At 38.0% G+C, this 72,089-nt stretch overlaps 2 protein-coding genes and 1 long non-coding RNA gene across 3 annotated transcripts; 2 read left to right on the top strand and 1 right to left on the bottom strand.

Annotated features, from left to right (window-relative positions):
• The first annotated feature begins 42,648 nt into the window (after positions 1–42,648).
• On the top strand, positions 42,649–44,917 carry LOC110897913 (acyl-coenzyme A thioesterase 13). The gene is made up of 3 exons (XM_022144645.2): positions 42,649–43,031; positions 43,107–43,253; positions 44,596–44,917. Exons 1-3 carry the CDS (start codon positions 42,840–42,842, stop codon positions 44,737–44,739), a joined length of 483 nt encoding a protein of 160 aa, XP_022000337.1. The 5' UTR covers positions 42,649–42,839; the 3' UTR covers positions 44,740–44,917.
• On the bottom strand, positions 44,725–47,783 carry LOC110900869 (calmodulin-binding protein 60 C). Its single transcript, XM_035974615.1, has 4 exons — positions 47,023–47,783; positions 46,090–46,183; positions 45,885–45,931; positions 44,725–45,795 (listed from the first exon to the last, which is right to left on the bottom strand). The coding sequence occupies exons 1-4, from the start codon at positions 47,148–47,150 to the stop codon at positions 45,378–45,380; spliced, it is 687 nt and encodes a 228-aa protein (XP_035830508.1). The 5' UTR covers positions 47,151–47,783; the 3' UTR covers positions 44,725–45,377.
• On the top strand, positions 45,657–46,796 carry LOC118479826. The gene is made up of 2 exons (XR_004860991.1): positions 45,657–45,798; positions 45,920–46,796. It is a non-coding gene; the product is annotated as an uncharacterized LOC118479826 (long non-coding RNA).
• Positions 47,784–72,089: the final 24,306 nt, after the last annotated feature.

The raw sequence follows: 72,089 nt of genomic DNA, 5'->3' as shown, positions 1-72,089 counted from the left end.
TCATGTTGTTTTGTTTCGAATCTCGACTCTAAGCATACTTGAACTTTAACCCTTATACATTCGGACTCTAAATCTCTACCGTCAACAATTGGATAATCGGAAAGCATATGCAAACTTTGTGAGTACACTCGACCCATTTACATTTTAAACCACTTTTGGGTTGTAACATGTTACCATACGAAAATTACACTTACACACACTTAAACATACTTTGTGAACTCGATCCGATATACATGCTACTTGTTATGCTAGATAATACATGCTTTATGCCATTACTATGTTATACCCTCGCTTAACAATTATAGCGCTATAGGAGTAGCACACCACCCGACGGGGGATTGTTAGGTCTTTATACTATACGGTCTCGTCACTTTTGTGGCGAGGGATGCTAAATACTAGTGGACACTTTGGGTTTAGACGTAATGATATGCATGCTAATTACCTTGCTTACAAATTGCCATGTGGATTCGAGTAAAATGCTTTTATACTTATGCTATACTTATTCAAACCTTGTGTACTCGCCTTTGCTTTTGCATTGAACTTTATTTTAACATGTTACAGGTTTAGCGATGATGTTGGTGATGCATGGAATCTAGTAGGATGCTTAGATACACACTCTAAAATTTGTATTCATATTGTATAGTATTTCATCATTCACGTTGTTGTATTATGCTTCAAATCCTTGTAATTGTATCTTTAGAAATGAAATGAAATTATTGGTTAAATACTTATCGCAATTATTAGTGTTATGATGTCTCGAGCAATCTTCACACTTCGTCTCATCCCGATGTTTCCGCCATTGGTTGGGGTGTGACAGATTGGTATCAGAGCCATAACTATAGGGAATTAGGAAAATTGCCATGCCTTTAACCTAGTCTATAGTTAAGCACCAAAATTCGACCATACGTGCTTCACATGCTAGTTTTATGAAATATCTTTACATGTTATTCTTGAAATGCCTCTTACGTGTTATTCCCTTAAAATGCTTTATGTGCTTATACTTGTTATTATTATTTTGAACTTATGTCTTTTACTCCTTTATACTAAAATCGAAACCACTTGTAATCCACAAACGAGACAACGTCACCAAGCTAGGCGTGAAACCCACAATTTGGTGAACGACTCTCAATCTACTTTTCTTTTACATGAAATTCACCATCAAGTTAGGAGTGAGATCCTCACCTTGATGGAGAATTTCCGCTTTCAAATTCTAGTGGGCCCTCGTCAAGGTGTTGAAATTAAATTTTGACCCGACGAGTACCAACCACACTTAGGATAAGAAATCGTCAATGTGACACCTGTGTCACCGCGACCATCAAACAAATACCAAGCCGATGAAATATTGTATTTCATACTTGGGATCTTGTATAAATATGTGTATGTTTTGCACATATCAATTATTGTTCAATTTCAAAGTCTACATTGCTTTCTAGAGCATTATACGCAAACTGGTGCGTAAATGTACTCAGTTTAATGCGACAAATACTCCGGAACATCAACATATACTCAACATACCTTAAATAACCTTTACATAACTTAGAAATAAGTTTTGAAGGCTTTGGTATAGCAAAAACAAGTTAATTCGCTTACAGGGACTAAACTTGACAAACTGCGAAAGTATGCCAATTTGAACTGTAACGAACATTCCGGAACATGTCCATAAGTTAAACATACCCTAAATATCCTTTACATAGCTTAGAAATAGGCTTTGAGGTGTTTGGTATGCTAAAACAAACTTTTGGATCATTCGGGGACTAAAAGTGTCAAAAAGTGCAAAAGTTTGCACTTTCGCGCATAACTTACGTTCTGAATACATCCGGACATCCAAAAATTTTTGTAAGCATCCTTATATTATTCCTTAGTGTTTGGCATGAGAAAAATCCGTTCGTCACGTCATTTGGATCGTTTTTCGCGCTTATGCGCATTCCGTCGTAATTAAGCGAACATCGCGTTCGTACGACCAAACGAACCAACATCCGGAACATTTTTGAGCATGTTTCATGTCCACAATGCTTAGGCAACATTTTAGGGCCTTAAAGTTGGCTTTACGGGCCTTAGAAGTGTCGGAAATGGCTTAAATACACAACAGGGACCAAAACTGCCATTTTTGAAAGTATGTGCAGATCAGAAGCTTCAGGCGGCCCGCGTGAGTTTTGCCTAAATGTTGACGCGGGGCGCGAGGGACTGTCAGACAGATTCAATGTATGCATTTAATGCAGTTGGCCTTTCGTTCGATCAAGGGGCGATGCCCTTTCACCCAATCAAGAGCCAAGGGGCATTTTCTGACTTACCACAACATTTCGACAAGTGTACGCACGAGATCGCGGCACGATATTCGATAAACGATCCTAACGGTTCCACTTTTTCTATAAATACCCCCCCCCCCTTTGATGCAAAACCCACACAATCTGATCTAAAAGCTCTAAGTTGGAACCATTGTTTTATACCTGAGCTATTTTGATCTAGATTAGCATTCGGGGACCCTCCGTAAGTCTTCTTTCGTTCTTTTATTCGCTTTTCGAGTCCGAAAGTCAACGTTTTGTTGACTTTCTGCATTGACCAGCTTATGGTCGATGCGAAGTTCATGGAACTTCATAACGTGAGCGTGATCACGATGGTTATAGTCCGTAGTGACTATACCTACTGATCACCACGTTATCTAGGCTCAGTGACGAGTCATAGTTTCGGCCAAAATGCGCATTCTTGCGTATTTTGTAACCAAACTACTCGTGAGCATCAAAGCCGTTTGTTTTGATGCCAAACCTGTTTTCTAAACTTAGTTAAGCATGTTCTAACATGCTTAGCTCGTCACTTTTAGTTTAGTGCTTATATAGGGTCGTAAGGTAAGCGACCTAAACCATCGCTTATACTTTCGAACCCGACCCATTTGGTCGATCATTAGGATCCGACCAAACACATTAGGTGACCATAGCTATAACCTTCCGAGGTTATACCTTGTAGTCACGATGTTAGGCGTTCCGAACGCGTTCTACGCGAACGACGCGTTAGGGTAGCATAAGCTACCTAAACGGGTCGTGACGGACCGTAAGAACTTAGGTTAAGTTTCATTTTAGTATGTAGGCTTTGTTAAACCATATTACACGAGTCTCCATACTCGTTTGGTTTACGAACCCGCGTACTATCCGATCCTTCCGATTTGGTCCGGTATATTAACATAGCTACCTATTAGGTGCCGTTTGATATCCCGTGATCTTTAGCATTATCTGGTTATTATACAAGAACTTCAAAGCAATCTTAGGTGAGTACATTGAACCCCTCTTTTACTGTTTTCCAAACTGTTTTGGGGTGAAACACATGTGCCTACTTGCTACTTTCATGCTTTCCGGTTTTCACATCATATACTGCTATGTTCGATAGTACATATATAGTACATGATTTCATTGTGTTTATGCTATGTATGCCCATTGTGTGCGTACTTAGTACATTGCTTTACATCACATTTCATGCTACGTACGCCCATTGTGTGCATACGTAGTACATTGTTTCACATTACATATCTGTTGCATATGCTCATCCAGCATATGAACACAGTATACTACATTTTTGAACCGTTGTACTCTACAATACATTTCATGCTACGTACGCCCATTGTGTGCACACGTAGTACATTGTTTCACATTGCATTTCTGTTGCATATGCTCATCCAGCATATGAACACATTACACTACATTTTGAACCGTTGTAACCATTTGACTATGTGAACCGTCTTACCCCTTTGATTTCATGAACCGTCTGTAACCATTGAACCGTGTAAACCAGTTGTATCCGTTGACATGGATTACATTTGACAATAGACATTTGACTATACATGAACATTTCTACCGTTGTTAAACATTTCATCTTGATGGTTTGGTTTGAGTAAGTGATTTAAGTAACGAGGCATGTGTAATATGATACAAGCATGGTGGATACGCCGCTGGTACTTCCTATATATAAGCGTTTGTATGGTATTACATATCGTAGCGTTATTTGAATCATTTCAATTTGAAACATAGAACATTTTATACAAATAACACGCTTTTCACAAGACATTGATTTACAAACAACAAATCTTATACAAACTCTTTTTTTACATGGTTATTCAGTTAACCATGCATTGTTCTCTTATTTATACATATCATTTGATCTTACCGTTTTTCAAATGATTTACAAGACAAAGCAAAATACGAGGTTCATGACTAAACATTTTCTCAAACTCAAGTCATGAATTCCGTTTTCACAAAACCAATGTATCTCACAGGCATTTTTATGCTGACGTACCTATTTTCACATGTGTTTTCAGGAGATGATGCATAGGACTTATCAAGACATACTTAGGCGGACCTGTGCCTTAGTGACTTAAAACGAGACAAGAACAAGTTAATTTATGTTATGTACACTTTGATTCTTGTTTAGACAATGTAAACTTTCATGTTTGATTTATAAAACGAAACTTCATTTGCCATGGATTTGAAACAATTGATTCTGTTACAACACTCCCCGACGTTTCCGCCACGTTTTGTATGTTCTACGTGGTCGGGGTGTGACAGAAAAGATGGTATCAGAGCCAATGGTTATAGGGAATTAGGTTATTAGTAATGCTTTGACCTAGTCTATAACCTTCCTAGGAACCTAACGCGAGTTTACTTGCGTTTAGTCATAAAACAATACCGTCACCTATCCTTAGGCGACGACCACAACAAGAACATAAATTTCAAAACCGCCTTGAAAACTAATCATCTGTTCTAGGATGATTGATTACTAGGTTTTGAACCCTCTGTTATAAGATTTTGAACCCCTTTGAATTTTCAAAACTCCCGTCAAAGATTTGGGTCCTAACTAGTGTGAACACGTGCGAACTGGAAGAGTGAATGCCTGTACCCTGGGTTTTCTGTCTAAGGTTAGAGTGTTCGTACAAATCCACATAATCGGACCAGTCACTCTTACCTGGGAACTCTTGGGGTGAGTGTCCACTTATAGGCGAGCATGTCTTCGCGATACACTATGAGGATCTATTTGCTTTGATTCAGCCTTGGTGTTGTTTGTTTGCTTCATGATTCAAACAAGTGACCATCAACCGTGATTATGGTCAGTGATTGTAACATCCTATTCTTACCCAATACCATTTTATTTGTTTCCTTTCATGTTTTCCTCTTTTAGAATGCCTCCTCGACGCGAACACCAGATAGCAACTGCCGAGCTGGCAGAAATTATTGCGCAGCAGATGGCTGCTCAATTCCCAAATCTCTTTGCTCAATGGAACCAAGCCAACAACAACAACAATGGTACATGCAATTTCAAGAGCTTTAACTCGGCTAAACCACTCAAGTTTAGTGGTTCTGAGGGAGCAACTGGGCTTCTCCAATGGTTCGAGAGCATCGAGAATACCTTTCGCCACGTGCAGTGTCCGGAAAATCGCAAGGTCGAGTTTTCTTCGAGTGTGTTTCAGAAGAGGGCTCTTACATGGTGGAACGGGGTAATGAGAGACCGTGGTGCAGATGTTGCTTTAGCACAAACATGGGCTGAACTGAGAGCTCTTATGATGAGAGAGTTTTGTCCTCATCATGAACAACGAGCGTTGGAGAAGGAGTTTGATGATTTGAAACAAGATAGTGGCGAACACAGGGCATATACTGATAGGTTTGAGGAGTTGAGTCTACTTTGCCCGACTATGGTCGCCCCACTCGACAAGGCTATCGAAAGATACATCGACGGCCTGCCTGACTCAGTACAAGACATTGTCACTGGTAGCAACCCTACCACACTCCGTCAAGCCATTGAGCTATCTGCAACCTTGACTGAATCGCAGATCAGAAAGCATAAACTTTTCCGAAAAGGTGACAAGAAACCGGTCGGGGAATCGAACCCAATCGAGGAATCAAAGACCATGGATGAACAGACTTAATCCCCTAAGAAGTCAAAGAAGCGAAAGGCTTCTCAGAACTTCGCCATGGTCGCTCACAATGGTCAAGCCGTCCCCAACCAACCAGCTCAACCCCCTGCTAGAAAACCATACAATGGAACTGCACCCTTGTGCAACCAATGTAGCCTCCATCATCACGCCAATGTACAATGCCGCAAATGCCAAACTTGTGGACTTATAGGCCACACAGCAAGAGTCTGCCCAGCTGCAGCTGCGCCAAACCAAGCTGGCAACAATCCTACTCAAGGTCGTTTTCTACCAGGCTCTTGTTTCAACTGTGGCGAGATGGGTCATTTCCGAAGAAATTGCCCAAAGCTTGCTAATGCAAATCCAGCACAGGGATAAGCATCTGACTGACTAGAAGACAACATCGTTTAGAAATAATCACGTCTTATGTATTATTTTCTTTTGTTGTCAAGGTCCAAGAAACCGTTGTTATCGTTGTTTATAAATAAATCTTTTATTTGCATTGCAATGTATTTCTGTGGTTGCATGTATAAACGACATATCCCTTACAATACCGACAATCAAGGGACCGTATTCCTTAAAGAACAAACTACCCCCAAAATTCTCCCATTCTATAATCGCTTGCGTCTTCTACAAAATTCCTAAGTACCCGTTTATTCTAAGGAAACGAAGTACAAAGCGCAGGTTACAACACAAGACGAATACCCAAAGTACCACTATAAATCCTTAATAGGGTACCTAAGGACTTCCCGTAAGTCTTTAATTGTTGTATACCTTAATTCGAATGTGGTGATTCCTTGTAATCAAAAATCGAATTTTGGGAGATCTTTCTATCTTCTCAGATAGATCCCAGTGAACATTGAGACCCGTCGATTGGTTTCCATATCCGTATCCAATCAATAACAAGTTAAAAACAAATTATGATCAAGTTAAACAAGTATGTGACTTTGTGCTTATGTGTTCCCTTATGTGTTGTTGTGTGATCCAAATTATGCTATCCAAATCCTCGTAGAATCTTACATATCCTTGTACAAGAGATTCATCGTAGGATACCCAGGGGTATTACTTAAAATCCTCAATGGACTTCTATGTTATAGTTAAGTCCCTCGGATTATAAAGTACTACTTCATAGTTAGACCCTTGAGTGGTCTAGTTAAACAGATTCATCCAAAAATCTGGATAAGGATATCATGTGATGATATAGCTGAAAGGACTCTTTGGTGGCCTAACTAAGAAGATCCCCTGTCGATCTAATTAAAAGGAACCGATGGAAGTCTAGTCACCCTCATCACAAGTTTGATATCCTTCCCCAAAACATTACAAAACAAACTGTGCGGACTGTGCAAGTGATTACGTAATTATGGATGCATACATAATTATGGAATTTAGTGCACAGAAATCACAGCAAGTTCTGTCATGTGTCTAGAGTTAACCCTATTCATTTCCAACTCTGAGGAAGCAACCGTTGAAGATGACTCAGTTAGTTCATTTTCGTTTCTGAAGATTTATCCGTTGAGGAAATGAATATCCGTTGTGTAATCCTTCATTTCCAATTCTTATGAAGCAACCGTTGAAAATGACTCTGTTAGTTCATTTTCGTTTCTGACGATTTATCCGTTGGGGAAAATGAATATCCGTTGTGTAATCCTTCATTTCCAATTCTGATGAAGCAACCGTTGAAAATGACTCCGTTAGTTCATTTTCGTTTCTGACGATTTATCCGTTGGGGAAATGAATATCCGTTGTGTAATCCTTCATTTCCAATTCTGATGAAGCAACCGTTGAAAATGACTCCGTTAGTTCATTTTCGTTTCTGACGATTTATCCGTTGGGGAAATGAATATCCGTTGTGTAATCCTTCATTTCCAACTCTGAGGAAGCAACCGTTGAAAATGACTCCGTCTGTTCATTTTCGTTTCTGAAGATTTATCCGTTGAGGAAATGAATATCCGTTGTGAAATCCTTCATTTCCAACTCCGAGGAAGCAACCGTTGAAGATGACTCCGTTAGTTCATTTTCGTTTCTGACGATTTGTCCATTGAGAAAATGAACATCCGTTTGCTTATTCCGTCATTTCCATTTCCGAAGAATACTCGTTGAGGAAAATGACTCCGTCTGTTCATATTTGTTTCTGAGGAATGACCGTTAAGGAAATGACAGGATATTACCTTACATATCGCTGGTGGTTATTTGGCAAAGTCACAAATAGACTCCTACGAATAAATTTCGGGAGGAAATTTCCTAAAGTAGGGGAGACTGTGACACCTGTGTCACCGCGACCATCAAACAAATACCAAGCCGATGAAATATTGTATTTCATACTTGGGATCTTGTATAAATATGTGTATGTTTTGCACATATCAATTATTGTTCAATTTCAAACTCTACATTGCTTTCTAGAGCATTATACGCAAACTGGTGCGTAAACGTACTCAGTTTAATGCGACAAATACTCCGGAACATCAACATATACTCAACATACCTTAAATAACCTTTACATAACTTAGAAATAAGTTTTGAAGGCTTTGGTATAGCAAAAACAAGTTAATTCGCTTACAGGGACTAAACTTGACAAACTGCGAAAGTATGCCAATTTGAACTGTAACGAACATTCCGGAACATGTCCATAAGTTAAACATACCCTAAATATCCTTTACATAGCTTAGAAATAGGCTTTGAGGTGTTTGGTATGCTAAAACAAACTTTTGGATCATTCAGGGACTAAAAGTGTCAAAAAGTGCACAAGTTTGCACTTTCGCGCATAACTTACGTTCTGAATACATCCGGACATCCAAAAATTTATGTAAGCATCCTTATATTATGCCTTAGTGTTTGGCATGAGAAAAATCCGTTCGTCACGTCATTTGGATCGTTTTTCGCGCTTATGCGCATTCCGTCGTAATTAAGCGAACATCGCGTTCGTACGACCAAACGAACCAACATCCGGAACATTTTTGAGCATGTTTCATGTCCACAATGCTTAGGCAACATTTTAGGGCCTTAAAGTTGGCTTTACGGGCCTTAGAAGTGTCGGAAATGGTTTAAATACGCAACAGGGACCAAAACTGCCATTTTTGAAAGTATGTGCAGATCAGAAGCTTCAGGCGGCCCGCGTGAGTTTTGCCTAAATGTTGACGCGGGGAGCGAGGGACTGTCAGACAGATTCAATGTATGCATTTAATGCAGTTGGCCTTTCGTTCGATCAAGGGGCAATGCCCTTTCACCCAATCAAGAGCCAAGGGGCATTTTCTGACTTACCACAACATTTCGACAAGTGTACGCACGAGATCGCGGCACGATATTCGATAAACGATCCTAACGGTTCCACTTTTTCTATAAATACCCCCCCCCTTTGATGCAAAACCCACAAAATCTGATCTAAAAGCTCTAAGTTGGAACCATTGTTTCATACCTGAGCTATTTTGATCTAGATTAGCATTCGGGGACCCTCCATAAGTCTTCTTTCGTTATTTTATTCGCTTTTCGAGTCCGAAAGTCAACGTTTTGTTGACTTTCTGCATTGACCAGCTTATGGTCGATGCAAAGTTCATGGAACTTCATAACGTGAGCGTGATCACGATGGTTATAGTCCGTAGTGACTATACCTACTGATCACCACGTTATCTAGGCTCAGTGACGAGTCGTAGTTTCGGCCAAAATGCGCATTCTTGCGTATTTTGTAACCAAACTACTCGTGAGCATCAAAGCCGTTTGTTTTGATGCCAAACCTGTTTTCTAAACTTAGTTAAGCATGTTCTAACATGCTTAGCTCGTCACTTTTAGTTTAGTGCTTATATAGGGTCGTAAGGTAAGCGATCTAAACCATCGCTTATACTTTCGAACCCGACCCATTTGGTCGATCATTAGGATCCGACCAAACACATGTCACACCCTGGCTTTGCGGAAGCGTGGTTAATTTGGTGTGACTTCTTAATACCATAGCTTAACCATAACAAGCTATATGAATTTAAAATCATGCAAAGTCATCCATTGAAAATAAAATTGTCAAACATTGTCTAAATGGGTAAACACCCAACAACCATTACTTGTCTTAAACAGTACAACTACTACCATAATGCAAACATAAATAAACATGGTTCAGGGGCTATGGCTTGTCCAGGAAAGAGCCAAAAGCCTTGAACCCGGATGACTCTGAGTCTAAATGCAGCGGGAAATCCTGCTAAACCGTGCCAGATCCTTAATTCCCTGAAATACATGTAAGTTGAAAAATCAACAATAATGTTGAGCGAGTTCATGCGAAAGTGAGTAAATAAACCTTTATCTTTATCAAAAATCCTGGTATGTAGCAAATAAGGAAAAAGAAAGAGATCACCAATGGTTTGCAAGGCCATTGATATGTGTAAATGCAAGTAGGAAGGCTCAAACCTAGCAAATTTATGCGTCGGGAACAAAGTCATCCCAAGGTCCGTTCTGCTGGACCTGGGACTGGGCTCGCTACACCCAAATAGATCTACCGCTCCTGCCCCTCGGTCCTACCCTGAGGATTAATGACCTCAAGTTTCCGCCTACCCATTCACATGATCTAAGTAACCCTCCTTACGCTAACCATACCATGTATAACATATCCATAATCATTGTAACATGTATTTCACCCCCGCAGTTTATAATACTGAAAACAGTTAAGAGAAAAGGGGGACATGAACTCACAGTGAACGCGTCACAAAATCAAGCAATCCAATATCCAGGTGCTGTGCAACGACCTACATGTGCTAATTCTATTAGACGGATGGCCGTGCTTTAGCTTCATAGTTTACATTTTTGGGAAACAGTTAGTCAACCGTTTCGTATATATATTTGATACGCATTCTCCTTCCCAAGGATGGGGGAATTAAATACATGTATACTTATATTATTTTATTAAGTCCCACTTAATATATTTTATTTCTTATTCCAAAATATATTCATTTTTCTCAAAAATAATATATTTCCTTTTTCTCATAATATTTTCCCAAAATAATATATTTTCTCTTTACATGATATTTTCCAAAATAATACGTTGACAACATACGTGTCGGTGAATATTTCTGCGTAATGCGTAAGTTACGTTTTAAATGATTAGGTGGTAATAGAAATTACCGTTGTAACTCTTATGCTTGTTGTATAAGCGTTGGTATTATTTCGGGCTTGACAAGGTTAGTAAATATTATTTTTACTCTAAAAATAATATTTATACATTTTCACAAAATAATCATAAACAGTGTTGTGACAAAATATATTTACCGAATATATATATTTATCACGTTTAGTTTTGTGAAAATCCCACCTCCGATTATTTATAAATAAAGTCATGGCGAAATATATTTGAAAACATGTCAAAGTAGTCTAACACTTGTAAATAATTTTAAGTGTTATATTTTTAGAAAATTTCGCCAGAGTTTCCCCTGTAACTGGAGGTGGCCACGCTTTCAAGCGTATCATTTTCTTTTACAAAATCATTTCAACAATTCTTCAAATCAACCAAATCAATTTCCAATACTTCAAACTAGTCGATAAGTATGTAAAATCGCAATATTACATGAACTTGTAGTTTTTCTAAAACTATTATGTAGATCTCGTTGTATTTAGTGGATCTAGGTATAAAATAGTTTATTCTTGCAAAAACCCCGTTTTTGGAACAAATCACTCTTTACAACTTCCGACAATTTTTATAAAAATTGTTATTTTGTCGGATCTTTCATTTCACAAGTGTTTATACACTTGTAGTCTATAAAAATCATATTTGTTAACACGTTAACCAACTTTTATAAAACATGATTTTCTCAACACCCGGTCCTACGAATATACCACTTGTACATACGTAGATCGGCTTGTTTTAAATACTATTTTTCACGTTAAAACACTTTTACACAAGTTCATGTTTCCCGTGTGGTGGAGTTTCACCTTTTAACCCTTGTACCAAAGAAACAAGTGTATGTCAGGATACGTGATCCTAACAAAGTCGGGTTAAACGATGATGAGAGCCACCACATCATAGATCGGGCCATAAAAATCAACATATTCAAATACTACGACATTTACACGCGTTTTGAGCTTTTATCCAACGATATACACGTTTTAGTAAACTTTAAAGTTCCATTAAGCGGGTTACCGACATTCAACCGACAAATATCCTTTTAACCACTTTAGACATGACCAAAAATGAGTTTTAAACGTTATACCTCTAGCTCGGGGCTAGGGAAGAAACTAGTCGAAAACTGCGTGGATAATAGCAAACGGTAGAGGTCCTCCGCGTTCCGTTTGTTCCGAGCTCCGTTGTACGTAACCACCAACACTTGTATGGACTTGGAATTGCAAGACTTGAACTCGAAAGCGGGTGGGTGGTGGTGATAGTGTTCGGCCGAGAGGGAGAGCAAGGGAGGGAGAGAGAGTGAAGGTGAGGTGTGTGTGTGTTTAGGTGTGAGAGGTGAGGATATTTATAGAAAAAGGTGCCTCGATCTTCGCGTAATCTAATATAAAATAATAAAGGACGTACCCTCCCGGTCCCACTAGTTGGCCGATTCCATTGAGATGTAATGGTGCTCGGTTCGTTTCCAATCGTTCAGTTACGGTTTAGTTTGGTTAAGTGCGTTAAGTGCGAGGTCTAACCCCGTTAGTTGCTTTAGTGCATTAAAAGCGGGTGTTAGGGTAATCAGGGACCCTAACTGGCTCAGAAAAGTACCAATATTAATTTTGGCAATATTTTTATGTTCCGGGTATTGTCCGGTTGTTCGGTCGGATAGTAATCCGTTAAAGTGCTTAAGATATCCGTTAAGCGTCATAAATAATATTTTTAGCGACACAATTTATTCTGCAAAGTGTCGGGAATAATTCCTCATATTTTGGCACTTTATTAATTAGCTAGAAGCTAGTGTGTTGATAAAAGTGCTGTGTTCCGTGCTTAAAGTATGTTTTAGGCACATCCAAATCTCTATATCTTATTCCTAGAGACGTAATCATACAACCCTTGTATCCCTACACACACTATGGGTGTAGTAAAATAATTCTGGCTCATTCAGGCCTTTAGAGGCAGTGTTTGCCTGATGCTGGCTATATCAGCATGTTCACTGTGTATCCGTTTAGTGCTACTGTGCTTTTGTGCATCATGTTTGTCACTAAGGTTCAGCAAGTAAGTAGTGTAGTGACAGGAATATCAAAGTATGATGCAGATATGTACAAGTACCAACAATCAAGTAGCAGTTTATCAGCAAACTCAGTAAAGCACAGTAATTAGGCAATAATTAATAATTAATTAAGTCGTACGGATACCTGGTTTTGAGAGGGTTGTCACATTCTCCCCCCGTTAAATAAATTTCGTCCCGAAATTTAGGTTCTGCTTGAAGAAGCAGGGTTCTTAGGAAACAGGTGGGGGTATTTCTCTTTCATTCGGTCTTCACGCTCCCAGGTGAATTCAGGACCATGTCTAGCATTCCAGCGAACTTTGACGAGCTTGACACTGCTCCGGCGGGTCTTGTTAACTTTCCAATCTGTGACCTCAACAGGTTCTTCAACGAAGTGGAGCGTGTCATCAATATGAATCTCGTCGGTAGGAATGGCAACGTTAACTTGAGTTGGACTCCCCTTTAGATTGGATACATGAAATGTATCGTGAACGTTATTCAGCTCGGCAGGTAGATCCAACTTGTATGCTACTGTTCCAATTCTTCTCAAAACCTTGAAAGGACCAATGTAGCGTGGATTCAACTTCCCACGCTTCCCAAAGCGTGCTACACCCTTCCAGGGTGATACCTTCAACAAAACCATATCCCCAACCTCGAACTCTTGAGGTTTCCTTTTCAGATCTGCATAGGTCTTCTGGCGATCACGAGCCGCGCTAATGCGATCTCGGATTTGCGCGATCTTATCTGTAGTTTCCTGAACTACATCGGGACCTACCAATTGTCTATCACCTGCGTCAGACCAACAGAGCGGGGACCTGCACTTGCGCCCATATAAAGCTTCGAATGGCGCGGCACCAATACTGGTGTGGTAGCTGTTGTTGTATGAAAACTCAACCAGGGGTAAATGCTTATCCCAGCTACCGCCTAAATCCATCACACATGCTCTCAGCATGTCTTCCAATGTCTGAATCGTCCGCTCACTTTGGCCGTCGGTCTGCGGGTGAAATGCGGTGCTCATATTCAGCTTCGAGCCAAAAGCTTCCTGGATGGATTGCCATATCCTCGATACGAACCTTCCATCTCTATCAGAAATAATCGAGAGGGGTACTCCATGGCGAGTGACAATCTCTCTCATGTAAATTTCCGCCAATTTGCTTGTATGATCCTTTTCGCGGATAGGCAAGAAGTGTGCTGACTTCGTCAAGCGATCCACTATCACCCAGATAGTGTCATGGCCCTTAGGCGTTCTTGGCAACTTCGTAACGAAATCCATGGATATTTCTTCCCACTTCCATTGGGGAATTTTTGGTTGCTGCAGAAGTCCCGAAGGCTTCTGGTATTCCGCCTTAACCTTAGCGCAAGTCAAACATTGGCTCACATAAATAGCAACATCGCCTTTCATCCTAGGCCACCAATAATAATCCTTAAGATCTTGGTACATCTTATCCGCTCCCGGGTGGATAGAGTACCGTGACTTGTGAGCTTCATCAAAAATAACCTCTCTTAAATCACCAAACAAAGGAACCCAAATCCTTTTCTCAAAACATAACGTTCCTTCCTTGTTTGGAACCAATATCTTCTCCATCCCACGGAGATATTCTTTCTCAAGGTTTCCCTCCTTGAGAGCTTCTTTTTGCGCTGCTCGAATGCGTGAGGAAAGATCGGTTTGGATAATCATTTCCATAGCCCTAACCCTTATGGGCTTGATTCTCTCCTTGCGACTTAGGGCATCGGCGACCACATTCGCCTTCCCTGGATGATACTTGATCTCGCAGTCGTAATCGTTCAACAGCTCAACCCATCGCCTTTGCCTCATATTCAACTCCTTCTGGTTGAATATATGCTGGAGGCTTTTGTGATCTGTAAAGATCGTACACTTTGTCCCGTAAAGGTAGTGTCTCCAAATCTTCAAAGCAAAAACCACTGCGCCTAGCTCCAAATCATGCGTGGTATAGTTCTTTTCGTGCACTTTCAGTTGGCGTGATGCGTAGGCGATAACCTTTTGACGTTGCATCAACACACAACCCAATCCTTGACGCGAAGCGTCGCAGTATACCACAAAATCGTCGGTACCTTCCGGTAGAGCTAAGATTGGCGCGTTGCAAAGCTTATCCTTCAACAACTGAAATGCTTCATCCTGTTTGATTCCCCAATCAAACTTTTTATCCTTTTGCGTGAGGAGCGTCAATGGCTGAGCGATCTTTGAAAAATCCTCAATAAATCTTCGATAATAACCAGCCAAACCCAAGAATTGCCGGATCTCGGTTGGCGTCTTTGGCGCTTCCCAATTCTTGATCGCCTCGATCTTGGTTGGATCCACATGAATTCCACTTTCATTTACCACGTGCCCAAGGAATTGCACGTCTCTCAGCCAAAACTCACACTTAGAAAATTTGGCATACAACTGCTCCTTCTTCAGTAGCTCTAAGATAGTTCTGAGGTGTTGCTCGTGCTCTGCCTTCGACCTTGAGTAGATCAAGATGTCGTCGATGAATACAATCACGAACTTATCCAGATACGGCTTACAAACTCGGTTCATCAAATCCATGAACACTGCAGGTGCGTTTGTTAAACCAAACGGCATGACAAGGAACTCGTAGTGCCCATAACGAGTTCTGAAGGCTGTCTTCGGGATACTTTCCTCCTGTATCCGAAGCTGATGATATCCAGATCGAAGATCGATCTTGGAGTAGAAACTTGAACCTTGAAGTTGGTCAAACAGATCATCAATCCTTGGCAAAGGATACCTATTCTTGATCGTCAGCTTGTTCAATTCTCTGTAGTCAATGCACATACGGAAACTACCATCCTTCTTCTTGACAAACAAAACTGGAGCTCCCCAAGGCGAGAAGCTTGGTCGAATAAAACCCTTATCCAACAACTCTTGAAGTTGCGTTGATAGCTCTTGCATCTCAGACGGGGCAAGTCTATAAGGTGCCTTAGCCACAGGCGCGGCGCCTGGAACTAAGTCGATGCGAAAATCCACTTGCCTCTGAGGCGGCAAGCCAGGCAAGTCTTCTGGAAAGACTTCCGGATACTCCCTTACGACAGGGATGTCTTCGATCTTCGGCTCAGCAGCCTTTTTATCCACAATGTGTGCTAGAAAAGCAACACACCCTTTCTTTAAACACTTCCTTGCTTTCAGACAGCTAATAATCCGCAACGGCGTCTCACGCTTCTCTCCATGAACAACAATGGTCTCACCATCGTCGGTTGGAATACGGATAATCTTCTCGCGACAAACAATCTCTGCTTTGTTACTTGCTAACCAATCCATCCCTACTACCACGTCGAAGCTTCCCAACTGGACTGGTAGTAGATCGAGAGCAAACTCACGCTCTCCTAACTCGATTACGCAATCTCTAATTACTTCATTGGCTTCTACTAACTTCCCATTTGCTAGCTCGATCGAATAAGGAATATCTAACTTACTAGCGGCTAGACCAAGCATGTTCTTAAATTCTAGCGATACGAAGCTATAATCGGCACCAGTATCAAACAAAACAGACGCATAGCGTTGGTTTACAGGGAACGTACCAGTAACAACATTGGGATCCTGGCGCGCTTCCCTGGCCTCCATGTTGAAAACTCTTCCACGAGCTTGGTTCAATTCCGGGCAGTTCCTCTTGAAGTGCCCTTGATCTCCACAATTAAAACATCCGGGCCTCTGCCCGTTTCCACCATTGTTCCCAGCTTGGTGGTTTCCCTGGTTTCGGTTCACGGTGCCTGCTTGGTTAGCACGGTTTCCATCTCCACCCTGATTTCCTTGTGGGCGGTTCCCAGCACCACCACGGTTGTTTCTATTTCCATTTCCTCCCTGACCTCCCCGGCCAGCATTTGCCCAACAAGTCTCCTTCAGGTGGCCAATCTTTCCACATGCTTCACAAACTTTCAACCCACAACGACCGGAGTGATGTTTTTGACATGAGTTGCACTTGGGCTGTGCACCCATGTATCCCCTGCTCTTCTTTCTACCACCAACTGAATCTTGAGCTGGTGCATTCGATTCTCCCTTCTTGACCACCGTCCCGGTGCTTTGCTTGAAACTCGAAAACTTCCGCTTGCTACCACCAGAGGACTCCACATGAGTCTCCTTTTTCCTGGGTTCAATCTCATCGAACTTGTTTAACCGAATCGCTTCTTCAGTTAAAGCCACACTCAGATCGATGGCTTCTGTGATGGTTGCGGGTTTGGAAGAAGTCACCATACTGATTATCTGAGGAGCCAATCCCCAGATGAAGCGCTCAACCCTCTTAAACTCTGGTGTGACCATATAAGGTACCACGTGAGACAGATCGTGGAATCTCTGAACATATTCCGCTATCTTCGACCCTTCCATCTTTAAGTGCCAAAACTCGGTTTCAAGCTTTTGAATCTCCGCGCGAGAGCAGTACTTCCTTCGCATAAGCTCTTTCAATTCGGCCCAAGACAGGGCGTAGGCGGCAGCTTCGCCTAGAGTTTGCACTTGAAGGTTCCACCAAGATAGGGCTCCATCTAGAAACAGCCCTGAAATGTAAGTGACCTGCTGGTCGATCGCACATTTGCTCATACGGATGGTGGAATCAGTCTTCTCTGCCCAACGAACGAAGGCAACAGCACCACCCGTGCCGTCGAAGTTTGTGGGCTTACAGTCCAGAAACTGCTTGAAGGTGCACCCATGAGGGGGATTCTGGTTGCCGTTGATGTTCGTGTTGCTTCCGCTTGGTCCTTCTTGCGAGGCAGCATACTGAGCAATCGCGGCAGCAATGACTTCTTGCAGTTCTTCAGGAGTAGTGGGCATCGGCTGCGGTTGACGTCTTGGTGCCATTTTCTAAAGATGCGTACGTCGATTAGGCCATAGAAATCATACGTATATAGTAATAGTAATAGCATATAACATCTCATGTTATCAATATATCACACACAACATCCCATGTCCAACACAAAAATAATCAATCAAGTAAATCAGATATGATGAGAATGCGGCGATTGCATATATATCAAGACCATAAGCATAGTAAGTGTGTTAGTACATCCATCAATCACATAGGGGTTACATCACCCCTGTACAAAATACATCATATCAGTGTTACATACAATCAATACATCACATGTATCAACAAAAATCTGTGTAGTCAAATGGTCTTCAAAAGCTGTGCATAACAATCGCGGCTGTCTCACCGGTGTCTACCCTGGTAACGTCGATGTGCTCTAGACGGGTGGTGGTGGTGGAGGAGGATAGACAGGATAATGCAAGCGGCGAAAAAGAAGCCAGTCCTCCTCTAAGGCCTGCTGGGTGCGGATCACGGATGCAATCTGCTGCTCTAGGATCGAAAGTCGAGCAGCAATGTCAGGAGGAAAAGACCGAAATGGCTGAGCAGATGAGGATGACGGACCAAGACATGAATAAGGAGGCATCTGAGCTCTCTCGAGCTCCTGCAAACGCTGAGAATGGGAATCATGCTGAAGAACAAATGACATCAATAGGTCCTCTAGGGTATGCCCCATATGAGGTGGGTCAACGGGTAGCGAAGACCAGAAAGAAGGCTCGCTGACAGTGCCAAAAGGCATAACAGGAAAAGATGGAGTGGATGCTGAAACAGGAGATATCTGAGGCATGACAGGTAATGGCATCGGTACATGGCCAAATGGATGGGCGGAAGAGCCCTCTCCAGGCCCCGCTGGAGGTATGAATGAAGGAATCTGAAACGAGAACTCAGGATGGTGAGCATCAGTGCGGTGAGGAGGAAGCGGCGGAACATCCTCGTCAGCCGGTATCCAACCGTGCTGAGCCTCCTCGTCCGGGGGATCCATGTGCTCTGCAAACAGAGCATGCTCGGGCTCAATAGGTAAGGGATCAACAGGAGCTAAAACAGGATCAACGTGAGCAACAACAGGATCAATATGATCGACATGAGGGTCAACTGGAACGTCAGCGATCGGAGGGTCAACAAGAGGATCAACAACATGGTCAGCATCTAACAAAGGTATATCATCAACAGGAAAATCGCCAAGTGGCTGACCCGCCAAAATAGGATCAACAGGAACATCAGCATGCGCCAAACCATGCTCATGTGCGGGATCGAAAGCAGCGGCCTGCTCTGGAGCTACTGCAGGCTCGGGATCGTCAAACGCCATATCGAAGTCAAAGTCCGGATCGATAGGATCAAAAGGGTCGGCGGGGTCAACGGGGTCCTCTACAGGCTGGTCCATATGAACGAACTCAATATCATGGTCTGGATCGAATCCAGGGGGAAATACAGGGTCAGAATCCTCGATATCGTCATGCTCAAAGACAAAGCTCGGCATAGGGGCGGCAGATGACGCCTGGTCAGGATCCGAGTCATGAACGAAAAGCTGCGTGCTCGCCTCATGTGATGGAGCAGATGCCACAGACTCAAAGGAGTCTGGGGCTGGAGAATGAACAGGCGAGTCTCCGACAGGAGCACCGGCGATCATCAAAAGACCGCCATCGGGCAAAAGAGCTGGGTCAGGAACCTCGTCCTCGTATAGCTCATCATCGAAAAGATCAATATCGCCACCAGTCTCGGCATCAAGCATAAGCTCATAAGCTGGGTAGGATGCAAGAGGAATCGGGGCGGGAATCACAGTGAGAGGAAGATCCGTAGCAGGACCACCAACGATGGGCTCATCGACGCCGTCAGGTAGTGCGAACGGCTGAAAGTCGTCGTCGTCTGTACTAGTATAATCCGAGGTGTGCACCTCGTGCTCTGATGACATAATCTCGTCTGGCTCCATGGGTCGAGGTCCAGTAGTGTCCGAGTCTCCAGTATCTGAGGTGTCCATGAGTCTCTATTACAATCACAAGTATGCACAAATATCAGCAAATCAGGTAATCACACAAGTTACCACATAATAATCACATATTCCTCCTAGTCCCACTAGCCCCCCAGCCTCCCAGACTGTCCTTCCTAGTCCCACTAGCCAATTTTCCCAGCCTCCCAGACTGACTCCCTAGTCCCACTAGCCAATTCTCCCAGCCTCCCAGACTGACTCCCTAGTCCCACTAGACAACTACCTCGATCCATTAGATCGAGCCTCGGCCTCCCAGACCGAGCCTCAGCCTCCCAGACTGAGCCTAAAAATAATAAATAAAATATGCTCAACATTTGTTTATAAAAAGGTTTTGGATCTGGACTTAAGTGGTATGCAGTAAAAATGTTTTCGTGAGAGCCCTAGTGATCATAGTCTAGACTCGAGAAGGAATCCTAGTTCGCTATGATCAGAGCTCTGATACCAAGCTGTCACACCCTGGCTTTGCGGAAGCGTGGTTAATTTGGTGTGACTTCTTAATACCATAGCTTAACCATAACAAGCTATATGAATTTAAAATCATGCAAAGTCATCCATTGAAAATAAAATTGTCAAACATTGTCTAAATGGGTAAACACCCAACAACCATTACTTGTCTTAAACAGTACAACTACTACCATAATGCAAACATAAATAAACATGGTTCAGGGGCTATGGCTTGTCCAGGAAAGAGCCAAAAGCCTTGAACCCGGATGACTCTGAGTCTAAATGCAGCGGGAAATCCTGCTAAACCGTGCCAGATCCTTAATTCCCTGAAATACATGTAAGTTGAAAAATCAACAATAATGTTGAGCGAGTTCATGCGAAAGTGAGTAAATAAACCTTTATCTTTATCAAAAATCCTGGTATGTAGCAAATAAGGAAAAAGAAAGAGATCACCAATGGTTTGCAAGGCCATTGATATGTGTAAATGCAAGTAGGAAGGCTCAAACCTAGCAAATTTATGCGTCGGGAACAAAGTCATCCCAAGGTCCGTTCTGCTGGACCTGGGACTGGGCTCGCTACACCCAAATAGATCTACCGCTCCTGCCCCTCGGTCCTACCCTGAGGATTAATGACCTCAAGTTTCCGCCTACCCATTCACATGATCTAAGTAACCCTCCTTACGCTAACCATACCATGTATAACATATCCATAATCATTGTAACATGTATTTCACCCCCGCAGTTTATAATACTGAAAACAGTTAAGAGAAAAGGGGGACATGAACTCACAGTGAACGCGTCACAAAATCAAGCAATCCAATATCCAGGTGCTGTGCAACGACCTACATGTGCTAATTCTATTAGACGGATGGCCGTGCTTTAGCTTCATAGTTTACATTTTTGGGAAACAGTTAGTCAACCGTTTCGTATATATATTTGATACGCATTCTCCTTCCCAAGGATGGGGGAATTAAATACATGTATACTTATATTATTTTATTAAGTCCCACTTAATATATTTTATTTCTTATTCCAAAATATATTCATTTTTCTCAAAAATAATATATTTCCTTTTTCTCATAATATTTTCCCAAAATAATATATTTTCTCTTTACATGATATTTTCCAAAATAATACGTTGACAACATACGTGTCGGTGAATATTTCTGCGTAATGCGTAAGTTACGTTTTAAATGATTAGGTGGTAATAGAAATTACCGTTGTAACTCTTATGCTTGTTGTATAAGCGTTGGTATTATTTCGGGCTTGACAAGGTTAGTAAATATTATTTTTACTCTAAAAATAATATTTATACATTTTCACAAAATAATCATAAACAGTGTTGTGACAAAATATATTTACCGAATATATATATTTATCACGTTTAGTTTTGTGAAAATCCCACCTCCGATTATTTATAAATAAAGTCATGGCGAAATATATTTGAAAACATGTCAAAGTAGTCTAACACTTGTAAATAATTCTAAGTGTTATATTTTTAGAAAATTTCGCCAGAGTTTCCCCTGTAACTGGAGGTGGCCACGCTTTCAAGCGTATCATTTTCTTTTACAAAATCATTTCAACAATTCTTCAAATCAACCAAATCAATTTCCAATACTTCAAACTAGTCGATAAGTATGTAAAATCGCAATATTACATGAACTTGTAGTTTTTCTAAAACTATTATGTAGATCTCGTTGTATTTAGTGGATCTAGGTATAAAATAGTTTATTCTTGCAAAAACCCCGTTTTTGGAACAAATCACTCTTTACAACTTCCGACAATTTTTATAAAAATTGTTATTTTGTCGGATCTTTCATTTCACAAGTGTTTATACACTTGTAGTCTATAAAAATCATATTTGTTAACACGTTAACCAACTTTTATAAAACATGATTTTCTCAACACCCGGTCCTACGAATATACCACTTGTACATACGTAGATCGGCTTGTTTTAAATACTATTTTTCACGTTAAAACACTTTTACACAAGTTCATGTTTCCCGTGTGGTGGAGTTTCACCTTTTAACCCTTGTACCAAAGAAACAAGTGTATGTCAGGATACGTGATCCTAACAAAGTCGGGTTAAACGATGATGAGAGCCACCACATCATAGATCGGGCCATAAAAATCAACATATTCAAATACTACGACATTTACACGCGTTTTGAGCTTTTATCCAACGATATACACGTTTTAGTAAACTTTAAAGTTCCATTAAGCGGGTTACCGACATTCAACCGACAAATATCCTTTTAACCACTTTAGACATGACCAAAAATGAGTTTTAAACGTTATACCTCTAGCTCGGGGCTAGGGAAGAAACTAGTCGAAAACTGCGTGGATAATAGCAAACGGTAGAGGTCCTCCGCGTTCCGTTTGTTCCGAGCTCCGTTGTACGTAACCACCAACACTTGTATGGACTTGGAATTGCAAGACTTGAACTCGAAAGCGGGTGGGTGGTGGTGATAGTGTTCGGCCGAGAGGGAGAGCAAGGGAGGGAGAGAGAGTGAAGGTGAGGTGTGTGTGTGTTTAGGTGTGAGAGGTGAGGATATTTATAGAAAAAGGTGCCTCGATCTTCGCGTAATCTAATATAAAATAATAAAGGACGTACCCTCCCGGTCCCACTAGTTGGCCGATTCCATTGAGATGTAATGGTGCTCGGTTCGTTTCCAATCGTTCAGTTACGGTTTAGTTTGGTTAAGTGCGTTAAGTGCGAGGTCTAACCCCGTTAGTTGCTTTAGTGCATTAAAAGCGGGTGTTAGGGTAATCAGGGACCCTAACTGGCTCAGAAAAGTACCAATATTAATTTTGGCAATATTTTTATGTTCCGGGTATTGTCCGGTTGTTCGGTCGGATAGTAATCCGTTAAAGTGCTTAAGATATCCGTTAAGCGTCATAAATAATATTTTTAGCGACACAATTTATTCTGCAAAGTGTCGGGAATAATTCCTCATATTTTGGCACTTTATTAATTAGCTAGAAGCTAGTGTGTTGATAAAAGTGCTGTGTTCCGTGCTTAAAGTATGTTTTAGGCACATCCAAATCTCTATATCTTATTCCTAGAGACGTAATCATACAACCCTTGTATCCCTACACACACTATGGGTGTAGTAAAATAATTCTGGCTCATTCAGGCCTTTAGAGGCAGTGTTTGCCTGATGCTGGCTATATCAGCATGTTCACTGTGTATCCGTTTAGTGCTACTGTGCTTTTGTGCATCATGTTTGTCACTAAGGTTCAGCAAGTAAGTAGTGTAGTGACAGGAATATCAAAGTATGATGCAGATATGTACAAGTACCAACAATCAAGTAGCAGTTTATCAGCAAACTCAGTAAAGCACAGTAATTAGGCAATAATTAATAATTAATTAAGTCGTACGGATACCTGGTTTTGAGAGGGTTGTCACAACACATTAGGTGACCATAGCTATAACCTTCCGAGGTTATACCTTGTAGTCACGATGTTAGGCGTTCCGAACGCGTTCTACGCGAACGACGCGTTAGGGTAGCATAAGCTACCTAAACGGGTCGTGACGGACCGTAAGCACTTAGGTTAAGTTTCATTTTAGTATGTAGGCTTTGTTAAACCATATTACACGAGTCTCCATACTCGTTTGGTTTACGAACCCGCGTACTATCCGATCCTTCCGATTTGGTCCGGTATATTAACATAGCTACCTATTAGGTGCCGTTTGATATCTCGTGATCTTTAGCATTATCTGGTTATTATACAAGAACTTCAAAGCAATCTTAGGTGAGTACATTGAACCCCTCTTTTACTGTTTTCCAAACTGTTTTGGGGTGAAACACATGTGCCTACATGCTACTTTCATGCTTTCCGGTTTTCACATCATATACTGCTATGTTCGATAGTACATATATAGTACATGATTTCATTGTGTTTATGCTATGTATGCCCATTGTGTGCGTACTTAGTACATTGCTTTACATCACATTTCATGCTACGTACGCCCATTGTGTGCATACGTAGTACATTGTTTCACATTGCATATCTGTTGCATATGCTCATCCAGCATATGAACACAGTATACTACATTTTTGAACCGTTGTACTCTACAATACATTTCATGCTACGTACGCCCATTGTGTGCATACGTAGTACATTGTTTCACATTGCATTTCTGTTGCATATGCTCATCCAGCATATGAACACATTACACTACATTTTGAACCGTTGTAACCATTTGACTATGTGAACCGTCTTACCCCTTTGATTTCATGAACCGTCTGTAACCATTGAACCGTGTAAACCAGTTGTATCCGTTGACATGGATTACATTTGACAATAGACATTTGACTATACATGATCATTTCTACCGTTGTTAAACATTTCATCTTGATGGTTTGGTTTGAGTAAGTGATTTAAGTAACGAGGCATGTGTAATATGATACAAGCATGGTGGATACGCCGCTGGTACTTCCTATATATAAGCGTTTGTATGGTATTACATATCGTAGCGTTATTTGAATCATTTCAATTTGAAACATAGAACATTTTATACAAATAACACGCTTTTCACAAGACATTGATTTACAAACAACAAATCTTATACAAACTCTTTTTTTACATGGTTATTCAGTTAACCATGCATTGTTCTCTTATTTATACATATCATTTGATCTTACCGTTTTTCAAATGATTTACAAGACAAAGCAAAATACGAGGTTCATGACTAAACATTTTCTCAAACTCAAGTCATGAATTCCGTTTTCACAAAACCAATGTATCTCCCAGGTATTTTTATGCTGACGTACCTATTTTCACATGTGTTTTCAGGAGATGATGCATAGGACTTATCAAGACATACTTAGGCGGACCTGTGCCTTAGTGACTTAAAACGAGACAAGAACTAGTTAATTTATGTTATGTACACTTTGATTCTTGTTTAGACAATGTAAACTTTCATGTTTGATTTATAAAACGAAACTTCATTTGCCATGGATTTGAAACAATTGATTCTGTTACAACACTCCCCGACGTTTCCGCCACGTTTTGTATGTTCTACGTGGTCGGGGTGTGACAGTCAAGTTAGGGGTGAAACCCGCACCTTGTCGACTAGTTCCACTCCTCGAATTTTTTTTTGTTTTCATAAATCCCGCAAAGTCTCGAGATTTCGATCGATTTGTGACATGTAGTAACCGGAAGGGTAAATACCGTTAACCGACTTGTCGGCGAGAGTACTTCACCTATTAGGCCAAAGCATGCTCCTCAAACTCGAAAGACTTTTCGAACACTTTGGTTAGTCAAAGTTCCATTTTGGGACCATCCTAAATTTTAATCAAGCATGTGTTCTACTATTTGTTTTATACGATGATATCTTTCGAATTCGAATTTACTTTCGATATTCTCTTTTCATACACACAAGTACACAACATATTGAAAAAATTTTTTCCATACATTTATACATATGCATGATTTCATATAATTTAAATTCATATTCCTTGTAACGACAAGTGGGGACATATCATCAAGATAGGGGTGATTTCCTTACCTCGACGATTAACTCCACTCCCCTTTTCCTTAAAACGACCTCACCAACGAGTTAGGGGTGATTCCCTTACCTAGGTGATCGTTACCAAAACGTTCTTTTAAAAATGTCTTATTATGCAAACTCGATCGTATTTTATACCTAAATTGTTTATTATTAATCAAATCCCTACTTATGCAATTTTTTAAAATTTATTATTTTATCAAACGTATTCTTTATTCTATTACATATTTCACATAAATCATATACACGAGATACTTAATCATGTCTTAAAACGTTTTATTACTCGAACCTCAAAACCTTACGAAATGCCACCTATCAATCTATTTTGATTCGATAAACTCAAACAACTATACATGTAAATCATCATACATGTCTTAATCATCACCTCGCGATGAGTTCGCTCACATCATTCGCTTTACATTTTCAAATTCTCGAGCATTGTATATGCTCGAATTCGTTATACTTCAACATGCACTATATACATAGTTCTATTAATCGTGCCTACATTCATACTCAGACGTTTTATGCTTATACTTATACACATACTACTTATACGTTTTATGGTTATGCTCATACATACACGCGTATTCATACTTAAACTTATACTTATGCTTATACTTTCGTTCATACTAATAATTCATACATTCACACCCGTACGCGAGCGTAATCCAAGGGATTCGCTTGCGTGGGTCCATACATACTTAGGCATGGACCTGCTTATATACTAAATTCTTATACGTACACATTCTTAAACATTTAAATTATGTATACCCTAATTCATACACAACTAGTACAAGCTATGCGGATCATGCGACGATCAATATAATCGCGGGTGCACACGGGATTATAGTGATAAGCGCATAAGAACCCTAGAGTGTACTACTGTGTATGGTAAGACACGGAATGTAAAATGACACCGAATACGAAACGGACGTAACATGGTCAAAACATGGTGGATACGCCGCTGATACTTCCTATATATAAGTGTTTTCGTCATGTTACCAAACTTTCGTAAAACGTGTCATGAGAAATTCAGTGTTATGCAGACCTATTAGACCTAATACAACTGTAGAAAACTCACAAACGCATTATATCCGATTATCCACGACGAGACTTCACTCTTAACGCACTACGTTCATCTATCCAACACTTATACCATTCTTATGCTTGCATTCTTTATGAGTCAATCGTTCACTTCTATACTCGTATTATTCTCCATTATCCCTTTCGTTATTTCAAACCTCGTTCACAATCAAGCTTGCTTAAACATTCAAATCCTAACTTATCTCATTACCTTTAAAACCGTCTTTCTATTCTTTATTGTTGTGCAAACGTATTTAGTAGGCCGTTAATACTTTATTTAAAGTACCAAACTTTCTCGTTCCACTCGAAAAGCAAATTTTATGAATATGTGGTTTTATACTACCCTTAAAACTTCCTATACAACCTACCTCACTCTTATCGATTGCAATCAGTTTTATTAAGACCTCCTTCGTAAATACAATAAATTTGTAAAACAACTCCAAATTAAGCTATTCAAAATCATTTTTATCTATACACGTTTCACCCATGCTTATGCCTCAAAACCATTTTAGCCAAACAAATCTTCTTACAAAGTTGTTTTGCTATTCTCCCAAAAAAAAATCGTACTTTTCACAACATTTCAAAATTTCCAAATCTAGGTTTTAAATAATCACCTTCTACCAAAACTCTTTCAAGTCTTCCTCTTTAATAAATTTCGGGACGAAATTTCCTAAATGAGGGGAGACTGTAACGCCCTGCGTTTTCATACTTTCTGTATTTGGTAACCCTTGCTTGAAATTCTATTTTTGGAAATCTTGTGTTCTTATAATCGTTCTTTCTTTGAAATCGTTTTAAAATCCGAGACTTGGATCGTAAATAAAACGCGTATTTTGTTAAATTCATGTTGTAGATACTTTATACATGCTCATACATTTAATTTCGTGAAACATTCGATGCATATTCGTAATTCTTGGAAACTTCGTGTCAATCTTGCAAATACATGAAACTTGTGAATTATACACCTTTTGGACGAAATATGATTCATGGGTTCTCGATTCTTTATTTTCCGACACTCAATACTCGTTAAACTAGTTAAGATCTTAAAATAATAGTATTCGAAAGCCTTGTGAAAAGAATAATCGTTAAAGGTTCTTTTATTTATTTAATTCGTTCATAAATATGGTTATTTAAATTTATTTAGTTTAAATTAATTAAATTAATAAATTTTTACTATTTAAAAAGCTTATTTTTATGAAATCTAGTTAATCACGTTAAATATTGAAGTTAGTGGACTAACTTAGTTAATTATAGAGTTAGGCTCCTTTAAATGGTATAACTTAGTTAGTTATAACACTAGCTTCTCTTTTAATAACATAACATAAACCTTATTTAAGACCAGGGGCTGTTAAGTAAATAGCTGAAACTATGAGGTTTTGTAAGAAAGAAAGGGAAATTAAATCAAAAAAATAAAGGGGCTTGGACGGGACTCGAACACGGGCCAACAGCCCCACCTTGCACGCATATAACCGCTGTGCTACAGCCAACTTATTGAACAAAACCCGCACCATTAATCCTTTAAACACCCGCCAGACTAGCCCAGCGCGCAACAAGTTGATCAGACTGCTGTCTTGAGCGCGAATTTTATGTTTTTTTTATTTTAAACCAAGTTTTGACATTTAATAATCACCTAACAACTAACCTAACCCTTCCCCTATAAATATCACACTAATCCAAGCTCTAAACACTTTACAAACTCATCTAAAACACTCTCAAATCACCTAAAACGTAGCTGAAATTCAGTGTTCGAGTAGATTCATCGAGCTTTACGAAAATGGGCATAACTTCTTCATTTCTTATCCGTTTTGGTCCATTCTTTTTCCAGAACGCTTGGCTTGACCTTGGCTTCGATTCTAGGGGTGTTTCACAGCAAACAAGTCCCTGGAACTCCACCAAAAAGGCTTCAAAGTCCACTGTTTATGTTTATTTTCATTAATCTTTGTTTAGACATGAGTTTAACTCACTCAAACCTATGTCCTTATGCTTATAACCACTCCTATGGTTAGTTAGGCTTAAAAACAAGGTTGAGACATACAAAATCAGAGGATAATCCTCAAATACTTTATGTTTTGTTTAGGGTTTTTGACCCACAAGTCATGTTCAAGCTTCAAGCTTAATGAAGGAGTGATTATGGAACAACTTGGGTTGTCCAACATAGAATCCCCACATGACTTGATGATTTCTCATAGTATAGTTGTTCTTATTCTTATCTTAATAATGTTCAAGACCCTCCTTGGTTGTTTTTACGTCAAGTGTAGTGGTGAACTCATAAGAGGTGCCTAAATGGGAGCTTGTTCTTCCTACCTCCTACATGACTTCTATGACACATTTGAGGTACCTAAATGAAGATTAAATCTTCTACCTCGTGCTTTAAATACTTGTACTAAGGACTTATTAATATATACTAACTGACCTAAATAATATCTATGTACAATCGAACCTTTGATGTTGAATTCATGTTCATTTGTCAAAGTAGTAGGACATCATCTAAAGACCTAAACCTTGTTATGATTCTTATGAGTGTTCAACTCATGAAAACATTATTATAACCCTCGTGGTTACCAAGTGTCATACAAGTATTATGTGTTGAAGATGATTATGTTGATATAATACTTTCATGTTGTTTTATTTCGAATCTCGACTCTAAGCATACTTGAACTTTAACCCTTATACATTCGGACTCTAAATCTCTACTCGTCAACAATTGGATAATCGGAAAGCATATGCAAACTTTGTGAGTACACTCGACCCATTTACATTTTAAACCACTTTTGGGTTGTAACATGTTACCATACGAAAATTACACTTACACACACTTAAACATACTTTGTGAACTGGATCCGATATACATGCTACTTGTTATGCTAGATAATACATGCTTTATGCCATTACTATGTTATACTCTCGCTTAACAATTATAGCGCTATAGGAGTAGCACACCACCCGACGGGGGATTGTTAGGTCTTTATACTATACGGTCTCGTCACTTTTGTGGCGAGGGATGCTAAATACTAGTGGACACTTTGGGTTTAGACGTAATGATATGCATGCTAATTACCTTGCTTACAAATTGCCATGTGGATTCGAGTAAAATGCTTTTATACTTATGCTATACTTATTCAAACCTTGTGTACTCGCCTTTGCTTTTGCATTGAACTTTATTTTAACATGTTACAGGTTTAGCGATGATGTTGGTGATGCATGGAATCTAGTAGGATGCTTAGATACACACTCTAAAATTTGTATTCATATTGTATAGTATTTCATCATTCACGTTGTTGTATTATGCTTCAAATCCTTGTAATTGAATCTTTAGAAATGAAATGAAATTATTGGTTAAATACTTATCGCAATTATTAGTGTTATGATGTCTCGAGCAATCTTCACACTTCGTCTCATCCCGATGTTTCCGCCATTGGTTGGGGTGTGACACAGCCCTTCTTCATGCACTTAGATGCCTTGAGCATAGACACTTGCTCAGGCAATCCATGCTGGGTATCTCCTTGAATGGTAAGTGGCTCACCAGACGAAGTCTTAACCACCACTTGCTTCTTGTTGCAGATGATCTGGGCTTGGTTATGCGATAACCAATCCATGCCCAATACTATATCGAATCCGGCTAACTTCAAAGGAAGCAAGGACAAAGGAAAAGAGTGGTTCCTAAAAGATATAACGCATCCATCTAACATGGTTGAGGTGGTTTCTAAGGTTCCATCGGCTAACTCCACCTCATATTTCACACTTAAGGTTTTAACAGGTATATTCAGCAAGTTACAAAACTTGTTATCTATGAACGACTTATCAGCGCCAGAATCAAACAGTACTCTAGTATATACATCATTTATGAGAAAGGTACCTGTGATCACGTTGTCGTCCTGAATTGCCTCTTATACGTTCATCTGGAAGACCCTAGCATTGGTCTTCTTGGCTTCCTCAGGCTTCTTGGCGTATTTAGGGCAGTTAGTCTTAATGTGCCCTTTCTCGTTACAGCCGTAGCAGGTAGCATCTTTGATCCTTTTGCAATCAATAGTCTTATGCTCCTTAGACTTGCATAACCCACATGCAGGTGATCCTGATTGAGACTTGGTCTCAAGCCTGCATTTTCCAAAGTGGCGTTTTTGGCAAGTTGAGCACTTTGGCTTTTCCTCTGCTCGCTGACTACCTTTTCCAGACCCAAACTTCTTGGACTCAGGGTTTCCCTTGTGCTTCTTCTCCGACCCTCGTGAGCTATCCTCCTCACGCTTCCTCTTACTCTCTTCAGAGTTCTTGAGCGATCTTAACCTGACCGCATCCAAGGTGAGGGATAGAGATAGATCAGCAACTGATCTGAAAGTAGCAGGTCTCGAAGCCTTAACACTGGCTTTGATTTCTGGGGCTAATCCCCCAATGAAGCGAGCAATCCTCTTGGGTTCTGGTGTTACAAGGTAAGGAACCAGTCTAGACATGGTGTTGAAGCTAGTGAGGTAAGCTTGACAATCTAAATTCTGCATCACCAATGATAAGAAATCCAACTCAATCCTTTCCACCTCATGCTGTGGACAATAGTTCTCCTTAATGAGAACAACAAACTGCTCCCATGATATATTATAGAGTGGGATCTTCCCAGCAGCTTGAATGAGAGACTTCCACCATGCCAGCGCCTCTCCCTTGAACGATTGGGATACATACTTCACTATATCCCTTTCAGCACAACCGCTGATATCAACAACAGTGTCCATTTCATCTAACCAGGTCATACAATCAATTGCTCCTTTCTCCCCAGTGAAATCCCGGGGTTTGCAGGAAACAAAGTACTTATAAGTACAAGACTTGGTACGTGGCTCATCATTGAACACTATTCTCTTGGATGGAACACTATGTTGGTTTGAGGAATGTTCGACATCCTCTTTCTTAGGTCCATCCTTCTTCGAGGGTGGCTTGCTATGAGCTTCTGAATGAGTCTTAGGAACAGACTTAGAGTGAGGCACCGAAGAGGTTCTACTATGAGTTCCACTATATTCCTTGAATTGCTCCTCTACAGCTTTAGATACAGCTGTATCAATCACGGTACGGAGCCCTCCTTTGGTTATATTAACCCTATCATCATCACGGCTTTCCAAAGAATAACTGTTTACTTCCTCCGATCTTGCCATGTAGTTTTAATTGCTACATAAAATTAAATAAAGTCGAGGTTATACGGAAATTTACACAGTTTTATCGTTTTAAATGATTTATTAACCATGGTTTTTAATACACCTTTTAGTTAATTATTCAGGATAACCCTAAATTATATAATAGCACAAAAGGCCTAGTCACGCAGACAGATTTAATTATTAAACCAGGATTTTATAGAATTGAGGCATTAAGGTTGAATCGAAGTTCATTACCCTTTCTTGACAGGGAGTTGCAGACTACCACTGTCTTTAGTCCCAGAGGACGTTAATTATAGCCCGTGGGCACTTCATCCTTAAGGGATGATTATATAAATAAGAAAATTCAGAATAACCCTTTTTAATAATGACTTATGTGATTTTATCGGATCACACTTTGTCAAGCATATTAACATGCTTTCTGATGTTAACAAGGTTTGAATCTTTTGAATAGGTTGTACCATCTTGGCCATGTCTGCAATGACATTTAGGCTAGGTTTTACCTTTAAGATTGTTTTAATATTAATCGCAGAGCAATCCTAATTTGAGATGTTAACAAGGATCTGAATCTAATTGAGGAACTACCATCTTGGCCCTGTCTTAGAACGACACTTGAGCTAGGTCTTGTCCTTTTTAGATTTTGCCATTTTATCACAATGGTAGATCTTTATAAAAAAAAGAATTATATTATTATAGAAATGGTTGCCCTAAATGGATCTTCTAAAAAATGACTTGCCCATGCAAGAGCTAATCATAAAATAATAAAGGAAACAAATAAGGGACAAAAACGAATCAGGAGTAGTTCTAAGTTCTTTGTCTAGACTCAAGAATGTGCAATTGTGTAACTGAGATTAAACACAAAAGGCTAGTGTTCAATTCACTCAGTGTTGGCTCTGATACCAACCTGTCACACCCCTATTTTCCACGTGTCACCGGTGGGCCCGGTGGGGAGTATCGTGACGTCATTGATATCATCATAGTCAAACAACACAACATATAAAATGCACAGCGGAAGCAAAAGATATAGATTTATTTCAACTGAACAAAATGTAATGTTTAAGTATTACAACACAGTTGAAACAGATCCACAGGCGGATCAAATAAAAAGGAAAATTGTTCAACAGACTTTGACATCTAAAGCTTGCGAGACTTGAGTAATGATGCCTGGAGTAGCCAGCCTATTTCGTCTAGTACCTGCACTTAGCCTTTTTGGAAAATACGCCAGTTTGCACTGGTAAATACAACTTAACTGACTCATTTTGAAAAGAGTTTGAAAATTGATTTAAATGCACTTCGGCAAAAATATTTTATAACTTGGGACAATTATTCAAAATAATCTTGTATACAGTTTTACTCATTTGTCGTCCAATAGGGCCGGTTTGTAGGGTCGGACTTAAGTTAACTGACATGCCACAGGTATAATGCCCACAAGGTCGATTCCTTATAGTGGGATACCAGTTTTTACATAATGCAACTGTCAGGTGTACGCCTACACCCCGTGCTTAGGTCGTGGCCATTTCATGAATGATGCCAAGGATATCCGGGACATGGTCATTTAACCCCTAAGGGCCATACACCAAATAATACATATCAAACAGGTTATGTAAATACATCAATCACAATACGATTTAAATGACTACATACACCCGACCAAGCGGTACTTTTATAGTACCGTATCCCAAGCCCGTATAGGGAAAATAAGTTAACGGTATCTACCTGAGCAATGTATAAATCAAATACAGCTAGCGCACATATCTTTTACTGGGCTCCTAATCTGGAACGAAGGTTTTTAACAACCTATTAGAATCCTAACGGGTCTTTAGTTAAGCTTAGACTTAGACCGGTTAGTTTTCAAAAGGAATACACGGTTCAAACGCATGATGAAGCGAAGACCGGTTTAGAATGTGGTTTTGACCCAACAAGCTTGAATACTTGTTTAATATGGGTAACTTAATCACATTCTGAATATTGAGACAAAAACGATTTGGCTTGACCCGTTTCGGCTTATATATGCAAACTAGTTACATAGGCCGATCCGAACGCGAAACATGCGTAACGGGTAACCATAAGAGTCATGAACATGTTCCATAAGTTAATATGCCTTTGATATGTTGTGATATCAGTAGGATATCTTCCATTATGCCCAAGAATAAATTTAAAACCAACTTATGCCTCAAAGGGGTATTTTGGTCATTTAAATGGTTATAAAAGAGGTTAAATAGTAATCTGAGTTATAGGTCTGATTAAATCAGTAAAAATACTCATTTTACTAAGTTATATCAGTAAGGTATAACTTATATGTGAAATCTATCCTTTATAACCAAACTATGCATCTTAAGGGCATCTTGGTAATTTCACATAAGCCTAAAAGGTCAAAATCGGAAATCTGAGCTTAAGACCTTTGCTTACTGTTAGAATGTAAATATTTACGAAGAATATCAGTAAGCATCAAACCTTATATTTATAAAATGGTTTTAATACATACTATGCGTTAAAAACGCTTAAAAAGACGATTTGGAGCCATTTCCGGGTTTTCAAAGGAAGGCCGATAATTTTATTATTCCAAAAGGCTCAAAATACTTTATTTATCATATTAGATCAGTAGAAAAAGGTTTGGGGTCAAAAGGATTTGTAAAACTCATTTTATAGCCTAAAAGGGCAAAACCGGCAACTCCCGAACCAAGCTTAGAACTCTAAGTTATGCTCAGCCTAAAAATAAATAAAAATCCTTAAAAATCCCAAAATATTATATTACATCAGTGGGTAATAAGTTTGGTATTAAAAATTGGGTTTAGATAGGCTATATGTTAATCATACGGTTAATTTACCGAAAAGCTTCTTAATTACGCTAATGAGCATATCTCCTAATCTAGACCTCAAACTGATGTCAAATTTTATGGACATGCTTATAGATCAGTAATAAAGGTTTTAGTCCTTTCACATCTTCAAAAATCTTGTTTTAACATTAAAGGGCATTATGGTCACATTTAGGCATTATGGAAACATTGCGATGGTCTTTAATTCTAAAAAACCAAGTAGTATAACTTTGGGAGGTTATACTATCATATAACATGATCACAAAGGACCCTAAGGCATAAATAAACTCAAGCTAATTCGGGTCAGAACTGAAAGTCAAAGCAAAGGTCAAACCTTGCGACTTTCGGTTGCGAATCGAGCCTATACTTAGAATTGTCGGGTTGAATCATGCTTAGACATGTTCAACTAATATTTACCAAGTCATTAAGTGATAAAACTGATTTTTATAACTTTTATATCATTAGTTATGAATTTTATTTGAACTAACCCATTTGACTTTAATTTGATCCGACAATTAAACTAAGTAAACGTGGTAATTAGGAGGTGCCCTTTAGAGGGTTAAATACCTACCTAATTACGATCACGTAGCCATGTTTGACGCGAACAATGGCTCAACCGATTAAAAGTCAAAGTGTTTATCGATAACGCTTGACTTTTCGGTTTAAACGCTAAACAAATAACTAAGCATGAAAGGAATCACTTACAAAAGTCCAAAGGACTTGAAAGAGGTTCTCAAGAAGCTCAAGACCCTCAAAGAATGCAGAGAATTCAGAATGGAAGAAAGGTGCAAGTGAAACCCAAAACAAAGGGGGGTATATATAGGTTTTTGAGAACCGTTAGGATCGTTTCTCGTAAACCGTGATCAAATCTGAGCCATACACCTATTACCCATAGTTTACAAAACAATGGGCAGCCCCTAGATTCAAGGATTGAGAGACAAGAGCAAAACCAAAGCTGGTTTCAAAAATCTGGTTGCTGGCACCTCTATACGGACCGTAAGGTCCTTCATACGGTCCGTAAGGGCCTTGGCTGCGCATGGGAACTTTCAACAAATGACAGTTTTGGCCCCTGCACTCCCAAATGTCATTTCCGACACATTTGAGGCCCGTTAAACCATTTTAAGGCTCTACAATGATGCCTAAGCATAGGGAACATGAAACATGCTCAAAAATATGCCGGATGTCAGTTCGGTTGGCCATACGGTCCCGTTGTTCGGTTAATTACGACAAAACACAGACGGACGCTAAAAACGATCCAAATTACGCGATGAATGGAATTTTATCAATCCAAACACTAAAATAAAATATTTTAGTGCTTACATAAATTTTTGGGTGTCCGGGGATATTCAGAATGCAAGATATGCGCGAAAATGCAAACTTGTGCACTTTTTGACACTTTTAGTCCCTGCATGACATAAAAGTTTATTTTTGCGCACCAAACACCTCTAAGCCTATATCTAAGCTATATTAAGGTTAAATAGAGTATAACTAATGCGTGGTCACATTCCGGAAGGTTCGATACCCTACGAATTGACATACTTTTGCAGTTTGACGCTTTTAACCCCTTGTATACGAATATTGCCATAACTTTCTCATACTTAATCGAAACCTTGTGAAATTTTTATCACACCTTCTTGTGAGTATAATTTATCATTACAAAGCTTCAAGTCCGCTAAAAGATCACTCAGAGGTATACTTTAAACATGTTGACACATTTAGCCCCTGTAGTTTGTAATTCCTCATTTTCTTTCACAATTAGCTTCGTATGATCCATGATTTATTCGTTTAAGGTTATAGACATCATTTAGGGTTATTGAAGGATATATTTATTCATTGTTGACACTTTGAATCCTTTTACGCACATAGATTTCTTGTTTGTCAACTTTAGTCCCTCCAAATCAATCCTTTACACGTTTTAAGTCCATGACACGTGTCGATACATTATTGGACATAAATTTTCGAGGTGTTACATAATGCGTGCATTCCTCACGTTGCTTGTGCTAGAACCTTGATGCTTCGGGTTCACTGTAGTGTCACTTGGAAGTCCTCCTCCACTTCCGCGAATTTAAGCCATCTCTTGAGCAAGTTGCCCCACTTGCTTCTCCAACGCCTTATGGGATTTATCTCGTACCTCAAACTCTTTCTTCATCTCTTGATTTGAATGATTGATAGAATTCATAATAGCATCAAATTTCGAATTTATCGTGTCATCACCTTGAGAGTTTGAAGCACTACTCCCATTTCCGCCTTGGTTGTAACCTCGTTGATAATTACCTTCACGGTTTTGATACCCTTGGTTACTCCCTTGATTGTAATTCCTTTGGTAACCCCCTTGGTTACCACCTTGACGATTATTGTACGAAGACCCACCTTGACCTCCTTGGTTACCCGATTGAAAATTCGGGTTCATTTGGTTTGAAGCATTACCATACCGGAAATTAGGGTGATTTCTCAAGCCCGGATGGTAAGTGTTGGAGTTCATGTCATATTGCTTTCGGTCCCCATACACTTGGTTGACTTCCTCGGTGTAATCACTCGACCCCGTTGGACATTGTTCCGCTCTATGTCCAATATCACCACACTCCTCACATACCTCAAATTGAACCGCGTTCACTTCTTTCTTCTTCATCCGAGCTATTTCCCGTTCTAAGGTGGAAATCCGATCTTTAGAATCGAGATCCGGAAGTGACGGGGAAACGGGATGCTTCTTGGCTCGATCGGCCGATTCTTTCTCTTTCGAACGCTTGCTCATCCGTTCCAAAAACTCCCAATCATCGTCTTCATGGTTGCTTAGAAGGGTCCCATTGCTTGTTGATTCAAGTCGGTTCCATGTATTGTCATCTAGACCCCGTACAAAGCACTTAACCAACTCCCACTTCTCGATTTGATGATGAGGGCATCTTCGCATCATTTCCCTAAATCTTGTAAAGGCCTCATGCAACGGTTCGCCCGATAATTGACGAAAAGACCTAATTTCATCACGAGCGTCATCGGTCTTCGCCATTGAGTAGTATTCATCAAGGAAAGCTTGTTGCATTTGTCCCCAGGTGCGAATACTATTTGCGGGAAGTGTGAGGAACCATTGCTTTGCCTTATCCTTCAGTGAAAATTGGAATAATCGAAGTTTGACCTCCTCTAAGGCAAAGTTGTGTCCCCCGATAGTGTTGCAAACCGAAGAAAATTCCGCCAAATGCGTATACGGCTCATCATTAGACCTCCCATTGAAGTGGGGAAGTATATTGATGTAGTGCGGTTTACAATCAAACATCCTCCTTTCGCATACTATCGGAGAGTCATTTTCGGTGACTATTGGTCGAAAGCGGTCATTCACTCCCCGTGGAGGTTGTTGACGACGTTGTGGACCGTTAACCTCTTGATCGACCGGCCTTCGGTTATCTCTTCGATCACCACCCCTATCATCTCTTCTATCGTCTCTTCGATTTCCACCTTGGTTACCCCTTTGATTACCCCCTCCCACGAAACGAGGAATCCGATTAGGGTTGCCATTATTGTTGTTGTTGTAAACCCCGTCATTTCGGTTCCTTTGGTTATTATTTCGTGGTTGGCGGTTATTTTCGTCACCGTCATTCCTCCTATTCCCATACCCATAGTCTTCATCCCCAACATAATTGGCATTTTGATAACCAACTTCTTCATCTTCATACTCTCGAGCATTGTAATCATTACCTTGATTGATGTATCCCCAATCTTCATCTTCGTCCACCCGATTGTCATAATAACCCCCATCATCCGAGTGTTCTGTATGAATGCTTACATGTTCCGGCGATTGATAACCAGGAACACTATAAGGCTCATCATTGGGGATTGCATTTCTCAAATCATCGATGTTGAAAAATGGGTCTTCATTCGCGGGATTGCCGCGATCTCGATTACCTCTACGGTCGGAATTGACATTCCGATCATCAAGGTTGATAGGTAACGACACTTGTCGATGAAGGGTTTATTGTTGGGGTGTTATTGGGGTTTTGGTTTCGGAAAGGTGGAGTGGGTGGTCTAGCGTTGGCATTACCACCCGGTTGCTCTTGAGGTATAGGTTGGACGTTTTGGGCGGGATAAAAGGTTTCTCGGGATTGGAATTGATTTTGATTGAGATTTTGGTTTTGGTTTTGGTTTGAGTTGTGGTTCGCCATTGAATCGGTTTCAATGGTTGGTGTGAGTGGTGATGGTTGGTTGGTTTGATTAGAAGCAAGAGTTGCTTCTAACCGGCTTGCTAGGTTCCTTCTTGCAACTCTTTCAATTTCCGGTTCGTAGACTAACGGTGAAGTCCTCCCGGAGTTCCGCGTATGCATGCACTACCTGTAACCTGCACAAGTAACACACCCCGCGTAACAAAGAAAAAGACAAAGTGCAAAAAGAAGCTAAACAATTTAAACAGTTAATCACACAGATTCAAACAATATCCAAACACAAAGCGCACGCACTCCCCGGCAACGGCGCCAAAATTTGATCGGAGTGTCGCGCTCCGGTCAAAGATAATATTTATAAGCCCTAATTACCCTTAACAAATAGCTAGTGGTAGTGAGGGGTCGAACCACGAAGAGTATGTGGTTTGCGAATAGACTTTGAATGAAATGTAGAAATTGTCACTTTTATGAAGCTTGCTATTTTGTTTTGTATATTTTTATTTGATTAAAAGATGCGATTTAAAATTACTAAAGTAATTTGTTTGATAACTACTAAAAACAAGCAATTGCGATAATGTAAATAAAGGTTTTGACAAGATAGAGAAAACAAGGTTCACACCCGGTTCGGTAATTGCAATCCTAGGGTTCTTACACGTTTTAGTTTTAATCCACTTGAATATGTTATTAACGGATTTCTATCATCAAAGCTTAGGTGCCAATTGCTATCAACGCATACACGGACCACAATGCACTTCGTTACTTCGGACAAGTAAAACCTTTTGAATGACAAGGCATAATTGCACAAACTTGTTTCGCAAAGTCAAATTTCATAACTCACTCGACAATTCACAAATATAGTTCAAATGCAAGACAATTGTCAATTAATTCAAATACAAGTCAAGTTATCACAAAACCAAACTAAATCATTGTTCAAACCCTAGACTTACAATAACCTACACCGGGGTGAAACCTCCAAGAAATTAGCCGCTCATGGTGGAAATGGCACGATCAACGGATGCACAAGACTTGAATTGGGTCATCTTGGAGCTTGAAGATGGATGATTGGATGATTGATTAGGGTTGCGGATGGTTGGTGATGGTGGGTTGAGAGATGAATGGAATGGTGATGAATTAGGGTTCTTGATTCGGGTGAGAATTCGGGTTGTAGAGATGATGTTGGATGGAATGGTAGGTGAAGAATGGATTGGTAGATGGCTCCAAGATGAAGTTTCAAACTCAAACAAAAGTGTAACTCCTGTCATAATGGCCCACCAACCCTTTTTGATCGTTCAAACCCCCAAAAGAAACAACAATTCGCATAGTCAACATTTGGAAACCGTCGCCGACGGCCTGAAGCCCCGTCTGCGACGGTGCTTGTTTCTCAAATTTTGGCCGACGGTATAACTCACTGCCTACGGGCTTTTTTGGGCGACAGTGCTTTCCAACATCCGTCGGCGACGACACATCTCCACGTCGGCGACGGTGCATGTCCGTTATTGATGAACAATGATGATGTTGTTGACTTGTGTGCTTGTTGGCTTCTCACATGAACAACAGCCGTCAAAAAAATGTATTGATTTATGTTGACTTTTGCTCCATGTGCCGCCAAATATAGTTCAAGTATGTGCGGCCCAATCAGGATAACCCAATAGTCTCCTCACGTGACCATATGCTTCTATCTTGGCTGCCAAATTGTGATGATGATGCTTGTTGTATATGATGATGATGGATGTTGTCTTTTAATGTTTGCCGTCAAATCCATGTTGCTGCCAAAAGATTTGTCTTATCTTGCTGCAAAAATAGTGATTGTGGCAAAATCTGCCAAGCCCATGTGCAGCCCAAGTCCACACGCAACTAATTTGTAAACCCAATAATTTACTTAAATTCCATCAGCTTATCCATAAGCCTTGTCTTTCTTTTTTTTTATTCTTTACCTTGTACCTGTACGTAGAAAAAATGACATTGAAGTGCTTTATCAATTGAATTAATTACCTCATTATTAATTGTAATATTCATTCAATTGTCTAGTATATTTTTCTTCTTTGTTCACACCCACAAAGCAAATTAATAATTAGTGGTAGTTAATAACTATTAATGTTGCTTTTTACAAATTATAGACGTTGTTACTAATTTATTTTTATTATAAAACCATCATATTAAGCTCCTTTTCTTCATAACATGACATCCCCAAAAACTAATGCATATTAATACATTTTACACTAATATCGGTGTATTTATATTATAATTTATATCTAATAACGTGTACCTACAATGCACCGATCACCATGCAGATAGGGCAATCAGAAGTAAGTATTGGAGGAGGAGGTCGTTGATCGAAAGGGAGAGGAATAGGGAGAGTTGAGCGACTGAAGAGAGAAAAAGAAGGGGCAGGGTTGCCTTACAAGGCGGATACCATATTACTAATTAACTCCCACACCAAATACAATGGGAGATGCTTTCAATATATAGATTGAAAATTTTCAAAGAGTTACACAAAAATAATGAAATTACAAAATTAATAAAAAGTTGATTCTTTAGTTTATATTAACAGTGCAAAAGATCGTTAACAACCGTCCAAGGTTGCCTTCACAATCAATATGATAACGTGACCAGATCAAGTGATTTGTAATAACATTTCCGTTTTAGACTCAGCTAATAAGAAGTTTCGACTTAAAAACAATATTGTATTTGTTCTTTATCTTAATTTATCTTAATTAACTCCCATTGAATTTTAATGTTTAATTTATATTTCAATAATGTTTTGTTATGATTTGACACGAATTTGTTATCCATGTATTGTACTTATTGCGTGTTTTGGTATAGTTCTAGGTTTTTGCTCAAAGACTAGGCACACCTAATGTTTTTCATGCGGTATTCTTTGTAGAACGTCGTTATTAAGTTGTTTATCTAATACGTGGAGAAAGAGGTTGAGAAAATAAATTAAAAAAATTCAAGGTGATCATCCTCTTTGCCACTCAATATTTTGATTTAGTTAATCATATATGAAATCTATCAAATATAACCTCAAATATATTATTGTGGTTGTAATTTTAAGAGCCAAAACACATTATTTCAGCATCGAATTAGCAAGAGATTTTTCTATTTTTCTCATAGTTTTCACTAATGTATGAGTTGAACATTTTAAGATTATATAATAGTGGATTCTTGATGCTACCTTCTTAGTCAAATTCATATGTATTTTAGTTTGTTACATATAGGTTTGACTCTTTAGAGTCGTCTACCTAAGACATTTGTACTAATTTCCCATATTATTTATATATCACATGTTAGGCTATGCGGTATAGTGATGGTCCTCTCTTAGAGGATGATCTGCCATGTAGGAGCCACATAGATCGGGTGTGAGAATGAAACAAAGAGGATGAAGGTGAGAAAATAGGAGGATGAACCTAAAATGTATATATATAAGTTGTATGTATAGGTGTGTGAGAGATGGGGATTGGCGACGAAGGGGACGAAGGAGGACGGACCTCCATACCATCTAGCCTTATATCATATTATGTCACATAGTAATTAAATTAGTCTAACAATGAAGTATTTGACTTAGTGACCTTCTGAACACTAGATGTATTCATTGTTCGTAAAAAATAAAAAAAACCGTAAAGACCAATTATAAAAATGCTGGATTTATATTATGTCTTACAACTCGGATTTGTACTCGAAAACAGTTAAAGATCCGTAGTAACCTGACAACAAAACATACCAAAATTCAATTGTAATACTTTGTGACTTTGAACATTGTATTTCCAGGTAGGTTCTGCCCCGTCAAGTCAAATAATCATGGAAGACCACCACTGAGGACAACTTTTTAGGTAAAATAAGCGTAGCCAAACATGCCCCAAGCAACCTCCCTCCCTCCCTCATTCAACCCCTAAACAACAACAACAAACATGAGGTCCTCCACAATGGATTTGGAATCGGTGAGAAATTACTTGGAGAAAAGCAGCTCCGGTGCATCATCAAATGATATTGATTCCATGCCTTATAGGTTCTTCGAACCCATAATCATGTCAGGCCTCAAAGTAGATCTCATCGAACCTGGTCGCCTCATCTGCTCCATGAAAGTTCCTCCTCGATTACTGGTTAGTCCAGTGCCCTAATTTGGGGAAATCAATCTGATTTGAGTAACTAACTCACTTACTGTTTTTGTGTTGAAGAACGTGGCGAAGTCGTTGCACGGCGGAGCCACGGCGGCGCTGGTGGATGTGGTGGGATCAGCGGTTATTTTGACAGTTGAGAAGGCGACCACCACCGGAGTTTCAGTGGAGATTAACGTTTCTTACTTGGATGCTGCTTATGCTGGTGTATGTATTGTATTCTCTTCTTTAATTACTTACTATCATATGATATCTTCCTTTGCTATTTGTGGATTTAGGGTTGTTGTTGTACTTACTAAGATCCTGATTGCGGTTCTCTGCACTAGCACAACATATATAAGATCAAAGTAATTTACCCCTAAATCTGCACATGATTTCCCCACCAGGAGGTTTAAAAAAAGCTTTTTGTTTCCTGTCTTGAATCCACCTGCCAGCGTACCTAATCCCGTTGGTTAGGAGGGAGTTAAGGTGTTTGGTGCTAACGGTTCTCATGGTTATCAGAAAGAAAAAAATGGCAACTTCTTTCGGGACGACTTTTTAGAAAAATGGGCTGGGTTGGAGATGGGCTGTGATACTCTCAAAACCATACAATATACATGATTATAGAAGGGTACTCGGGTACACGGTTACTTTGGAACCCCATTTATGATTGATCATAGTTGTTTTGAAATAACAGGAACCAGATCTCAAATACACCCCCAAAACCGTTATAAAATATCAAATACTCGAGTACGATATAATAATTTTTTTTTTTGTATAGAAAATTAGGGCTATGTCCTCCAATGCACACCATGGTTGTTAAAAGCGCTAGCTTCTTGCGCGTAGGCGAGGTGCACACTCAAGTGAAATGCACGGAAAAAGTGCACGCCCGAGACAAAAATAATATAATAATAAAAGAAGAGAAAAATTACACATAATAGGCCTAGGAAATTAATAATTCCATATTATTCTACAAATATAATAAGAAACTAATATACTTAGAAAAGTGACACTATTCTCACATATAGTCTATCATTGACAGCATAACTAGTAATTATAGAAAAAAAACCAAAAAGTGAAAGGAATATATTTATTAACATCCCACACTACTTCATAAAGGGGATGCAGGTCAAAACAAGAAACTATAAGCCTGTGCTTGGCTACGGTTCATGTTGATTTTGGTGCATGTATGGAACCAAGCACTTGCCTCACGTGCGCTCTATGAAGGTTGTGCAATTAAAATGGTTTTGGCGTAGAGACCGGTTCAACTAGGTTTTCAATGACCCATCCAATGTGTTTGACCTGCTCGATGCATTTGACCCGTTTTTCTTTAATGAAGTCTGTTAGCTTAAGCTATTGACCCGTTAGAGATATAGCATAACCAAAACTGACACATTTGTAAATAAATCAGACTAAATTGGCATCTCTAGCTGGCACACAACCTTGCACTTTTGAGCTGCAAGACTTCTGTTTGGTCTTTTGATTTTAGGCAGCAAGAAGTAAACTTTGTGTAGTGTAGCTGGAGTATGCAAATAAACTTTTGTATATGCAACTATAAATTTTGTTACAGGATGAGATTGAGATAGAGGCAAAGGCGTTGCGTGTTGGGAAGGCTGTTGCTGTTGTGACTGTAGAATTAAGGAACAAAAGGACGGGAAAAATAGTTGCACAAGGGCGCCACACCAAGTACCTTGCGGTATCAAGTAAATTATGAACTACAGGTATCTTTCCATATAGGAAAAAACTCCTCAATCACATGTATCTTTACATATTTAAAAGAAAAATGATATTTTTCATGTCTTCTACTATTGTATGGCATCTATTGAGTCAAAAATAAAACAATAGCTGTATGTCTTTTCAAATTATGAATCTCATGAATGTTGTCTTGTATGTGTTTTGCGAATTAAGTTCTCATTAGTTTTTTCTTCTGTCTGGACTGCGGGGAGTATGCTGATACGTGGTAAGTTGTTTTGGTTAATCTCTGTTACCTGGTTTAAGTACTTCCGACCTTGTTTTGGAAATTCTGTTGGCAGTATTGTGCTAAATGTAAAGAAGTTATCATCATCCTCCTCCTCCTTCGTAAATCCCATCAATAGCAAAGCTAAGGTAAGGTCTGAAGAGGGTAAGATGTAGACAGTCTTACCTCTACCCCGTAGGAATAGAGAGGCTGCTTCTAGTGAGACCCCCCGACTCGATAGTAGTTTTGCATTAGGCCTTGGACATAAGGCACATAACACTCAACAATTGAGACAACTGCCGATTAGTGCATGTACTACCTTGTCATTCGGCTATCAACGCCACCACATGATCCATGATTAACCATCCCCCTATTTTAACGTTATTTTCACGAAATTAGTAAAATAACGTTAAAATTAGTGCACTTTCACTTTTGCCCCCCGAGCGATCACACATATATACATTATATGCGCATACTGCAAGCGGGGCAATATGTAAAGAAGTCTTTCCTTGTAGGATCCGTTTCCCTTTCCTTTCACTCAGAATTTTTTCTTGGAACTCTGAATAAGTCCAACTATCATCATCACTACCACCATCATCACCGACCCGAAAACCAAATATTTCCAGCTTTGCAGTAGATTCAGCCCCAGTATTCACTATCAGGTCATTAAGAAGATCAATCAAGGCTATTTCAATGGGTGTGTTGTTATCGCTTAAAAGAGGCATTCCGGTGTAGACTGGCAGGGCAATCTTGTTTCTGAACTGTAGCTTTAAGCGTTTCACAACGGAAGTACTGCCCTTGTTTTCAGTGTCCCTGGTAAGAAAATTGATGTGTGAGCAACAAGATAATTACTGATTAGTGATGGTAGTTTTATTGGATAAAAAAAATCAGTTTATATTTACCCTTTCATGCTAATCAAAGCCTTCTGTTTTCCCAGTTCATCACTCACCTGAAATTCAGCAGAAAACAGGCCAATCAATGGATGCAACATACATATGAATCATTCAAAACTTAGCTATCTGACATGATTATCGCTTAGCATTCAGACAATTTACACATGAGATGAAGAATGGAGAGATGAACACTATAAACAGATAGAGAACTTACAAGTTGACAAATCAAAGGCCTAAAATGTGGTACAAAAACAGGCCCGATTAAACGCCGTAATGTTCGGATTACCGTCAGCTCCCCTGCTGCCCCCCTACAGTTCAATCAAACCATCATTATCATTGTTGTCCAAGGCACAAGGCGCACTCAAGCTACAAAAAGGTGAGGTTTGGGCATGAGTGCGCCTTGGGCCTCGGGCCCTCGGTAGTGCAAGGCGCTTAAAAAGCGAGGTTTTTTTTAGGCGAGGTGTAATAATAGTATAAAATTACAATTTTTATGAGCTTTAAACATGTTTTAGGCTTCTTTAGGGCTAGTTTAGGTTGATTCCAGGCTTGTTATAAGCCTGTTCAAACCTGTTCAGACGATTTTTGGATTGAATTTTGTCGGAAATTGGCCCGAAAAAAGCCCCCGAGGGCCCTGAAAATTGTGCTTTTGAAGTGAAGCAAAAAGGCCACGCTGGACATGAAAAGCGGGCCTAGGCGTCCACCTGAGTGTAGAGGTGTACAAAACCCGGTTTGGGCCCAAACCAACTGGTCCAGTTTTTTTACCTTGGGCTCAAACCCGTTTAGCCCTAACCGGTTCGGGTTATAAACCGATTTAAGGGCTGAAAAACCCAAACCACTCATATCGATTTGGATCGTATTCAAACCAGTTTGGAGCAAAAAAAAAACCGGCTTTTTATAATTGGGCCTAAATCAGTTTGGGTTGAAACCGGTTCTCAAACATCAAACCGGGTTGGCCCAAACCGGTTTTTTTTGAGGTTGGACTGGGTTGAAAACGGAAAACCAGTTCATAAAGCCGGTGCTGCCGGAGTTCCACGCGCCGTCACGCGCCGCTCTAAAAAACCAGGCTAAAATCTGTTACGGAGTATCTGCACTGTCGCATTCCGCCTGTCCTTTTATGACGATAATTAATAATTTACTGATAGATTACCTTGTTAGGTCGGAGATTGCAGCAAGCTCAACGGTTGAACTTGTGTTTAGTTCTGAACCGTAGTCGTCGGTGCTTCTGACATCAGACCGTTGTGGGTTCGACGCCATTATTGTTGTCGCGAGCTTCATTTGAGATCGTCGGAGTTGGTACAAGTGTCGCCGCCGGTTTAGAAAGTGGTTATTTTATGAGATTCTAACCTGTCGGATGTGTTGTTATATATGTATGCATCCCCACCTCTTTGGGGGGTCCGATGACGACCCATACCCGGTTTCTATGTGTGGTTGGTGGTTTGAAAAGGTGTTTTGTCAGTTTGTGGGGTGAATGCCAATTTTTAAATCTTTTTATTTGACTTTTAATCATCAGAGGTACATGTATATGTTTGACATTACATCAAGGTTTAACCGTTTAGGTGTTAGTTCTTTTCGGGGTAGAGAGATGGTGAGAGGTGATTGTGGAGTTCATCCACAAGAATGGAGAATTAGGTTTTTTTTTCTTTTTTTTTTTTTTATAACTAAGACCATATGTGTAGTGGTTTAGCCAAATAATGCCCTTATCATGGGGCATTATTCGACACGTGGCAGTCCAGTCATCATGGGGCGTTATTGCAAAAGTGGCGTAGTGGGAATAATGCCCAAATAATGCCCCTTCCAATCATTAAAAAGGATTAAAAAAAAAAAAGAAACTTACACACTTGGACCACTAATGCTCCTTCCCATTGGCCAGTCAAACTTACACTTGGAACACTTGAGCGTTTTAAATAAAACGCTGCTCAATTTTTTTTCAAAAAAATTGCCAAATAACGCCCTATGTAATGGGGGGGGGGGGGGGAGGCGTTTTTGGGCGTTTTTTTTTTTTTGAAATTTTTTTTAAAAAAAAATGCCCCACTACACATGGTCTAAAATGGAGTTTCATCCACGACAATGAGATTGGAGAGGGTTCTAAAATGTTAACTAATAAAATTGTTTACTTTTTTTACTAATTTTTTATAGTAAAATGATATACATTTACCCTTTGTTTAATCTAGGAAGCAGGAATTTACTGTGTCCATGTTTTATTTTTACAATTTATTGAACGGCGAACTTCGGATATCCGAAATTTCGAATACGGATTCGGATATTAAAACAGATATCTAAAATTCTAAAAAATACAATATTTTTTTTTCCATAAACACCCAATTCCGATGAGATTCAAAATTTAATCAACATCAAGACTTTCTCTAATGCTAATATTAATTCTTTTCTTCTTTAAATTTTACCAGAACCTTCTTTTGGGTGCAAATAAAAAGATAAGCAGATGGTTGTTTATAGAAATAGAAATAGAAGTCCAAAAGGTGGAGAAACTAAAAGTTTCAAAAACTTGTTCTTGGTCGTCAACGTCAACATCAACATCATCCATATCTTTCACTTTTCAAGGTTGATGCCACCACCAACACGGCTTCTAGGCCTACCACCACCACCGCTGGTTACAGGTAACAAATTCTTTGTAGGTAGCTGTTCAAATGAGCCAACTCTCACCAGCAAAGAACACGGTTAAGAGGGAGGAATCTCTAGCGAAGAACAAGAGTTTGTGGAATGAGGTGCCTGTGTGGTTGAAATTTTGAGTGAAGGGGCTGCGGATGTCAAAAGGATAAGGAAAAGAAACACAGATCTAGGGTTTTCACTTTAATATTTTAGAGAAAAATGCCCGGATAGTCCCTGTGGTTTCGCCTTTTTTCACCTATAGTCCCCAACTTTTTAAAATTACCTGAATAGTCCCCAAGTTTTCAATTTTCGTTCCCGGATAGTCCCTGGCGCGGATAAAGGTTAATTTTTTCAGTTAAGTGGGTGTGAAATTACTAAGATGCCATTCATTAAAAAATATCATATAAATAAAACATATATCTCTATACTCCTCTGTCTATCTTTTTTCTCTCTCACTTAAACCCACCACCACTGTCACCTCCGGCGAGATCTTTCTTCTCCGGTGACGACCTTATCTTCTTCGGCGAGATCTTTCTTCTCCAGTGACGGCCTTGGCCACTTCTTTTCCAACCGGAGCCCTAATTAACATAAAAGAATCCAAAAACGTGAAACAACGGTAACGGAAACAACGAAATCTGATGCGGTTGTGGAGATGCAGATGCATATTCGTCTCTCATGAATTTACTAATTTGTGTAGCGGAGGTTATCGCGATGAAATTCCGGTGAGATAAATCCACACCTTTGATTCTGCCGGTAGTACCGGAGGAATACAGAATCGCCGCCGTATCAAACTGGTTAACTTTACGGTGAATGACGTCAGAGCTTGAATTCTGTAACATTGAAATGAATTGTGGAGAATCGATGATTGTTATACCTAACGGAAACGACAACGGTAGTTTAGAAGCGATGACCGGATTACTCAACCCTGTCATGAGGAAATCGGTATTGAGGGAGAAAGTAGGGTTGGATTAGAGGAGGGAGTGTGTGTAGTCGGTGATGGAGAGTGGTTGTGGTGGTGGAGGAAGTGATGCCGGTGGGCGGAGGCTGTGGAAGATTTTGGTGGCTGGATTGAAGCCATTATGGGGATCTACGGTGGTTGTATCCGCTATTGATGTGTTGGTGGTGGTGCAGTTTTATGAAGATGAGTATAGGGAATATGAGAAGTGCAGATTTGATTTATGCACTTGGATTGGAAATTTTAATTTAGGGTGGGTTAGATTGATGAAGAAGAGAGTGGTGGGCCCCTATCAATTATATTTCTTTTTATGTTATTGTTTTTAATGGTAAGGGCAATTTAGTCAATTCACAATCACTTAATTGAAAAAATTAACCTCCATCCACGCCAGGGACTATCCGGGAACGAAAATTGAAAACTTGAGGACTATTCAGGTAATTTTAGAAAGTTGGGGACTATAGGTGAAAAAAGGCGAAACCACAGGGACTATCCGAGCATTTTTCTCAATATTATATATATATATATATATATATATATATATATATATATATATATATATATATATATATATATATAGGGAGCCGCTAGAAAGAGAACCACCCCGAGTTGTAAGAACCGCGAGAACTACACCCCACGGAGCGCCGTTCGCCATGATTTTTTTTACAGGTAGATGTGTATATTATAAACACATCCGTAAAAAATCATGGCGAACGGCACTCCGTGGGGTGTAGTTTTTTACACCACAAGTTTGGTGAAAAAAAAAAGAAAAAAGAAAAAAAATTAAAAAACACCAAACTTGTGGTGTAAAAAACTACACCCCACGGAGCGCCGTTCGCCATGATTTTTTACAGCTGTGTTTATAATATACACATCTACTTGTAAAAAAAAAATCATGCCGAAAGGCGCTCCGTGGGGTGTAGTTCTCGCGGTTCTTACAACTCGGGGTGGTTCTCATTCTAGCAGCCCCCTATATATATATATATATATATATATATATATATATATATATATATATATATATATATATATATATATATATATATATATATATATATAGGTAAAGGGTACTGTACAAATTCCCTTATCGTACATTACGTACGCTACAATCTCAGCCGTCCGATCATCTTCCCGCAATGAAAATCGCATGTTTTTTTTTTTTTTTTTTTTTGTAATAATTTCGCATGTGATAAATTTGATGAAATAACTGGTGTTTTTTTTGTAACAATTTCGCATGTGTTAATTCAATTTCGCATGTGATAATTTTTATGAAATAGAAGGTTGTTTTTTTGTAACAATTTCGCATGTGGTAATTCAATTTCGCATGTGATAATTTTGATGAAATAGCAGGTTGTGTTTTTGTAACAATTTCGCATGTGGTAATTCAATTTCGCATGTGATAATTTTGATGAAATAGTATGTTGTTTTTTGTAACAATTTCGCATGTGTAATTTTTGATGAAATCGCATGTTAAAAAACCAACATGCGAAATTGTTACAAAAAAAACAACATGCGAATTCAATGCGGGAAGATGATCGGACGGCTGAGATTGTAGCGTACGTAATGTACGATAAGCGCATTTGTACGTTAACCTACCCCTATATATATATATATATATATATATATAGGGGGCTGCTAGAATGAGAACCACCCCGAGTTGTAAGAACCGCGAGAACTACACCCCACGGAGCGCCGTTCGCCGCGATTTTTTTTTACAAGTAGATGTGTGCATTATAAACACGGCCGTAAAAAATCACGGCGAACGGCGCTCCGTGGGGTGTACTTTTTTACACCTCAAGTTTGGTGTTTTTTAATTTTTTTTCTTTTTTCTTTTTTTTTCACCAAACTTGAGGTGTAAAAAAGTACACCCCACGGAGCGCCGTTCGCCGTGATTTTTTACGGCCGTGTTTATAATGCACACATCTACTTGTAAAAAAAAATCGCGGCGAACGGCGCTCCGTGGGGTGTAGTTCTCGCGGTTCTTACAACTCGAGGTGGTTCTCATTCTAGCGGCTCCCTATATATATATATATATATATATATATATATATATATATATATATATATATATATATATATAGGATTAGGTTCAAACGTGAACAAAATCCCAAGAGTGAACTGCGTGAACTGATCTGGGCCCTTGATTTTTATGATCTTGAGATTAAAGTGAGTGGCATGATGGTAATTATTTGGTTAATTTTTTTCATTTAATTAAATACAAAAAGGGTATATGTGTAATTTCAATCTTAAATTGATTGCATAAATCTCTCACAAATTTAGTAATCAATTATCCTCTTAAATTGATTGCATAAATCTCTCACAAATCAAATCAAGAATTAGGAAAGATTTAACTTAATTCAATTATTAAAATAATTATTTGTTTAAATGCGATGTACACATGTGTATTTTGATTTTGCCATCTTTTTAATGCGATGTACACATGTGTATATCGTCTGTTTTTGTGATATCTCAGAAATTTTTTTTGTATTGAATGTTGATGTACACTTGTGAATTACTATACACATATGTACGATGCTGAGTACACATGTGTACTGTTCTATTTATATCCAAGTACACATGTGTATACCGTTGAAATATGAAGGTTACGTGTATCTTAAAAATCAAAATTTGAATTCTTGTGATGAAATCTGAAATAAAAATTAAAATTGAAATCTAGTGATTTGTTGTTTGTTTTGATAATTATCTTATTAATAAATAAATATAATGTGAAAAATGAATTTAAATTAGGAAATATGTAACTTAATTCAATTATTAAAATAATGATTTAAATCTAATTTTTTATATAATTACAATCCTACCCTTAACAACTAAAAAGGAAATCAAGGGTGCATATCTGTTCACGCAGTTCACTCTTGGGATGTTGTTCACGCTGGAACCCTATCCTATATATATATATATATATATAGGGAGCCGCTAGAATGAGAACCACCTCGAGTTGTAAGAACCGCGAGAACTACACCCCACGGAGCGCCGTTCGCCATGATTTTTTTTTACAAGTAGATGTGTATATTATAAACACAGCCGTAAAAAATCATGGCGAACGGCGCTCCGTGGGGTGTAGTTTTTTACACCACAAGTTTGGTGAAAAAAAAAAGAAAAAAGAAAAAAAATTAAAAAACACCAAACTTGTGGTGTAAAAAACTACACCCCACGGAGCGCCGTTCGCCATGATTTTTTACGGCTGTGTTTATAATACACACATCTACTTGTAAAAAAAAATAATGGCGAACGGCGCTCCGTGGGGTGTAGTTCTCGCGGTTCTTACAACTCGGGGTGGTTCTCATTCTAGCAGCCCCCTATATATATATATATATATATATATATATATATATATAGGGGACCGCTAGAATGAGAACCACCTCGGGTTGTAAGAACCGCGAGAACCACACCGTACGGGGCGAGGTGGACCAAATTTTTTTTTTCAAAAACGTAGATGCATGTATTATAAACACATTCGTAAATTTTTTTTTAAAAAAATGTCGTGCGTGTAGTTTTTTACACCACAAGTTTGTGGTTTACGAGTTCCGTAAATTTATAGAACTCGTAAACCACAAACTTGTGGTGTAAAACACTACACGCACGACATTTTTTTAAAATTTTTTTTTTACGAATGTGTTTATAATACGTGCATCTACGTTTTTGAAAAAAAAAATTGGTTCACCTCGCCCCGGATCAAGTAGTTCTCGCGGTTCTTACAACTCGAGGTGGTTCTCATTCTAGCGGCCCCCTATATATATATATATATATATATATATATATATATATATATATATATATATAGAGGAAGGTTAACGTACATTACGGCTTAACGTACATCACGTACGACAGGTAATTACGCACGTTCATTTTAAAATCACGCACGTTATAGCTCAAAAATCCAAAATCACGCATGTTGAAACACAATAATCACGCATATTGAAAACATTAATCACGCATGTTATGGAGCAAATCACGCACGTTGTTGTACGTAAAGTACGTTAAGCCGTAATGTACGATATACTTTTACTATATATATATATATATATATATATATATATATATATATATATATATAGGGGATCGCTAAAATGAAAACCACCTCTAGTTGTAAGAACCATGGGAAACACTTTCTAGCCTTTAGATTAAAAGTAACAAAAATTAATATTAAATGATTTTTGTCTTATTATGTCTTTAATATTATAATCCAAAAGGGTAATTTGGTAAAATAACTCTATTTTGTCTTTTTGTCTTTATTATTTTTTATTAGTTTTTTTGTATTATTATATTACTTTTTATTTTTTAAACATAACTTTTTTATTAAAAACATTTTAAACTTCAGATTTTTTTTAAAGGTTTTTTTATACTTTTTACAATTCAAGTTTTACGTTAAAATTTTTAAGTTTTACGTTTTTTTGACGCGCCGTTTTTACGCCGGGTTTTTTCAAGCGTCGTTATTTTTTACGCGCCAATTTTTTAACGCCGTTGTTTTACGCGCCGTTTTTTAACGCCGTTTTTTTAACGCCCCGTTTTTACGCGCCAACTTTTTAACGCCGTTTTTTACGCGCCAATTTTTTAACGCCGTTTTTTACGCGCCAATTTTTTAACACCGTTTTTTACGCGCCGTTTTTTAACGCCGATTTTTACGCGCCAATTTTTTAACGCCGTTTTTTACGCGCCTTCGCCGTTTTTACGTTAACGTAATTTACGTTTTTAACGCCGTTTTTACACGTTTTTTACGTAACAGTTTTTACGTTTTATGTAAACTTTTTGCGTTTTTACGTTTTAGTTAGAACTTTTTACGTTTTACGTAAAACTTTTTTACGTTTTACGACCGCCAAAAAACTTTTTACGTGTTGCGTAAACCTTTTAACGTTTTACGTAAAACTTTTTACATTTTACGTTTAACGTTTTATGTTAAAAAGTTTACATTTTACGTTTAAAAGTTTACGTTAAACTTTTTACGTTTTACATTTTACGTAAAACTTTTTATGTTTTACGCTTCACGTTTTTACATTTTAGGTTAAAAAAGTTCACGGTTTAATTTTTTTTTTTTACAAAAATTTTTTTACGCAAAAACGAACGCACCCAGAAATCGCAAACTCGGGAGGTGTCTCAGATATATTGTTATCATCATCGACGCCTCAAAAAAATATAAAAACCCAACAAACAAAAATAAAAAAAACGAGTGGAATCTTAAAAAAAAAACGATGTTTTGGCTCAGATTATCCGATAAAACAAGAGGCTGCAAAAAGTGGGGTTGCAGGTTCAAAAAACCTATCCCTGGCCGTCCTTGCCGCGCCATCGTCAGCAAAATCTACGTTTTTTTTTGCATCATCGCCGCCCATCCATCGAATCAAAACCCACAGATTCATAGAACACAAATCAAAACCCCCCAAACATATCAAAAAACCATCAGATTCGTAAAACTTAAAAATTTCAACCAGATCATTCAAACCAGAAGGAACATGAACATGTTTCAAACCAGATCATTCAAACCAGAAGGAACAGGAACATGTTTCAACCAGAAAGGAACAGTAGCATCATTCAAACCAAATCAAAAAAATATCAAGAACATACCAAAAATCAAAACAAACATCAAAGAACATAGGCCAAAATATGAAAATCCCCAACATACCAAATCAAAACAAATATCAAGATCAAATTCCCCACACATGCTAAAGCCAGAAAAATCAAGAACACATGGCAAAAAAAAAAAAATACCAGAGAAATCAACAACACAGGAGGAGACCGGGACCTCCGCCGCTCACGGCGGCGCTGCTACCGGCCCACCACCCAGCCATCGAACCGCCACCACCGCTCACGGCGGCGCTGCACCACCGTCATCGAGCACCCATCACCTCCGATTCAAACATCAAACAACCAGGGTAAAAGGCTGCAAAGTGGGTTGGGTGTTAACTTGTTTGGCTATTACTCAACAGATCTGTCGGGATGGAGTGTTGTGGCGGTTGCGGCGGCGGAGGAGCACTTGTGGAGGCGGAGACGGTGATTTCATTAATGAAGACGGTGGTTGTTTCTGTGTCACCCCACACCACCGACTTCCACCGCCTTCGCCACACCACCGCCTCCACACCACCGCCTCCCCACCACCGACTTCCACCGCCTTCGCCACCACCGTTAACCCCACCGACTTCCACCGCACTTGTTCTTGATTTCGGTGGGTATGAGAGAAGAGATAGGTTCTGCAACTTCAAGAGAGAGAGAGAGACAATGAAATGAGAAAATGGTTTTTTGAATTCATTAGATAGATGAGAGAGAGAGAGATGATCTGACATATAATAAATGAGGAGAGATAAAAGGAAATGACATTTGTAGTAAAAGACCGAAATACCCTTTTTAGTGGCTGAATCTGATTGGCTGAGAGTGGTTCTCGCGGTTCTTACAACTGGAGGTGGTTCTTATTCTAGCGACTCCCTATATATATATATATATATATATATATATATATATATATATATATATATATATATATAGAGGATCCTGTAAAAAAGGCCTAAAGTGTGAGAAGGGTAAGAAAGAATCTCAGCCATTAGATCTTTTGATCTAATGGTTGAGATCAATAGGGACCAAATTGTAAAATATTTTCATTAATTTGGACTGATTTGAAATATTTTCAATTATTAAAATAATGATTTAAATCTAATTTTTTTTATATAATTACAATCCTACCCTTAACAACTAAAAAGGAAATCAAGGGTCCATATTTGTTCACGCAGTTCACTCTTGGGAGGTTGTTCACGCTGGAACCCTACCCTATGTATATATATATATATATATATATATATATATATATATATATATATATATATATATATATATATATAGAGTCGGGCTCTATAAGAAACCCCATCTTTTTTAAAAAACCTTGGAAACCCAACCTCATCCATTGATTGTCTTTCATCCAACTTGATCAATGGCTCTCATCATTTTAGTAACAATTATAATTAGAAGAAATAGTATAATGCACATTTGAAAGTCTGGGAGGGCATTTTCGGTAGAACAAAACCCACTTTTTGGCATTGAAAATGACAAAACCCACTTGTGTCATCATCTCTCTCCTCTTTCTTCTAGTCAAATCTTTCAATTAACTATTATCTCTCTCCTCTTTCTTCATCATTAAAAAGAAGAAAGCTTCATGGTCTTCAATGGTGATCCTTCAATGGTGATCTTCATTTGAAGATAATTTCAGCGTCATGTGGTCTGAAAAAATCACAAAGACACACGCATGAGTGTGTGTGTGAGAAGAGCGATGACAAGATGAATGTTTTTAGAGAGAGAAAGTTGATGTTTTAGATAGAGAAACAACAATCTTTATCACAAAGACACACGCACGAGTGTGTGTGTGAGAAGAAGGTTTGAAGATCTTCTTCGTGTTCATCGGACGGGTATAGATCCGGTAAGTGTTCTTGAAATATCATTTCACACTTGATTTTTTGTTGAAATGGTTGTTAATATGTTTTTGTGTGCTGAAAGTGTTTTAGTATTGGTTAATGGGGTATCCATGGTTAATGTTAATGTATTTTAAATAAATCAAAAACTTTAGGATGAGATTTTGAACGGGTTTTTTTTTGTTGGTTTGGTTGCTTGTTAGGGGCTTTTGATCTTAACAGTAGCTGTTTTTTTGTTGGTTTGAGTTGCTTGTTTGGGTTTTTGATCTGAACAGTAAGTGTTTTTTTGTTTGGTTACTTGATTCACAGACTCAGGCCCATAACACGTGTTAAGCCCCCCTGTTATAATGTTATATAACGTGTGTTGATTTACAGAAACAAACCCATAAAGATACTCAATTGAGAAGCTGGATGGATGTAGGCGAAGTTAACGTGTGTTCTAGTAATGGTTAATGTTAATGTATTTTAAATAAATCCAAAACTTTACGATGAGATTTTGAACGGGTTTTTTTATTGGCTTGGTTGCTTGTTTGGGGCTTTTGATCTTAACAATATTTTTTTTTGTTGGGTTGCTTGATTTACAGAGACAGACCCGTAACATGTGTTAAGCACCTGTTAGAATGATATATAACATGTGTTGATTTACAGAAACAGATCCATAAAAGATATTCAATTGACAAGCTGGATGGATGTAGGCGACGTTAATGCGGGGACATTGAATAAGTCACATCCTTTGGGAAAGAAGTCTTCGTTCATTTATAACATGTGTTAGTGGTTCATGCTGTAACAGAACACCATGATGTAAACCTGACATGTGTTCATGTATAACATGTGTTAAGCCCCTGTTAGAATGATATATAAAATGTATTAACCTTTTGTTAATTAAAAAAACAAGTAATGTCTATTTTCTTTTTGTTGATGTTTAAAATATCCGATAATGTGGATACTGAGCGTAAAACTTGTACAAGTAATAAATGTACAAGTTAGTATGCAACGTGTAATATGAAACGAGCCATTTATGGTAACACATGTACCGGTAATTTTTGAATATATAATATGAAACGGGTCATTTGTTTTGCACATTTTGGAATGTATAACATGTGTTAAGCCACTGTTATAATCTTTTTGTAACCTGACATGTATTCATGTATAAGCTAGTGGTTTACAATGTGTTAAGCCTCTGTTATAATCTTGGTTTAACCTAACATGGTGTCATGTATACCTGGGATAAAATGTGTTAAGCCTCTATTATAATCTTGGTTTAACCTAACATGGTGTCATGTATAAGCTAGTGGTTTCCAAAACACCATGATGTGTATATACATACTGTAACATGTATTAAGCGACTGAAATATATAACATGTGTTAAGCATCTATTATAACATGTGTTAAGACTTCCATAATAGACGCATAAACTCCAATAGTAACTTAATAACAACAGAGTAAACCTGATATAACGTGTGTTAAGCCTCTATTATAACATGTGTTAAGACTTCCAGAATGGATGCATAAACTCCAATAGTGTGTTAAGACTTCCAGAATGTGTTAAGTCCAATAGTAAACTCCAATAGTAATATGTGTTAAAACTTCTAGAATGGATGCATAAACTCCAATAGTAACTTAATAACAACATAGTATACCTGATATAACGTGTGTTAAGTTTCTTTTATAACGTGTGTTAAGACTTCCATAATGTGTTAAGTCCATACCGTTTTAACATCATGTACTAGACAAAACAATAAGAGTCTCAAAATACATATTACTAGTAAACGAAAATACATAGCACTAAGAAAAATGGTGGAGCTTCCTTTGACAGTCTGCCTTAGCTTTTCAGCGGCTACCTTTGCTGCCTTAGCTTTTCAGCGGCTACCCTTGCTTTATTGTTTGGGTCGGTCTTGAAACGGTTTGTAAACATGTGGGTGTGCGTATGCCATGGAAGTTATAAAAATGTGTTTTCATGTCTCACGTAACACGTGTTACGTTGTACGTGGGTTTCATGTCACATGTAACACATGCATGTCCGAGAAGTTCAAACTATAACACGTGTTAGTTGTGTTGTGCTGTAACATAAACATGGTCATGATCCTTGAGCATCTGATCCACGTTTGACGAAACCAACGTTTGCTATAACACGTGTTATTTGTGTTGTGCTGTAACACAAAAATAAAAACCTGTAAGTTACATAAACATTTACCCCTTTTAAGAACCATTTTAACAAAAAAAATCATGTTTCATCTCTAAAACAACCATAACACAAAAACCTATTAACAACCAGGTTTTATGAATAATTTTTGATATTTTAAGTGTAAAAAATGAAGCCAGACGTTGAATATCATCTTATAAACTCCATACCTATATCAATTTTAAATTCAATATTTTATTGGTTCAATATTTAAGTGTAAAATAGTAGAACCGTAAATTATAATCATCTTTCAAAAGTTCATACCTACATGCTCAAGTTATCAACTAACATAAACTCCACAAAATCAGAAAAATCCATACGAAATACCAAGAATCAAACATATATGAAAACATATGTTGCATAAAACTAAAAGAGTGTAAAAAACTCACAAATATTAAGATCTGAAACAACATATACAAATCATATTTTATATAAACAAAAAAAGTGTAAAAAACTCACAAATATCCAAATCTGTAACAACATTATGAAACAGGTGGACAAAGGAGATCTAAAAGGAATGGAACAAGATCTGGAAGGGGTTTCCACGTGGATCTGACTTCATATATTAACATCTTCATCACAAAACCACGTTCTTCATCAAGAATTGATCGATCTGATTTTCGTTCTTCACTTCGTTCTTCATCGTTATCAATGAACCTGTTGGGGAAACTATGGACCGGCGACATTAACTCGGAGGTTGGTGAATTTGTCTTCATGGACATTAATGGAGAAAGGATAATTCTTTGGAGAAGATGATAATGGTTTTTCTATTAAAGAAGATTTAAAATGAAATATTGTAAAAGAAATATGGGGGTGGGTGATTTGTACAAATGAGTTGATGGGCATTAAATGTTCATGTCAAATCAAATTGGTAAAATATCTTGGGTAGGGTAAATTACTGATATAACCTTGTAAGCAAAAAGGAAGAGAAGGTGACTATGGGCAACGTGGATAAATGTAGGCCACAAGTTGAGTTTGGTAAGTTTTCTAAAAATTTGGGGTTTCTTGTAAAGCATTGCCCTATATATATATATATATATATATAGGGGGAGGTTCATTTGAGAAGAAAATTTAATTGAGAAGAAAAAGAACAAAGGGTAGAATTGTAAACTATTAAGTAGTTATTCTTTCATCTCATTTATTACAATCTTTAAGTAATTAATTACTCATAAAGACTATTATTCTCTACACTAATTTTCATTGCCTACACACATAAAAAGTTATGCTACAAATTTCAAAAATTATCCTACACATACTTAAATTTATCCTACACAACTCATAATTTATCCTACACAACTCATAATTTATTCTACACACCTAGTAATGTGTCCTACACTCTAAATTATTTTTTTTATTTTTTGAAAAAATATATATTTTGAAAATAAGTTACAAATTTAATGTAGTTAGCTATTAAAAAGGAAGACTACAAATTAATGATCTATGTAAGTTTACAAATATACCATTACATTAAAATTAAATCCAAATATTAAATGAAGTAAAATGAAACATTCTTATTGGTTGAAACTTATTCTTTTTTCTTCTTACAAAAAATTTCTTCTCATTTGAACCTTCCACTATATATATATATATATATATATATATATATATAGGATAATGATCATGTGAGAAGTAGTAGACTAATTGAGAAACTTGAGAAGTATTCTGGACCACACATTTTCCCTAAGCAAAAAAATGCAAAAAAAAAAGGTGAAAAAAACGCAATTTTTTTTGGGATTTATACATATGTGTATATTGTTAATCTTTTTAACTATACATATATGTATATTGTCAATTATACATATATGTATATACATGTTTAAAATTGAAAAATAAGTGTTATTTAGGGTTTAGCATTACTATTTAGTATTTAGGGTTTAGCATTAGGGTTTAGGGTTCAGCTTTAGGGTTGAGCTTTAGGGTATAGCATTAGGGTTTAGCATTAGGGTTTAGCAATAGTAATTAGGGTTTAGCATTAGGGTTTAGCTTTTGGGTTTAGCTTTAACTTTTGGGTTTAGATTTATCTTTAGGGTTTGCATTAGGGTTTAGCATTAAGGGTTTAGCTTTAGGGTTTAGTTTTAGCTTTATGGTTTTGCATTAGGGTTTAGCTTTAGGGTTTAGAATTAAGGTTTAGCATTAGGGTTTAGAATTAGGGTTTAGCTTTAGGGTTTAGGGTTTAGGGTTTAGGGTTTAGTATTAAAGCTTAGCTTTAGTGTTTATGGTTTAAATTTTAGGATTTATAACACATTTTTTTTCAATTTTAAACATGTATATACATATATGTATAATTGACAATTTACATATATGTATAGTTAAAAGATTAACAATATACACATGTGTATAAATCCAATTTTTTTTTTTAAAAATAAATAAAAAATTTAATCCTTAAAAAAAAAAAAGCTGCGATTTTTTAAAAAAAAAATGCATTTTTCACATCTTTTTTTGCATTTTTTGCTTAGGGAAAATGTGTGGTCCAGATTGCTTCTCAAGTTTCTCAGATAGGGTGGACTTATCTTAGGATCCATACCCTATATATATATATATATACATATATATATTTATATATATTTAAAAATAAAAAAATATAGAATTTAAGATTTCGGATATCCGAAATATCCGAAAATTTTCAAAATCGCTATCCGAATCCGAATCCGAATATTCGGATATCCGAAAATTCGGATAATTCGGATTCGGAATTTCGGATATTTCAGATTCGGATTTTTTTGAACACCCCTAATCTCTTGCCTATATGCATGAGATTTCCATGAACTTAGATATTTGAGGATAAACAAAACTATTTGCTAATCTAATCATCCAAATTCACCTCAAGTTCACTCTTCTTCCTTTATTTTCAAATGGTATTCATAATATCAATCAATCAATCATACCTAGTAAATCTCACAAATAGCAAAGTTAGTCATAGTCTGGAGAGAGTGGGATTTTGTCAAACCTTACCTCCATCCCTAGGGATAGAGAGACTCCAAGCAAAGTCACAAACATATGTAAAAGCCACCTAGCGCGTTTGGACATCTAAGCCTCTAATCCATAGCTAAGACAAAAATGTATAATCCGCTAGAAATCCTTAACCTTAATCCTACGTCTCTATGACTTCTATCCTGAACCATGTCCCCAGAGAGGTGCATCTCTAGCAAATCATGCTTAAGCCGCTTCTGCCAGCTCTATTTGGGTCTACCTCTACTCTTCCTCCTCTCAACTGTGAGGGTTTCCACTACTCTAACTGCCTCTGTAATATTTCTCCTCCTAACATGTCCAAACCATATTAACCTTCCCTCCTTTATCTTCTCAGATATACTAGCCACTCCTAACATTTTCTTAAAAACCTCAATGTTTCAAATTCATACAATATCGATTTAAACAAACATCACTAATTGAGTTTATGAACTTACTAAATAATTTATAGTAAGACTTCATGCATTAAGTTCATCAACTTATCAAATAATTTATAGTAAGACTTCATACACTTCAAATTAATAAAGTCAAAAGGAATCTTTTGTATATTGTATGCAGTGGTGTATTTAGTCAGGGTGGGTACAACATGGGTCATGTTATAATGAGTCAAGTTCGAACGAGTTGGGACCGAAAAAAAAAACTCCATGTAGCAAAACAAATAAATAAAAATAAACATGCGATGCAAGAATACAAGGAAAATTGTAAGTAACAACTGTCACACCTCAACCGATGGCGGAAACATTGGGGCGGAACGAAATAGATTGCAAAAGACTTTATAACGACTAAGTGTGACAAGTATTTAAAAAGTAAATTTCATTGCTAACGGTTCAAGTACATGATTTGGAAACAAAAGTACAACAAGTAACATATGACTTAACTAATAAACATAAATTAACGTTTGGTGCGTTTCTAGTCCTTTCTAATAGATTCTTTTCAGTGCGTCACAATCACTATCCTGCAATATATAGTAAAATAACATGTTAACACATAAAGTATTGGCGAGCATATAAGTTTGTGTGTACTAGCATAAGTATAAAAGAGTGTAAGAAAATCCACATGGCAATAACGTATACTAAGGCATAACATAACATAATCTAGCATGCATCATATACTTGTCAACCCAAAGATTCCCACTAGCGTAATCTTGTTGTCGCAACGACAAGACCGTTTTATATGTATAAACTTAGCATGACCTCAAGAATGCGGGCAACGTGTTACTCCTCTAGCGCTATACATGTTAAGGGAGGCTTGTAAGAAGTTAATGACAAAGTATTGTGCAAGTAAAATTTATATCATGCATGTATTTCTAAGTATAAACGTATAAAGCATGTATATTAGATTCGAGTATGAATAAAGTATTTGCGTATAAGAATTTGTGTGAGTTTTTGTATGATGTATATATTGCACCCAAAAGTGATAAAAACGAAAAGGCTTCATGTATACTCACGGTTTTGCTAAGCTTTCTGAGTAAACGCGAGTTAACAATTTGATGAGGGTACAACACCAAACTTATCCTATATTTGGAAAATGAAGGTGTGTGAGTATGTGGAGTTTGTAGAGAGTTTGGATTCGGAATTAAGTATAAAAAGTATACGTACATGAAAGTATATCTTGTCTAAATACTCGTTTGGACACTAAGTTTTCATGAACGTGCCCATTAGAATCGCAAACGAGGAGTCTAAAACTAAGATAATACAACCTAAGTCCTTGACATCTAACCATAATCCGATTAGCATCAAGAATTCAGTTAAAAGTATATATTATATATTATATATGTAACATCGTGTAAGTCAGGCATGGAGGTAGGATGATTAGCATCCATTAAACTCATTGTATGAATTCACCAATACACAAATAACCACAAAGGTGATTTGGATGGTCATGAACATAATAACATAGACAACTAAACTACTAGATTATCCAAGTAGCCAAATAAGAACAACCCAGGCATGTCATACCCAACATGGCAAATGATAGAGGCGAGGCGGGGTAACTTACTTAGTGTTAGGAAACTTTTATGTAAGTATTGAAGAAAAAGATGATCAACCTGATTATAAGCTGAAGATATAATCAAGGAATATCACTAAAAAGGTGCCTACATGATAACGTGACAAGAAGAAATGAAAGACACATTTTCAACTAAGTATCAGGAAGTGTTCAAGATAAGAAGACAATCAGGCAAGACCATTCTGATGAACTCTGATGATAAATCTAGTATTTATCATCAGAATCTGGTAAGTCTGATCATCAGAAATTCTGATGATCAATTTCATCAGAATTCTTGTAACCTAGTCACAAGAAATTCTGGTGGACCAACTTGTCTTAAGAGATAAGCCCTGACACACCTGAAAAGTAGCAAGTTGGCAGTAACCGGTTCAATGAATATGCCAAAAAGTTACTTTGTGCAGAGCAAGTGAATGAATAAACAAATGTTATTCATGATCCAGACTCTCTATAAATAGAGATGTCAACCCAGAAGGTTAAATGAGTTGAGCTAAGCATTTAATACACACACCACAAACTCCATTACCTTTTACACAGAATTCTTTAAGCATTCATTTTGTAACAATCAATAACTTTGTTTTAAAAAGTCATTAGTATACTTGAAATTCTGTATGTTGTTTTTTGAAAGTTTGATTTCTAGTTCCGTACAATATTTTCCTATTTGTTGAAATCTACTTACCATATTAAGTCCCTGGGTATCTCTATCTGGGATCAACAATTGGTATCAGAGCCGATTGAATCAATTATTTTCAAAAGATCAACTGCTTATATTTTTTTGATATCTATCTCTTGAACTAAATATGGCAAACTTTCAAACCTGGAATAATGCTTTCAACATTGGTTCTATGTCAAAGCCTCCGACTTTAGGCAGAGAGGAGTACCACCAATGGAAAATCAGGATGATCAATTTCCTAAATGGACATAATCGAGCGCTGTTTCAATGTATTGTGAGAGGCCCACATAAACCCACTGTTGAAATACCAACAGTTCCAGCAACTGAGCACACACCAGCTATCCCTATCTCCTTGGCTCCTAAAAGTGAAGTACATTGGATTCAAGAAGATAAGGATCTAGTATCTGCTGATGAAAGGGCCAAATCACTTCTAATTATGGCACTTCCAAATGACATATTTTCTCAAGTAGATGCTTGTGCATCTGCTAAGGAAATATGGGATCAACTGGAAAATCTTTGTGAAGGAGGAGAAAGAATGAAAAGAAACAAGAGAACTAACTGTGTTTCTTCATATAAAAGATTCAAAAGTCTCCAAAATGAGACTCTTTCAGAAACATATCATACGTTCACTAAACTTTTAAATGAACATAAATAGTTTGGTATTGAAAAATCAAACGATGAAAAGAATGTTAAGTTTCTTGATGCACTTTCAAGAGAATGGAGAAGTCTCACAATGACATTGGCATCAACCCTTGAATTAGGGAACATGAACTTTACATGATCTTTACAGCATCCTTGTCCCAAGAGAGGCGGAAATCTATGAAAATTCAAACCACAAAGGTGGACCTATAGCTCTTGTTTCAAACACATAAAGAGTACCAATTTCAGATCCACAACCCTCTCATTGCCAGAACATAGAAAATTCAGATGCTTCATTAGAATTTTCAGCCTTTGCTGAGGCTATAGCTTTGCTCACAAAAACTTTTGAGCAAAGATTGAGAGGTAGGAGTGGAAAATTCCAGAAGAATGATAGAAGAATGATAGGGGGAAGGTGGAAGGAAAGTCAAGAAATAAAGGGAAGGCAGAAGTTGTTTGCTATAGATGAAAACAGAAAGGGCATTATGCTTCAGAATGCAAGAACAAGAAGCTGAAGGATGTGGCCTATTATGAAAAGAAGCTTGAAGAAGCTAAAAGACAACAACAGCAAGTCAGTTTGATAGCAGGTACTGATACCTGGCTAACCATTGATTCTTCTGATGAAGAAGAGGAGGAAATGGCAAATGTTTGCCTAATGGCTGCAACTTCTGATGAATGCTCCTGCTCATCAGAACAAAAAGTAAGTTCAGAAAACAGAGATCTAGAACAACAACTGAACAAGTTTATGCAAGATTTGTTGATTCTGCAAAACAAAACATCATCAGAAAGCACAAAATCTGATTATTTGCAAAAGTTGCTCAATAAGGCTAAAACTGAAAACCAATTACTGATTGATCAAAACCTAATAAAAGATGCAAAAATTGAATTTTATGAACAAGAAAGGAAAAATCTTTAAAAAAAAAAAATTCAAGATAATGAAATCAATGTAAAAGGTTTTCAACAAGCCAAAGAATTCATACAACTTATTGAGGCAACCCCAAAGAACAGAGGTGAAGGATTAGGATATGTCAAAACAAATATCAAGAATCCCACCACCTTTGTAAAAGCATCGGAAAACTATTCTGATAAGATAATATCAGATTCTGATGCTGATTCTTTGCAAATTAAGTAGTTCTAATAAACTGTTTCTGTCACCCAGAGTTTGCTTGAAAAGGGATGAAACTCTAAAAATAACTTAAAAACCAAAAATACATCCCACATTTCAAAAAGGCAAAAATATTCCACCACATGCACATTTGTCTAAACAAGCAGACAAAACAAGTTGTATGTGTGTTGAAATACTGAAGCTGATTCAACACCATCTTTCCAAAGAAAACAACCCTGCTAATTGCTCAGCATTAAGCAGAAATTATGATGAGAATTTCTTCTCTGATGAAGAAATCTCAAGTACATTTTCATCAGAAAAAGTACCCAAACAAGTTTGGGTACCAAAAAACTCTCTAACCTTATCATTTCAGGACCGTCATATGCAGCAGATCTGGTACTGCGACTCAGGAAGCTCCAAGCACATGACAGGGGACAAGAGCTTACTCAGTAACTATCAAGAAAAACTGGGTAAATATGTAAATTTTGAAAATGGGGTTAATGGAAGAACTATGGGATATGGTACTATGCAATATGGATCATTGTCCATCGAAAAGGTTGCCTATGTAGAAGGTTTGAAAATAATCTACTTAGTTGTGGGCAATTTTGTGATAGAGGCTTCCAGGTAACTTTCTTACCTGAAAAATGTCTACTAGTTGGGTTAGATGACAACAAAGTTTATTTAAGTGGGAAAAGAATAAGAAATTCCATCTATTACTTTGACTTCAGAGAAGAAATTGAGCATCCTCAGTTATGCTTATTTTCAACTGAAAATAAAGGAAATAGTTGGTTATGGCATAAAAGGCTTGCTCACTTAAATTTCAAAACTCTAAACCAACTAGCAAACATTAATCTGGCAAAAGGTTTATCATTTATATCATCCAAAAAGGATAGGATATATGAAGCATGTGAGCTTGGAAAATCAAAAAGAGGCTATCATAAAACAGTTGCTGAATCTTCAATTTCTGAAAATTTGGAACTTTTGCACATGGACCTTTGTGGACCTATACAAACAACAAGTTTTTCTGGAAAGAAATACATTTTAGTCATTGTAGATGACTACTCTAGGTACACTTGTGTGACAACTTGCATTTTAGAATCTTCCATCGCGTTTCGATGTAACTCACGTGTGCATTATGTGAATGATTCATGTGATTGCTTATGGTTTAATGAATGTATTTAAATTATATGTTTGGATGTGTGTGCGTTTTATGATAGCTAGTCATTAGTTTGTAACTCGATCGCACAAACCTTTTAATCGAGTGGACTGGTTCTCGGTCCCAGTTTGTGACCCAAGCGAAGCCCAACTGATTCGAGCCCAGCTCCTCTCCCTTGTTTCGCATAACATATCAAGGTAGATGTGTAACCCTCATAAATTAGCAAAACACAAAATACCATCAAACCCTAATCCTCTTCTCTCTCTCACTTAAACCGACGGCAACCCTCCTCTCTCTCTTTTCGAAGCGAAGGCCGGCGATCATCTCCTCCTCCTCTCTCGAAGCCTTGTATCGCACATAACCCTTAGTGTTGTCACACCCTGACTTTTGCGAAAGCGTGATTAATGGTGTGACTTCTTAATACCATTGCATATGATCATAACAACACTATATGATAAAACCAGTAGATGTGCATCCATTAATTTAAGTTTAAAAGTAGTACAACATAATGCTCTGAAATGACGAGACCAAATTCAAGTTACAAACCATACCATGTTTTAATAAGTTCAAAAAGACTCAACAAAAGATTTTAAAACAACCCCGAGTTTAGGACCACGTATCTCGTCCAGGATTAAGATACGCCTCCTAAGCCCTAATGACTTGGATGACATCTTTATTCACAGCGCAACTTAAAAACTCCAACGCCCGCCAGATCCATTTACTAATTCCCTGAAATACATGTAGTTTGAAAAATCAACAAAAGTTGAGCGAGTTCATGTGTAAGTGAGTATGTATAAACCTTTGTAATGTGTCTGTATGTATGAAAATCCCTGGTATGTAGCAATAAGGAAAAATCATCATTGGGTTGCAAAGCCAATGATATGTGTGAAGTGATGCAGGAAGACTCAAACCTAGCGGATTTGTGCGTCGGGCACTTAGTCACCTCATGGTCCACTCAGCGGACTCAGGAGTGGGGCTCGCTACACCCGAATAGATCTATCACTAATGTCCCTGAGTCCTACAACGAGGATTAATGGCCTTAAGTGTCATGCCCACCACTTACTTGCTCTAAGCGTCTAAACCCTCCTTAAGCTAACCATACCATTTATAAAAGCGTCTACAAAAGTGTAACATGTATTTCACCCCCGAAGTATAAAACTGAAAACAGTTAAAGAGAAAAGGGGGACATGAACTCACGGTATTGCGTCTTCTGTGCTTGTAACTCAAGTCTCCTCAGCAAACACGACTCCCTACAATGTACTATGGTCTATTAGACGAACGGGCCGTGCCTTGCCTTTGTATTTACATCTTTGAGTTACGTTTCTGGTAATATTCCAAGTTGTAATAATTATATTTTGCTTTGGAATAATTGTTTATACAATATTTCTGTATTAATACTTCTCAAGTATTTTAGCTTCGTATTTCCTTCCCAATGATGGGGGTATTTATACATGTATTTTATGATTAAGGTATTGACATTATATATTCCTAAGTCCCACTTTAGAAAAATATACAATAGCTTATTTATCCAAAAATAACACATCCATGATATATATTTCACTGTCTGCTAGAAAAATATATCATAACTTTCAAAATAATATATTTCTACTTGTTTCATAAATACGTTATATGTTGTGATAAATCACATTTATCAAAATGTTATCCATTTCAAAATATACTAGTAACGGTATTTTGTTACAAAAATTATGGCGAGTTTTATGTTTGAAAAACATAGTCGAAAATGTACTAGTAAACTCTTGTCTAGAAAATATTTACTAAGTGTTAGGATTTTCGGAAAATTTTGCCATGGTATCCTTTGTAAATGGAGGTGTCCATGCTTACTAGCATATCATTTTCTTTTACATATATCCCGTAGATCGTTCTCACATAACCACCCCGACATTTAGACATGCAAGGCATCACTTACTTTATTTCAGTTTTATAAATCAGAACTGGACTGTTTTCGAGGATTTTTTATAAAATAGTTAACCTTTTCCAAAAATTCCCAAATTTTTACAGAATGTCTCATGCGATCCAAATTTTATTGTGTAAAAATATCAGGGCCCAGTTCGTTACCAATATTTTATGGAAATTTATTTACCCGACTGCAATCAGATTTGTTAATTTCTGATTGCAGTTTACGGAATAATTCACTAAAAATTAACCGTAAGTCCGATTGATGAAATTCTAGTTGGAGGATCATCGTGACAACGGTGACCATCTGCTGTAAAAATTCCATGAGTTGATTCTACTCAGGTTTCAAGTTATAACTCCGAATACAACACACTTTTTCTGCAGTAAAAACAAAGATTAAGCTGCTGTCCAAAAACAGTCCTTTAAAAATAGTAAACGACCTCGAAAAATTACGATTCCAGTGCCATTTGTTCAGTTATTCCAAAATGCATATTTTAGGCTTCAGAAAATCAGTTTTTCGATTTAAAACGGTCCAGTTACAGCCTGTTGAAGTTGGCTGGAAATACCAATCAGCATGCTGATTTATAGTTTAGTCCCTTCGATGTTCTTGTGAATGGCATCATGCTACAACTTTTAACAACAAAATCAAGGGTTTAGCAAGGACTTACTACTAGCTTAAAGCTAGGGATGAATCTAGTGCAAAGTTGAAGAGAAAAGATGGTGATAAAGACTTGAACAAAGCTTTCTTGAGAGCCCTTCAACTTGCAACTTCTACGAATGATCTTCAAACTTGGAAATGGACTTGTAGTTGGAGAAGATGAATGTATGAAAGAGATGGGGGTGGGTTCAGTTATGTGGAGCCGAAAATAGGGAGAGAGAGTGAGGTTGAGTGTGGATCTTAAGGTGATGATGAGGATTTCTTGGAATTCATGAGCCACCCTAACCCTAGTGTCATGATATTCTAGATTTTGGCCAACCAAAACTTGAAAGAATAACACAAAATCTAAACAAAATATAATGTAATGATGGGGTGGGTCCCAATGGCTGAAAATTCGGTTGGGGGGGGGGGTAGATTGTAAAATTTGATTATTAGTAGGTAATTAATTAGGAGGTTAAGGGTATTTTCTAGAATAGTGGGTGTATGTCATGTTTATATAGTGTGTGGGGATTTTTGTGACCGTAAATAATTAAGAATGATAAAATAATATTTCTGACAATATTTTGGTGTCCCGGGTAATGTCTGGTTGTTCGGTTATGTATCGTTCCGTTAAAGCGTTTAATTGTACCGCATAGTGTCTTTTATGCATCTTTTCGTAACGAATTTTAATTCCAACACTTAGGAAAGCGTTCAGGACCATTTAGTCAATTCTCTGTATAGTACGAGTGTGTTAAAAGCTGAATTGTTGCTGAGAATGCAGAATTCTGTACTTAAAACGAGTTTTAGGTACTTTCCGGCACTCAAACTATCACCCAGTGACATAGTCTTATGGTCCTCTCTTCCCTACACTCCATACCAGTGTAGTACTCTATCCCTGGCTCTTACTGGCCTCAGTATAGTGTTTGTCTATGTGCTGGCATTGTCAGCATGTGTCTGAGTTATCCGCTCACTGTGCTAGCTGTGCTTTGTGCATCAGGTTTGCCACTAAGAGTCTGTATGAAATAAATGGGGCGACTGTATGTAAAGTGATACACATGTATGTATGTTACATAAATCAGTAAGCAGTTTAAGGTGTCAGTTGTAGTCACGCACAGTCATTAAGCACATAATCAAAATTAATTAATTTGTACAGTACCTGTAATTGCGAGGGTTGTCACAGGTGTGTAGCTTGATCTGGCTAGTTTCCTTCTAGTATTGGTGTGTTTGATTGTTTGTTAATGAATGTTAGATGGATACTGTATGATGAGTACCATGATAGTCATTGCAATTCTAACACAAACTTGTATAGAGTTAGGAGGTGCACGAAATAACGAGTCACGATGTTAGTGTAATGTGTTCATATAATTGTAGAATAAGATGGTTTCCATGATGTTCCTTGACTATATATGATTAAGCAATGATCGGTAATAAGATTCAGTTATGATTGCAAGATTTCTTGATAACGGTTATATGTTTAGGTTAAACCGATTAATGTTTAGAATGATTATGGCAATTGATGGTTTGTTTGATCTTTGGAAAGTTGAATAATCGAGTAAATGGGAGGGTGGTTATGGAAATTGCCATAAATCATGCTATCTTGTAACTGACATTGTGCAAACAAGTGAATCGCACAAATTAGAGTCAATCGCACAAGTCTTTGGGGTGGTATGCCCTTGGGCCGGGTAGTTGGATTGGATCGCACAACCCACAAACCCACATACACGAGTCACACAAGTTCAACGGGCCGACATGAATCGCACAAAAGGGCCCAGACGAACAAGCTGGTGGGCCTGAGTATTAATTGGGCCACGGACCTAGTTACCGATCGCACAAGTAAACGGGTCGCACAAGCAGACCCAATCGCACAAGCATAGCCTAGTCGCACAAGGGTAGTCCGGTCGCACAAGGGTAGTTCGGTCGCACAAGTTGAGTGATTGGGTTGGACTTCTCATTGGGCCACTCTCACACAAGCCCA

The sequence above is a fragment of the Helianthus annuus genome, chromosome 6, assembly GCF_002127325.2.
Source record: "Helianthus annuus cultivar XRQ/B chromosome 6, HanXRQr2.0-SUNRISE, whole genome shotgun sequence".
Classification (NCBI taxonomy): domain Eukaryota; kingdom Viridiplantae; phylum Streptophyta; class Magnoliopsida; order Asterales; family Asteraceae; genus Helianthus; species Helianthus annuus.
This window is presented reverse-complemented; position numbering and strand designations above follow the sequence as displayed.

Coding starts and splice junctions, on each gene's coding strand:
- LOC110900869 (XM_035974615.1), bottom strand. CDS start 47,150: ATGAAGCTCGCGACAACAATAATGGCGTCGAACCCACAACGGTCTGAT. Junction 46,184..47,022: donor GCAATCTCCGACCTAACAAG/GTAATCTATCAG, acceptor ATTGAACTGTAG/GGGGGCAGCAGGGGAGCTGA. Junction 45,796..45,884: donor GCTTTGATTAGCATGAAAGG/GTAAATATAAAC, acceptor TTTTCTTACCAG/GGACACTGAAAACAAGGGCA.
- LOC110897913 (XM_022144645.2), top strand. CDS start 42,840: ATGAGGTCCTCCACAATGGATTTGGAATCGGTGAGAAATTACTTGGAG. Junction 43,032..43,106: donor AAGTTCCTCCTCGATTACTG/GTTAGTCCAGTG, acceptor TTTGTGTTGAAG/AACGTGGCGAAGTCGTTGCA. Junction 43,254..44,595: donor TGGATGCTGCTTATGCTGGT/GTATGTATTGTA, acceptor ATTTTGTTACAG/GATGAGATTGAGATAGAGGC.